At 44.6% G+C, this 54760-nt stretch overlaps 2 protein-coding genes across 4 annotated transcripts; one reads left to right on the plus strand and one right to left on the minus strand.

Moving 5' to 3' along the window:
- The first annotated feature begins 1131 nt into the window (after positions 1-1131).
- MTIF3 (mitochondrial translational initiation factor 3) lies at positions 1132-16951 on the plus strand. 3 transcript variants are annotated; one of them, XM_080659104.1, is made up of 5 exons: positions 1132-1310; positions 6078-6501; positions 11709-12172; positions 15238-15395; positions 16679-16951. In XM_080659104.1, the coding sequence occupies exons 3-5, from the start codon at positions 11710-11712 to the stop codon at positions 16862-16864; spliced, it is 807 nt and encodes a 268-aa protein (XP_080515230.1). In that variant the 5' UTR covers positions 1132-1310; positions 6078-6501; position 11709; the 3' UTR covers positions 16865-16951. The 3 variants fall into 3 exon arrangements, with proteins under 3 accessions (XP_080515230.1, XP_080515231.1, XP_080515229.1); XM_080659103.1 differs by lacking the exon at positions 6078-6501 and having other exon boundaries at positions 1141-1500; XM_080659105.1 differs by lacking the exons at positions 6078-6501; positions 16679-16951 and having other exon boundaries at positions 15238-15527.
- Positions 16887-29846, minus strand: GTF3A (general transcription factor IIIA; the record flags this gene model as incomplete). The annotated part of the gene is made up of 9 exons (XM_080660159.1): positions 16887-17318; positions 18041-18100; positions 19299-19528; positions 20572-20652; positions 21864-21937; positions 23167-23255; positions 23606-23702; positions 27352-27452; positions 29325-29846. The coding sequence occupies 9 exons, from the start codon at positions 29844-29846 to the stop codon at positions 17154-17156; spliced, it is 1419 nt and encodes a 472-aa protein (XP_080516285.1). The 3' UTR covers positions 16887-17153.
- Positions 29847-54760: the final 24914 nt, after the last annotated feature.

Genomic DNA, 54760 nt, shown 5'->3' on the forward strand with positions numbered 1-54760 from the left:
TATTCAATGAATGTAATTTCCTCTCATATGATAAATGAAAGTATTCTCTACTTATGTGGCTTCACTAAATCACAACTGTATTCTCATTCTGCCATCGGGGAATTTCCTGTTGAAGAGATGGGAGGGGCAGGAGGTTGACACCAGCAGTCCCAGGGGCGGGTCCCAAGACAGGCAGGCGAGAAACCAGAGGTTGAGAACCGCTCTACTGAGTTCTCCCCTTTGTAAAATTGTTGGAAGCGCTCCCGATTACATTCCCTGGAGCCTTACACGTCCCAGCCAGGACTCCAGCGACCACACGCTCAGATCCGGCTGGCCTACTGTGTGTTACCTACGAACCCAGGGAAGCCTTTTACTTCCGAGCCTGTTTGCTCACCTGCCAAATGGCAGCAGTGCTCCCTGACTCAAAATAATTAGAAAAAGGTTTATGAAATACTTTATTAAATTCAAAATGTTAGGGTCGCCGAAGGAGGAACGCACGAGGCCAAAAGGGGTAAAGAATTATGAACTTATTAGGTCATCTGGAAACCTACATGGGCTGAGCCCCAACATGGTGCCAGCACCCAAGAACAGAGTCAGAGATTTTAAAGGACTCTAGGCGGGCTTTTTCTAGATGGAGAATTCTCTGGGCGAGTCCTGAGGGGAAAGATGGGCTGAGCCCCAAAATGGCGCCAGCACCCAACGATGGGGAGTCAGAGGTTTTTAAAGGGCTTTTTCTGGGCGGAGAATTCTCTGTGCGGGTCTGGATTCCAGGAAACTCCAGAGAGGAGGGGAGACATAATGGTCTTAGCAAGTGGGATGTGGTTTAAGCAAGTGGAATGTCCTCCGTGAAGTGGCCTAAAGGTCAGTTCCCAGGGGAGGGGCTATTGATTCTTTGATCAGACCTAACACAAAAGACGTTTATGAAAGTTCTCTGAGGCTGGCGCAACAAGCTCTAATCGCCACACAAACTCAGCACACTAGTTTCCTCCTAACCTCTAGAGACACAGGAGACAGGTGGGTAGCAATTGCCCCCTCTCCCCCACAACCTCGCCCTCTGCATTATTTTTGTCGGAGGGATTCATCTGGGGAGCCAGAAAAGCGCTCCTCCCCAGGTCACCATTCCTTTAAAAGACCCGCCCCGAAGCCCCGCCCACTACGGAAAGCGAAGGTGCCTCTCCACGGAGCCCGCATCCTTTCTCCGGACCTTCGAACGCCGGCAGGGAAAGGCAGGGGCAAAGGCGCTGAGTGGCCAAGAGAACCTGAGGCGGAAGGACGTGGTCTTAGGGCCACCCCTGCGGCGGCGGCCCTGCGCTCGGCCGTGTCCCCGGAAGGTCAGTGTACCCAGGCTGCCGGCGGAGCGCGGAGAGGCCGTCGGGGTTGGGTAAAGCCGTCTTTGGGCCCCGGCTGCTGTCCGTGCTTCCCTGCGCCGGGCCTGCGTTCCCTTAGACATTCAGCCCGGCCATATCGGCGCACGTACGTGCGCATCTGCGCGCACGCCGTGCGTCCCTACGCCTTTTTGAGGTGAGCGTGGTCGTCTCTGACGCTCGTGACCCAGTCCGCGCCTCTGGGAAGCGCTACTTCCGCCTATGTAACTGCGCTCTGTGCCTGGGCGGAAGGGCTGGCCAAGCGAAAGCGGCTGGGGTGGGTCGAAGTGATTGTGGAATTTCTTTTTACTCCCACTTATTGTTCAGCAGGCTCCATGGCATAAGACTTGTGAAAGAAGTAAATAAGTTTTCTTACTGAAAAGTCGCGGTTGCAAGTGCATGTTGGGAAAGGCCTCCGTCCAAGAAAGTACCAAAAGTGGCGGAAAATCAACTACTATTTATTGTGCCAGCACAATACAGCGAATGATAAACCAGATTCTTTCCCCGCTTCATAGAACTTACCTTCTAGTGAAGGAAACAGTAATATGATAATAACAAAATTATAATTGTGATAGATGCTGTATGGGAAAGATAAACTATACTGGAAGCATTTAATGTTTGGCATTAATGTTGAGCTCAACAAACGAGGGTGTGGGGAGGCTGAGTAGGGGAGATTTGGGTAAGTCTGGGATGCAATAAGAAGAATGCTGAGAAAGATGGCATTAAGCAATGATGTGTTTCCTAACACAAGGGATGGGAAGGACATTTAAAGCAAGCATGTCAAACTCGCAGCCCAGGACCGCATGAGGCCCACAATGAATATTTTTGCGGCCCAGCCAATATAATGGTATGTAAGAAATGTTTTAATAAAAATTCGCAACTTAATTTTTACAATATCCTGTTACACATAATTATTTATAATGAACTACAACGTTCGCTAATGACTGATTACTATAATCATGTTGCATTCATTGCCTTAAGAGCAGGCGCACCATTTCTCTCCACTAATAGTAGCAGCGAATAGTTTAGCAGCCAATTGCCACGTCATTAGTCTTGGACTGACTTGTTTGGTGTGCACAACAGAAAATATTTCGCTTTCGGAGAACAAGAAAAATAGGTTCATTTGCGTTATGCTTATTTGTGCAGTTACTCAGTGTCTTGGTAAGTTAATGTTCAAGAAAAAATACTTTTTATTAAAATGTTCTATTATTTTATGTTAACAATTACTCATTTATTTCAGCCCTTTGTATTCAGCATGTCGCTATCAAAATAAACCTACATTTCTATGAAAATTGAAGCTTTTGTTTTTTTGCGGCCCACATAAACTTAAACCTTGTTTATTTGGCCTGTTTTAGCCTTTGAGTTTGACATGCTTGATTTAAAGAATCTGAAAGGCCACTGTGGTTAGACAAAAAGGATGTTTGGTGTGAAATGAGATTGGAGAGGTGGGAAGGGCCTTTTGGCCTCACGCGGGGCAGTTTTAAGGTGGGGAGGACACTAGGTGTGGTGACAGCAATACAGAGGGGAGCGTCCGTCGCAGAATTCAAGTGTGGTGTAAGAGTCTAGTTAGAAGACTGATGGGAATCCAAACAAGAGATGGACGGTAGCCCTGGATATGGAGAGAAGTGGATGGATTTGAGTGGTGTTAGGATGTAAAACTGATGAGACTTTGTGTTGGGTTAGCTATGAAAGTGGGAGAGCAGAGTGGAAAAGATGACATGTGTCTCTGGATGGACCAGGGTGCTTTTTTCTGGATATGGAGTTCTGGAAGATGAGATGACCATCTAGAAGATTTATGAGAATAAATCCAACTGGTGAAATTGCGTCTTTAGTTCTGGATTTAAAAGCTTTTTAGAAAACATTTCTTGGTTGGTCATTAGATTATTTCAATAAAATAACTAATGAAATATTTTTTATAGCTAAAAAGTTAAGAAATTGATTCTGGCCCGTGTGGCAAAGTGGTTGGAGCATTGGCCCGAAAGGTCTTTGGTTCAATTCCTGGACAAGGGCAGATACCCAGATTGCTGGTTCATCCCCTGCCCCCCTCCACACTCACCCCGCTCCCCTCGTGGAGAGTCCACAGAGCATATTCGGAAGGCAACCACTCAATCAATGTATCTCTCTCACACCGGTATCTCTCTCTCCCCCCACCCTCCTCCCTCCCTACCTTCTACTCTCTCTTGAAAGCAGTGGAAAAAATATTTTCAGGAGAGGATTAACAAAACAAAGAGTTGAGAAATTGGCCAAAGGTATACAGTGCTTTTTTTCCAGTGTTGTAAATCATCGTTTCAGCTCTTAAACAGTCAACCTGGGTATGAAGAGTACTTCGTGCTCCTCATGGAAGAGAAAACCAGAGCCAAGGGACAAATGACCTGAAGGATCGGTAACCATGGTGCAGTCCTCTGGGATGGAGGCTGCACAACCCAGGTTGGAACAGGGCAGATGGGACAGTTTGCAGGTTTCAGACAGGAATAAGAACTTAGTGAAACTCCTTTGGAAGGTATGAGAAATAATTTTAAACTCATAGAAATTGCAAAATTAATTTCACAAATACTTAAACCACTAGAGTCTATGTCACTTCGATCCAGTCATCCTCCCTGGAAAGAACAGATGTTAATATGAGCTTGTGAATATCAGCTGTATAAGAAAGAAAGGCAGTGAGTGAACAAATAAAAGAAGTTATTTTCACTCCTTAGCCTGCTTGGTTTCAAAATACACATCAGCAATTTAATTTCTTACATGACAGCACTCCCCACAACCCCTCATGATTATATTTACTAAACCATGTATTTAAATTGCATTTCAGGAAGTTTCCTTAAAAATACATTATCAGTACCTTCCAAAGAGGTACTGCAAAAGGTAATGCAAAATAACAGATCACAAAGGGTACCTGCGAAGAAAAGAGGTAATGCAAAATAATGTACAAGGGGAATGCCGCTGTCCTGTGGAGCAGTAATCATTTGGTCACTTTTTTGTTGGGGGTGGAGATACAAGAAAGTTTATAGCAGCTTTATTTATAAAAGCCAAAAACTGAGAGCAGCCTAAGTGTTCACCATCTGGAAACTGGACTTAACAATTACATTATATGCATATACTGGGACACTTGTCAGAAATAAAAAGGAACAAACTAATGATACATGCAGTAACATGGATGAATCTTAAAAATATCCTTTATTTACCCACATTACATATTGTTTGATTCCATTTATATGAAATCTTAGAAGAAGCTATGATGGGGGAAAAAATCAGAATAATTGTAGCATCTAGATGGGGATGGAGATTGATTTGGAAGAAGTATAAAGGAAGTTTCTGGGGTGATGGTAATAGTCTGCATGTTGATAGAAGTTTTGGTTCCAAAGTGTTTGTACTTGTCGAAAACTATTCAATCAAATGACATGCTTAAGATTCGTACATTTCATTTTTTGTAACTTTTGTCTCTGGAGAAAACAAAAAGAATCATAAACAAATACTGAACTCTAGTTAATGATATGCATGCTGAAGTATTTGAAGGTAGGTATACCAATGTCTGCAGCTTACTTTTGAAATGTATCAAAACAAATAAAATGGAGCCCTAGCTGGTTTGGTTTAGTGGATAGAGCATCGGCCTGTGGACTGAAGGATCCCAGATTCGATCCTGGACTGGGGACATGCCCAGGTTGCGGGCTCAATCCCCAGTAGGGTGCGTGCAGGAGGCAGCTGATCAATGATTCTCTGTCATCATTGATGTTTCTATCTCTTTCCCTCTCCCTTCCTCTCTGAAATCAGCCTTAATAATTATTTGAGTTTCTGTGGATATTTGCAGTTCAAATTTAATAACACATACTTCTTTACTTTGTATTTATAATTTTATCTATTAAAAGCTTATTTTGAAGGAGTGTGTACATCTTCAACTTTGCTGATCTAAAGCCAAAAATTAACTAGTAATGAAACTTAATTGCTGTATAAGTCAAAAAAATTTAAAACTTTTAAAAATTTAAGTAATGGTAAAGGACTTTTAAAAAACACAGTTATAGTACTTCTACACTTTACCTTTTTCTCTTCCTGGAAAGTGTTTTTAAACTTTAAAATATTCTACATCATTTTTCTAAAATAGTCTTTATTTTATAAATAAGTATAACTTATTTACTAGTATAAAAATACTTTCTCCTTATAAAAAATGTTGAGAAATAATTATTTAGGAAGACTAGGAGGAAATCACTATATTTTCAACCTCAAATAACAGGGTTTTTATAAATTTTATCTTTTTCTATACCTAGTTTATTTCCTTCCTTGTTCTTAAAAATCCTACATTTTGAAATATTTTCCATTTAATGCGTTGATGATTCATTTCACAATGCACATTAGCTTTTATCGTAACTCACAGTGAAATTTGGGACATGATGCTGCTACTTTTTTGATAATAAATGGAAGAATATCTTCTCTGCTCTCATCAGACTTTTTTGCTTTTAGGTTTGGGACCTTCCTCCACCAACAAATATCTGACTTTTTTATTAAACACTAGAGGCCCAATGCACAAAATCTGTGCATGGGTAGGGTCCCTAGGCCTGCAGGGATCGGGCTGAAACCAGCTCTCTGACATCCCTGAGGGGTCCCAGATTGCAAGAGGGCGCAGGCCAGGCTGAGGGACCCCAAAGTGCACGAATCCGTGCATCAGGCCTCTAGTAAATATATAATACTAGAGGCCCATTGCATGAAGAGATTCGTGCAATAGGCCTTCCTTACCTTGTCTTCCAGCACTCGTTTTCCTCCGGCACCCGGGACCAAGGCCTTCGCTCCAGCCAGAGTCTGCCTTCTTCGTCTGCTGCAGACTCAGGCTGGAGTCTGCCATCTTCATCTTCGCTGCCTCGCTGCAGACTCCAGCCAGTCTGCCATCTTCATCTTCGCTGCTTCGCTGCAGACTCCAGCCTGAGTCTGCCATCTTCGTCTTTGCTGCAGACTCCAACTGGAGTCTGCCATCTTCATCTTTGCTGCAGACTCCAGAGTCTGCAGTCTTGTCTTCACTGCGGCACTCCGCTCTTGTAGATCCCTTCGCCCCCAGCCCTCCCTCTCATAGCAGGCGTCCTGCCCGACCTGGCCACTTTGCGCCTGGAGCAGCTGGGCGGCCGCCATCTTTGGCCTTCTAATTTACATACTCTGATTGGCTGTGGACCTAGCAGAGGTATGGTCAATTTACATGTTTGTCTATTAGGTAAGATGTCAGGCAATGAATTTTTTTTCAATGGGTAATGGGTTTGAAAGTGATGGGATGTGCAATTTTATAAGGAGTGGACAGGGAAGGCCTCATTGGGGGTAACATTTGAGCAGAGACCTGAAGTAAATGAGCCATGCAGCTGTCTGAAGGAAGGGAGTGCCTTGGTGCCAGGACCTGGAAGAGGGGCAGGTCTAGTGTTACAAGGAACAGCAAGGAGGCCAGCAAGGTTGGAACAGAGTGAGCTGGAGGAAGTGGGGTCAGCACTGTGGGCAGAAGGAGGTGGAGGCCATGTTAATGGAGGGCATCATAGACTCCAACCTGGGCTTGGCTTTTTCCCTGAGATGGGAGCAAATGGAGGGTTGTGAGCACAGGAGGCATTTTAATATATGTATATACTAGAGGCCCAGTGCACGAAATTCGTGCATGGCAGGGAGGGGTCCCTCAGCCCGGCCTGCACCCTCTCCAATCTAGGATCCCTCGAAGGATGTCCTACTGCCTGTTTACAGGGATCGGGCCTAAACCGGCCGTCGGACATCCCTCTCGCAATCTGGGACTGCTGGCTCCTAACTGCTCACCTGCCTGCCTGCCTGCCTGATTGCCCCTAACCACTCTGCCTGCCGGCCTGCTCACCCCCAACTGCCCCCCCCCCCCCGCCACTGGCCTGCTCGCCCCCAAATGCCCCCCCACCAGCCTGACCACCCCCAACTGCCCCCCGTGCTAGCGTGCTCACCCCCAACTGCCTCCCCTGCCAGCTTGCTCACTCCCAACTGCCCCCCCCTGCTGGCCTGCTTGCCCCCACATCCCCTCCCCACTGGTCTGCTCACTCCAAACTGCCCCCCCCCCATTGTCCTGATCACCTCCAACTGACCACCACTGACGGCCTGCTCATCCCCAACTGGCCCCCTTGCTGGTCTGCTTACCCCCAGCAGCCCCACCCCCCACCAGCCTGATCACCCACAACTGCCGTCCCATCCTGGCCTGATCACCCACAACTGCCCTCCCCTCTTGGCCTCGCACCGCCTCTACCTCGGCTCCGCCACCATGGCTTTGTCCAAAAGGTCTGGAAGGTCTCCCAGTCTAATTAGCATATTACCCTTTTATTAGTATAGATCAGGGGTCCTCAAACTTTTTAAACAGGGGGCCAGTTCACTGTCCCTCAGACCGTTGGAGGGCCAGACTATAGTTTAAAATAACACTATGAACAAATTCCTATGCGCACTGCGAGCCCGGGACGAGTCGGCTGCTAAACAGGACAGGCAGCGGCACCCAGCAGGCCGGATAAAGGTCCTCGGCGGGCCGCACGTGGACCGCGGGCCGTAGTTTGAGAACCCCTAGTATAGATAGAGGTCTGGTGCACGGTTGGGGCCCAGCTGGTTTGCCCTGAAGGGTGTGGGGTGGCCTGGGCGAGGGGCCTGTGGTGGTTTTCAGGCCGGACATGCCCCCATGTGGTGAGAGTCCCTGCTGAGGGGGCGTGGCCAGCCTGGGTGAGGGGCTGATGGCTGTTTGCAGGCTGGCCATGCCCCCCAGCGGGGACCCTCACCCCATGGGGGTGTGGCCAGCCTGGGTAAGGGGCTTTTTTTTCTTTGCTTTTTTTTCAGCGCCTCCTTGAGCAGAGGCCAGGGCGGGCTGGAAGCAGGTATCTGGGATTTATTTATCTTCTATAATTGAAGCTTTGTAGCCTTGTGCGGAGGCCAGGGCGGGCGGGAAGCTTGGCTTCCTCCATCTCCGGGGGCAACCCAAGCCTCCTGCTCACTCCAGCTCCGTGGCCACCGCCATCTTTGTTGGGTTAATCTGCAAACTCACTCCTGATTGGCTGGTGGGCGTAGCGGAGTGATGGTTAATTTGCATGTTTCTCTTTTATTAGTGTAGATATATATATGTGTATATTATTTCAGAGGGGAAGGGAGAGAGAGATAGAAACATTAATGATGAGAGAGAATCATTGATCAGCTGCCTCCTGCACACCCCCCACTGGGGATCAAGCCCACAACCCGGGCATATGCCCTGACCAGGAATCAATCCTTGGCCTCCTGGTTCATAGCTCAATGCTCAGCCACTGAGCACGCCAGCTGGGCCACAGGAGGCATTTTTAAAGGATCACTCTATGTGCCTTGTGGGTGCTAAATTATAGGGGGGGAAGGACAGAGCAGGGAGACCAGTTAGGAGGCTATTACTGTAATCCAGGGGAGAAATTATGGTGGCATTTGGGGGCAGGGTGATAGTAGTGTAAAAAGAGAAGTGGTTGGACCCTGGATATATTTTAGCAGTTGAACAATAGGATTTGCTGATGAATTGCTGAGAGAAAAAGAAGAGCCAAGGATAACTTAGCCATTTTGGCCTGAGCAACCGAAAGGATGTGTTGTCACCATATGAGATCAGGAAGACTGAGGGAAGAGCAAGTGTAGGGTGGAAGGTGAATTCAGTCTTGGACATGCTCACTCTAGGGTGACTGTTGGATATCAAGTGGAGAAGTTGGGGAGGGGCAGTTAACTCCACACATTTGGAATTCAGGGAAGAGGTGGGAGCCAGAGCAATGAATTTCAATGTTATCAAGCTAGGTAAGGAGGGAGGTAAGGATATGCACATTATATGCACTTTCTGTTCAATTTGCTGAGTCTTGCCCAGTTGCCATGGCTCTGGTTGAATGTTGACCTATGAACCAGGAGATCACAGTTCAATTCCTGGTCAGGGCACATGCCCAGGTTGCAGACTCAGTCCCCAGTAGGGGTGAGCAGGAGACAGCTGGTCAATGATTCTCTCCATCATTGACATTTCTCTCTCTCCCTTTCTCTCTGACATCCATTTTAAAATATATTTTAAAAAATTTGCTGAGCCTTTTTTCCCCATATCACTTGTTATAAGGGGTATGAGAAGTATTGGTGGGTAAGAACAGTGGGTTGGCAGGTGGGATCAAAGCTAGGGACCAGAGAGAATTTCCAATCTTAACAGCTCAGGTGAGTCTTGTGCAGGTTACCCTGGGACCATTCTTTGCGAAGCACTATGTAAGACACCTCATCCTTTCCTTTTTCATCTTTGACAAGGCATACCTTTCCTAGTTCTTGATTCTCTGGTGTTTCTCAGCAAACCTTAGATGAAAAGATGAATGTGTCCTCTCATCCCTCCTTCAGCCTGCACTTCTAAGCTTTACCTAACATGAGTAGAAGGAGAGAGATACTTATTGTGGCAGAGTAGCAACTAAAAAGTCAAAATGCCATTTATAAGTGCAGCACTTATAACCATGAAACCACTATCACCGTGTGTGCCTGATGCTTAGTTAACTTTCAGAAGTAGTCTTACTTGCCTTGTAACTGGTCTTGATACTTTGTTAGATCAGCACTTTGATTAATATCAGGGTATTTCCTTTCTGATAGTCTCAACTAGTTCTTCCAGTGGGTCAGCTTTCCTCATAGAGTCCACTTTCCCAGAATAGTGCTCTTATATTTTGTGTACCATCCTATCTAATAAAAGAGTAATATGCAAATTAACCATCACTCTGCTACACCCACAAGCCATGCCCACCAGCCAATCAGGAGTGAGTATGCAAATTAACCCAAATCAAGATGGCTGCCAGCAGGAGGCTTGGGTTTCCCCAGCAATAGAGGAAGCCAAGCTTTCCGCACACCCTGGTGGGCCCAGGCCTCCACTCAAGGCTACAAAGTTTCAATTATAGAAGATAAATAAATCCCAACAATAATGGCAGCAGCCACAGAGCTGGAGAGAGCAGGAGGCTTGAGTTGCCCCGGCAATGGAGAAAGCCAAGCTTCAGCAGCCCTGGCCTGCCTTGGCCTCCGCTTAAGGCTACAAAGTTTCAATTATAAAAGATAAATAAATCCCAACAAAAATGGCTGCAGCCATGGAGCGAGCAGGAGGCTTGGCTCCGCTCCAGGCTACAAAGTTTCAATTATAGAAGATAAATAAATCCCAGATACTAGGGCCTCCACTTGGGTCACTGGGGGGCATGGCCGGCCTGCAAACAACCACAGGCCCCTCGCCCAGGCCGCCCCATGTCCCAAGGGAACCCCCACCCTGATCCGGGGCACCCTTCAGGGCAAACCAGCTAGCCCCCACCCATGCACCAGGCCTCTATCCTATCTAATAAAAGTAATATGCAGATTGACCATCACTCCAGTACACAAGATGGCTGCCCCATGTGGACACAAGATGGCCACCACAAGATGGCCAGCAGGGGAAGGCAGTTGGGAGGGACCAGGCCTGCAAGGGAGGGCAGTTGGGGGGATCAAGCCTGCAGGGGAGGGCAGTCAGGTGACCAGGCCAGCAGAGGAGGGAAGTTGGGGGCAACTGGGCCTGCAGGGAAGGGCAGTTGGGGGGGACCCAGGCCTGCAGGGGAGAGCAGTTGGGGGCAATCAGGCTGGCAGGGGAGCAGTTAGGCATCAATCAGGCTGGCAGGGGAGTGGTTAGGGGGTGATCAGGCTGGCAGGCAGAAGCGGTTAGGGGCAATCAGGAAGGCAGGCAGGCGAGCAGTTGGGAGCCCCAGTCCTGGATTGTGAGAGGGATCCCAGATTGGAGAGGGTGCAGGCTGGGCTGAGGGACACACACCCCTCCCCCCCGTGCATAAATTTCGTGCACTGGGCCTCTAGTCAAATATATTGACAAATTGTTAAATGTATTAAAAGTTTATGAATTGGCCTGGCTGTTGTGACTCTGTGGTGAGCATTGACCTATGAACGTGCGGGAGGCAGCTGATTAATGATTCTCTCTCAGCATTGATATTTCTATCTCATCCTCTCCCTTTCTGAAATCAATAAAAAATATTTTAAAAAAAACAAAAAAAAATATTTATGACTTGGTGTTTATGAATCGCCAAATATTTTATATTCTGCATCCTCCCAAATAAACTCTTCAGATTTTGCTTTTGAAGTTGGCACTACAAGATCCATGGGAAATAGAATCAAATGAAATACTATTTGGTGAAGAAAAGTGCACTGTGCAAATATGATTTATTCTAACAACATATTGGGGACAGTACTACCATGAGTGTGAACATGGTCACCTCATGGTCCATGTTATTTGTGTAAATTTTCTATACACAGATCCAGAACATTCACAGATGACATAGTTTCCACAGCCTCACACACACACCCTCCTTGTACCACTATATCAAACCACAAGAACAAATGATTTAATTTTAATCAACTGTTCTCCCTACTTTTTAGGATGGCTGCTATTTTTCTAAGGTCAATAATATTACAAACCATAAAGACTAAAAATAACTGTCTTAGAAGATGTTTGGGTAAATACATCGTGCAAAAGATGGCACTAGCACAATTGCCCCTTACTGCTTCTGTCCCAAGACTGTCTTATCTAATTCATGCAAAAGCTTTTAGTACTGTTGAAGACTCCCAGCATGAAAGAAAAAAGAGAAAAAATAATGAAACTGATTTTAGTAACATTGGAAGAAAAATTAGTGAGCGAATCATTCATGTTTTTGATGAGAAGGGCAATGATTTGGGGAACATGCACCGAGCAGATGTGATTCGACTTATGGACGAGCGTAACCTGCGACTTGTGAAAAGGAAGCCCAGCACAGACCCTCCCGAGTACCAGCTCATGACAGGCACACAGATTCACGAAGAGCGGCTGAGACTGAGAGAGCAGGAAAAGGCTAGTCCTAAAACTGGTAGGTTGTTTGCTCTTTGCCCCTTGAATTCCTTAAGACTATAAATCAGTAGTTTAAATTGGGCATTTGTACGATGCCTGTGACAATGGGTTGAAAAACAAAAATTCAGTTTCACCACTGTTTCCAGTGCTTTTTTCATCCCTCATTTCTGTTCCTTTTTTAATTTTCCTTGTATCCTGTGTCAATCACCTTTTTTTAAACCTATGTTAAATGAGGAAAAACAAGGTAAACACCACCAAAATAATAGGAAATCTTTTCCCTTTTCCCTTAGCTTTGTCTTCTAATGCCCAGGCAGGCAGAGTAACCAATGGGTGTAATGTAATGAGACTCAGAAGAGATGGATTCAAGTTCCTATTCCTGTCCTGAGCCACTCATTTACCCTCCTTTTAAAAAAAAAAAATCTCAAAGTGGAGGTGTTTGGCTAATTCCACAGAGGCACTTTTTAAACTCGGGATTCATAGAGCATCTATGCCTGAGTATTTTGTTACGATACTGGTAGTAACACTCTTTTACATATTTTGCCAGTCACCTAACAAGGCATTTGTCATTTAAACCTTATAAAAGTCATTAATTGGATAAGTGAAAATGTTGGTTTTTCATGATTTTTAATTATTACTGATCATTATGAAAGTTTGTTCAGTGGAAAAGGCACTGGAGTGGGGGTCAGAAGACTAGTCCCAGTGAGGTTGTGTGTCTTGAGAAAGTCACACGTAGTCTGTGGCTCAGTTTGTAACACCACACTTAACACATTGCAGACCAGTAGCTTTATTGCTAGCTGTACCCAGTGGCCAGATAAGTTTCTATTGAACGAGTACAAAAATCATTTTACATAAATGTTAAAGGCACGCTTTAAAATTAAATACCCATTGCATTTTGAAGTTATTACATGTTCTCTCAAACTAAAATCTTTTTAAAGAATTCTCGTGATTGGCCACAAACCTTAGAACAGAAAACATGAGAATTCTCGTGATTTAACAAGGATGCTGACTGGAAAACAAAAAATTTTCAGAAGAGGCCAACTAGGGGATAAGGTCATCAAACTATGTCTATGAAAAAAAAATGGACAGACTGGAGAAGACACCTCGCTGTGTTCAGAGATTGTCAAAGGCATGACTTTGTCCTGATAGGAAACTACGGCCACCTGATTGTAGCTTTAAGGAAGCAAGAAGGTGTTAATAAAAGAACTCTTTTTTAGAATTACCCTTATTTTGGAAATTAGAACCAGAAAAATAAACAACTCTTATACAAAATAAACATTAACATTGTCATACTTCAGATTTCTTAAACAAAACATTACAGAAAAGTTGAAGTCCTGTGCTTCCTTCTCCTGTTCCATCCTTCTTCCCCAAAGGCCCAGTCCACTCACTCTCATGGATTCAGGGTGTAGATCCAGTCCATGTTGCTAAACTCATTACAGACAGATACAGTCACAAACAGTATATAGAATAATTTTGTATGCATAAAATTATAAAGGGCACACTGTTGTTTTCAAGATGTTTATATATTAGCTATAGCTAAATATAGTTACCAAGTGACATTTCTTCATAAGCATGTACTATAGCTTTGTTAGTCCATTTCCTTGGCCATTGGGCTTGTTTCTAGTTTTCATTATTACAAATAATGAGTATATGCATGTATCAGTATCTCCTTGTGCATGCTCGATTCCTATGGGGCAAATCAGCATGCAGTATATGAACATTTCTCTCCATTCTCACCCACACTCGGTACGTTGGACTCTAATTTTTGTCATGCTAATGGGTGAGAAACCATATCCTGTTTTTTTGTTTGTTTGTTTTTTTAATTTCTTTATTGATTTCAGAGAGGAAGGGAGAGGGATAGAGAGATAGAAACATCAATGATGAGAGAGAATCATTGATCGGCTGCCTCCTGCACGCCCCCTATTGGGGATCGAGCCCACAACCCGGGCATGTGCCCTTGGCTGGAATCGAACCTGGGACCCTTCAGTCCGCAGGCCGACACTCTATCCACTGAGCCAAACCAGCTAGGGCACCATATCCTGTTTTAATTTGTAGTTCCTTTTACCATTTGAGTTTCCTCTTCTACAAATTGCCTATTCATATTCTTTTTTCTTTGATGGTTTATTTTTCTTCCTGATTTATAGGATTCTCTGTTCTGTATGAAGCAAAAGCCTTATCCTAGTTAGATTTTTCGCTTTTGTTTTTCTTTTGTCGAGGTCATAAACATCCATTCTTTTCTTCTATTTGTCTTAAAGTGGTTTTTTTTCCACATTAAAATAGTACATATGGGCAGATTTTTGTATGGGTTAAAACCTAACTTTTCTTCCCATATGGAAATTCTCAATTGTCCCAATGCCTTTAATGAGTAGTCTGTTCCTTCCCTAAAATAAAAAAACCTATATATATATATATAAAAGCTTTATATGCAAATTGTCCCCCTTGGGAGTTCGACTGCTCGCTATGACATGCACTGACCACCAGGGGGCGGTGCGGAACTAAGGAAGGCCCTGGCTGGCTGCCAGGGAAGGGAGGCCCTGGCCAGCAGCTGGAAGGCCCTGCTGGGCCCTGATTGCCGGCCAGGCCTAGGGATCCTACCCGTGCATGAATTTTGTGCACTGAGCCTATAGTTTTCTAATAATTGGGATATGCAAAGTAGAGAGTGAATGAATGAATGCAGGATGCAGTCTGGATGACTCCACTGTAGCTAGGAGGGCATCACAGAAGAATAAGATGAGAATAGTACTTCCCAGACAGATCCACACCCAAAAGAAAAACAGTAAGTTTACTATAAAGCTAAACTTGTTCCCTTTGAAGGACCATTCTTTTTGTGTTCTTTCATCAAATGATGGCAACAATAAATGGAGACATTTCATATTTAAATGTCCTTGACAGGGAAAACAAAATGGTACCTGTATGTCTGTCTCCTATTTTAAAGAAAGTGTTTAATGGTCTGAGAAACTAGTCAGGTGAGAGGACTGTTAAGGCCCCTGTGGCAACCTAAGATTTTCTGAAGTGTATGTGGTGAGGTTAGTCTAATAAACAGGGTAGTAAATAATCCCAGCACCAAGTCTCACTGTTTCAAACTAGGACCTACTCTGACAAAGGAACTAGTTTTTTCTTCAAATATCGGACAACATGATTTGAACACAAAGAGTAAACAGATTCAGCGGTGGATTGAGAAAAAGTATAAAGTTCAAGTTACTATAAAGAAAGCAAAGAATGCAGAAGAGCCAGAAAATAAAATGGTAAGTAAAAACAGTAGTAACTGTTTTTTGTTTGCTGATCTTAATGTAAAAGCAAAGTAACAGTAATTCTATTAGTGATAATAGCTTTAAAATTTGTTTTTCAAAATGCAAGCATACTGTATATACCATTACGTTTTCCATTGTAGCATATTTTGCCATGTGAAAACATTCTACATCATAATTTAAAGGCTATATTACCCTATTATACAAATTATAGAATATCTAACATTTAAATAGGAAAACTAGAAACTTGATATTCATTTTTTTAAGTTCATTTCCTCTTTATAAATGCCTATAAGAAGCATCATATTTAAAGGCAAATTGTCTTCAAGAAAGTGTGTATCTGTTTACAATCCCAGAGTAAGTTTATGGCATATTTATTTTGCTTTATTTTTTAGTTAATCCTCACCCAAGGATATTTTTCCATTGATTTTTTTTTTAGGGAGTGGAAGAGAAACATCGATGTGAGAGAAACACATTGATTGGTTGCCTCCTGCACAAGCCTGGAATTGAACCCAGGACCCTTTGATCCACAGGCCGATGCTCTAGCCACTGACCCAAACTGCCTAGGGCTCTATTTCGCTTTTTTTTTTTTTTTTTTAATATTTTATTGAGTTTTTACAGAGAGGAAGGGAGAGAAGGATAGTTAGAAACATCGATCAGCTGCCTCCTGCATAGCCCCCACTGGGGATGTGCCCGCAACCAAGGTACATGCCCTTGACCGGAATCGAACCTGGGACCCTTCAGTCCACAGGCCGACGCTCCATCCACTGAGCCAAACCGGTTTTGGCTCTATTTCGCTTTTAGAGTTAGTTAACTTATCAGCTAAAAGGCAGCATCAGCCCAGTGGTGGTCAACCCTAGTTCCACGTTAGAATCACTTAAGCCAAGTCCCCGACCAACTGACCCAGAATCTCTAGAACCAGTGTATTTTTCTAATACCCCAAGTGACTGTGAGTGTTGGAAACTGCACTGGGCTAACAATCTGGGGATAGGTTGATACTCTGCCAATACCCAAACCCAATGCTTTATACTTGTTTTTGCAAGAAGAGATAGCTTGGGGCCAAACGTAGCCCCAGAGCAATGACAAGAGTAGGGATTTCTTTAAAGAGTGCCTTAGTTTAGTTACATGGAGTTTGTATAACTTCCTGGTACTGTACAGGTTTCAATCAGCTTAACTGGACATGATTTAGCTAATCCCTTAAATAGCAATTCAAGAATTGGGTATTAGAGAAAGAATCAAAACTTGTTTTAAGCTGATCTTTGACTGTTTTCCCTTCTTAGGAGGAGCTATTTAATCAAATCCTCCAGACTATGCCTGGAATAGCTACCTTCTCATCCAGGCCACAACCTGTTAGAGGAGGAAAAGCTGTAATGTGTGTTCTTCGTCATTTGCACGAAAAGGAAGAAATTGCATATAGACAAACTCAAGAGACCCAGGAAGGAAACCCTTTAAACAAAGAAAAATGAAAACGACAAAAAATCAGATATTCTGCATCAGTGATTAAAGAAAAATGTGCTTCTGAGAGAAAATACAGGAATACCTCATTTTACTGTGCTTCACTTTACGGTGTTTTACAGACATTGCATCCCCGCCCCCCCCCTCCCCCCCCCCCCAATCAAAGGCAAGACCCTCCTCCACAAGCAAAAGCATTTCAACTTGCTTTATTGCACTACATGTTTTAATGCAGTGGTCTGGAACCACCAATCAGGTCTGCCTGTAACTGAGCTGGCTGGTCTGTGGAAAACAAGTGGATGTTTAGCTGAGGGTAAGTACTGCAACTGTCGAGAGCACTTTGTCCTCAGTGCAGTTCAGCAACTCTCCAGTTTTAGGCGAAGATAAGCCGTGTTCTTGTTTCCCTTTAGGAGGAATGTATCCACTGAGACGGGAGGACAAACTCCGTTTTCCACGAGCTTGTTTTACCTTTGGAAAAAGAAAAATAATTAGAATTCAAAATAAAAATTACCTGAACTAATTTTACAATATAGGTACACAACACTCCTTTATAAGAAAATAAATCCATCCAATTGCTTTCAATAGTGGTGCAGACTCACAGTAATAAGAGTCAAAAATCCTATCTAATAAAAGAGTAATATGCAAATTAACCATCACTCCATGATAAAAATGGCGGCCCCCATAGCCACAAGCTGGATCCGCCCCCAGACACGGCAGACAGAGCCCGGACAGCAGGGCTTGGGGGCTTCCTTAGCGCAGCGGCAGCGGGGAAGCCCCAGGACCAGCAGACAGAGCCCAGACAGCAGGGCTTGGGGGCTTTGTTCGCAGGGTGATGGCGGGGAAGCCCCCAGGCCTGGCAGACAAAGCATAATGCAGGGCATTGGGGCTTTCTTCGCATTGTGCATGGCGGTGGCAGGCAGAGAGCGGACAGCAGGGCATGGGGGCTTCATCTCCGTGGCTGCAGCGAAACCCCCAGGCCCCGCAGAGAGCAGAGAACCACGGGAGTGGGCCTAAGCCATCAGTAGGACATCCCCTGAGAGCTCCTGGACTGTAGAGGGTGCAGGTTGGGCTGAGGGACCCCTGTGCACGAATTTCGTGCACCAAGCCTCTAGTATTCTAAATAGATTGCATCTGGCTTCAATCAGCAATTCATGTTTTAAAAACAGCTTGCCTATGGCGTCTCAACTTACTTTGAGCTTCATTTTCTTTTTGTCAGGGTCATGCACAACGGCATGCCTAGTGAGACTCTGCTGCAAAGAAAAAAAGAAAAAGTTCTATTTTTAAAACATTGCCATTTGGTATCTATTAACATGAAAACTCCTTGAATTATTTAAATAAACAGCCTTCTTTCTGTTACATTCTGTTGAGGGGTGTGGCCTCCATCTACAAGGATTCCACAGGAGGATTTTCTTAAATTCTAGACTGAGATCACTGCCTCTTCTAACAACCCAGGTGAGGAATTTATAATATCAATCTCCTGTGGCTTCTTAGCTCTTTCATAAGTAAGAGGTTGGGAAAAACTAGTTCTGAATGAACTATTCTGAACTAAAGGAGATTCGTTTAACTGAAGCTATGTCCACAGCATCCCCAAACCAATGGAATATTTGGCCAAAGTCTTGCTGTCCTTGATGATAATGCCGACCACCAGCAGCTCCAAGTTGTGTTCTAATGGTTCAGACCTATGCTGAACCAGCCTCATTTCTTGCTTCAGTCTTCACTGTAATTCACAGTTGAAGTGCTTGTAAATGCACCAACCAGAGTGAGTCTGCAAAACTGCACAGGCCCCCCATTTAGTGTCATGTTCCCAACCTACTAGAATCATACCAAGATGTACACTAGATAGATTCCCAAGTTTTATAGTCCCTCACATCCTTTTGCCCACTTCTCTTCTCAATTCCTACATGACTGTGGTCTAAAAAGGTGGCTCCTAGGTGATAGCAGCCTAAAAGGATACCTAAAATAACAGCATACTCTTCTGAATAAGCATTTGGTACCATAAGCCACTGGTTCTCAAATATAGCCCACATGAGAATCACCTAGAACAGCGGTTGCCAATCCTTCGGACCTCACAGACCACCACATCGGTTGGCGACTGCTGACCTAGAGGGTTTGTTAAAAAGCATTCCTGGGCCCCTGACTCCCAAGTTTCTGATTCAGCAGGTCTAGAGTAGGGCATGTGGATAGGCATTTTTTGCAAATTTCCAGGTGATGTTAGTACTCCTAGGCCAGGGCCACACTTTGAGAACCACTTGGCATAGGCAGATCTGGCTGTATAGCAGGCTTTAGTTCAGAGCCACTCCAGTTAAGCAAGAATGGAAGGTCTTGGAGCCCTCTTCACCCGCCTTCCCACCGCAGGCCCTGGGGCACCATCCTGGAACCCAGGGCTCCTAGGAACCCGGCGAGAAGCCTCACCCTGGAAGGACTGCACCTGTGAGGGTGAGTACTTACTTTCATGGCAAAAGTTTTGCCACAGCCAGTGTGTTCACACACAAACGGACGCCTTTCCTCATGAAAAGAGAGAATATGGCTCTGGAGATTGAACACAGTTGTATAGGTTCTACCACAGCCTTCTCTTGGACATCGACACACATCCCTTTCTGGGTTATGCGTTTTCATATGTTGCTTCAGATAATCTTTGCGTTTAAATGTTTTCTGACATACTTCACATATTATTTTCTCTGGCAAAGTAGACAAAAAATTTTAATCAGTTTTCCCAGGAATTATCACATAGAAAACATTAATATCCAATTATATAACATATTCAATACCTAAAACCTTATGATTTTACATAAGTCAGAAATTTCAGAGGAAACTAACTCCAGTTTTTATTGCTTGAATATTTATCTCAAGCCTAACAAGTTCTTATATTACATAAAGTCACTCTTTTTATTTTTTTATTTTTATTGATTTTTTACAGAGAGGAAGGGAGAGGGATAGAGAGTTAGAAACATCGATGAGAGAGAAACATCGATCAGCTGCCTCCTGCACACTCCCTACTGGGAATGTGCCCGCAACCAAGGTACATGCCCTTGACCAGAATCGAACCTGGGACCCTTCAGTCCGCAGGCCGATGCTCTATCCACTGAGCCAAACCAGTTAGGGCCATAAAGTCACTCTTGCCAAGGAGCAGGGGTCTCAGCAAGGTAGCTGTGGGCAAAGGGAGAAAATTAAATAGACCAGTTTCCTTCTTTGTCCTCAGTACACAGGGCATTCTTCCCCAAACTGTCCCACAGAACACCAGTACCTCCCCAGATTGTTTAGTTGCCATAGCCTTTAAAATGCTAAGTATGCAGAGTAGCTCAAATAGACCCAGAATAGCTCTTCCAAACCTGGGACCATAGGTCTCTATTCTCATTTGTCAAACAGCTGAAGAGCATAGCTCCTCACAAAACATCTATTATTCTTAAGTGCATATTTAATATTTCTCTCTTTAAAAGCACTAAATCAGTTCTACAGGGGTAAATGGTTATACCAAGCCATTCATGTGTACCTTACCCATTTTTTTTCCTTTATTGATTTTTAGAGAGAGAGGAAGAGGGATAAAGACATAGAAACATCAACAAGAGAGAAATATCTATCAGCTGCCTCCTGCATGCCCTGTACTGGGGATTGAGCTTGCTTCGCAACCCGGGCATGTGCCCTGACCGGGAATCGAACCAGTGACTTCCTGGTTCATAGGTTGATGCTCAACTGCTGAGCCACACCAGACAGGGTGCCTTACCTTTATGGGTTTCTCTCACATGTTTCAGAAGCTCTGTCCATGTTTTTGCCACAAAGGAACATTCTTTTTGACATTTATAGCCTATTAAAAAAAATAGGTGTGTTGCCTTTTATGAATATTCAATGTAAACATCAATCATAATTAAAAAAGAAACCTACATGTATATGTAATATTTCTTCTACCTCCCAATAGTATTCTATTCTGTTAGTCTCAAGAGGTGCCAGTAAAACTGAGGTGGTATTTTACGGTGAAACCAAATAATTGCATATCAGGGTACTTCATATAGGATATGAGCTTAGCAGACTTCGTAAGGCTGCCTCTTTCCCTTTCCTGCTATTCCCAGTAAGCTGACCATACTGCACGTGGATACCCAGCTGCTTTAGTTCCCCCACCTCCATGGCTCATGGCCCCTCCACCCTCCCTGCCTTATGCTAGCCTCTCTTTTTCCTCAGCAAAAAAGGTGGTCCTCTGTCCTTGGCAAAACACCAACACTAGATCTCAGCAGTTATATGCCCACCCCTGGCTTCCTCTAGTCTTACCATCTTGTAAGTTTCATATGGCAAAAAAGAAGAAGGGTACAGCTAAGGAAGAAAATAAACTAGAATAACCAGAGACCAAGACTCTAAACAAAAACTGACATTTCGTAAAGCACTAGAATTGGATTAATCAGTCAATGTAACAGCCTGCCTGAGTTTTACCCAACTAAATACCAGAGAGAAACAAAAGAATGAGGCTGCCTATCTTAGCTACTGGTCTCTTGTTTAAAAAAAAAAAAAAATCCCATGAAGTCTAGGGCTTGGGAAGTTGGAATATAGATATCAAAAATCCTATATGAAAACATAATAGAGTCAAGTAGTCCATTTAATCAAGTCTTAAAGTTTCAATCTGATTGCTCCTAAAACTCCAAACTATTTTCTAAACGCTTTGAGCGCGCCTAGGAGAAGAGTGACACAGGAAGGAAGTAGAAGGGGTTAAAAACTACTATGAAGAAGCAACGCCTTGGCTGAGCACCTGCATATCACAAGACACAGCACAACCAGGCATTTGTTCTGAACAATACAATATGGACTTTGAACAATGACAGCGGAGTGGAAGAATGGACACAGCACACAGCACCAATTTGGTCAAGACTATAAAACCTGAACAAGCAGAATGGTGCCCCGCCTAGTTCTAAGTTGCTCAGTATGATCATGGAATAGAGTAGAAAGCAGCAAGTACTCAAAGACTTACACACATACACCATGTGGTTGGTGTGTTAGTAAAGTGAACACTACAAAGGACCACGTACGCACCCTCATGGACCTTCCCGTGTCGCTTCAGCCTGCTGGGTGAAGCAAAGTGTTTCCCACAGCCTTCATGGGTGCACCTGGGTTAACAAGACATGAAGCAACAGCCAGTGTGTTTTCATAGAGAACTTCACTTAGAGTAAACAGTACTTTGTCTTATTTCTCCAACCAAAGTCTCCTCTCCCCACAACCAAACCAGTCATATAAATATGAGACCTTATCATAGTTAAAATTCAAATTACCTGACCAAACTTGGAGCAAAACAAACAGAAAAATGTCACATTACATTTTTTAGCTTATGTGATCAAATTAAACACTTTTTAAAAATGTTTTTTTATTGATTTTAGTGAGGAAGGGAGAGAGAGAGCTAGAAACATCAATGATGAGAATCACTGATTGGCTGCCTCCTGCACACCCCTTACTGGGGATCGAGCCTGCAACCTGGGCATGGGCCCTTGACCGGAATCAAACCCGGGACCCTTCAGTCCGCAGGCCGATGCTTCATCCACTAAGCCAAACTGGCTAGGGCTCAAACACTTTTATCTTTATACTTCTGAAAATTTACTCCGTGTTTTCATGGTTACAAAAAAGATGGCTTAGGTCAACATTTAAACCATTCTAAATCGTTTCTATCTAGTTTTTCCAACACTGCTGCATGGGAATGGTGTGAAAAGAAAACACAGCAGTAGCTTCATAGCCTCTGGTAAGCAATGAGAAGGACATGCCATTTCGGCGTTACTGCCACCAGCAGCACCAGAAGAAGCAGACCTAAAGGGCAGCCCTGTGTGAGCAGAGGAAGGCTCCGCCAGCACAGCAGTACCCAGAGTCCATGCTCTTCAAGAGTGACCATCGGTGCAGGCAGTCAGGATTCCTCAATGCCCTTGGCACATCTATTCTAATGTTTCCTGTCACCCTTTCCTGTTCCTCATGAAACCCTCTCTAGTGCAGGCTAAGCCACACTGCTTTTGTTTTTTAGGTAAAGAATAGCTAGGGTCTTCATAATGACATGTCATATTATTGGTCAGGCTCTATTTGAATATTTAAGTCATTTATTAATCTTCCCTTCAAGCTTAACCACTATTGTACTAATCTTACAAAGTATTCTAAAGCATATTAAATATTTCTTTTAGAGAAACAAGCAAAATTGAACTTTTGGAATAGTCCAAAATATAAAGAGGCGTACACTATACATGATAACAGAAAAGTACTGATTAATAAACTGTTTCAGAACATTTGTACCCAACCTTTGCATTTCAGTTTATTCCCACCTGAAATTTGCAATGTGGATTTCACCCGGGAGAGTACCTACTTGAACAGTGGTTCATTGGTATGCTGGCACTGATGGGTTTTCAGCTGCTGATGTTTCCTAAAGGTCTTCTCACAGCCTTCAAAAGTGCACTGTTCAGTAAAGGTTTGTTAGTCTTGAAAAACATCAAAGAACAGTTCATGACGATACTCAAGATAAAAATATTGTGGAGATTATAAACTTGATACTTTCACCCATTTAGTTACGGTAAAATTCTTTGTCAAGAAACTTTGAAGACAGATATTTTTCATTTGGGGTAATCTACCAATAACATACTTTAATTAGCACAATGTTTGCTTTCAAAATAGAACAATTATTATGATAGCATGTATGGGGCTAAATCCAGATATTTGACAGACAAAATCTGGTTGATGAAACTTTTAGAAACAGACAATAAGCATAAAAATATTCAGAGAATTTAAGCATAGACTATCATTCTTACCACATATTGTTTTTGTTGATTTTCGTGTTTGTGTTCAAAATGTTTCTTCAAGTTTGATTTTGTGTTGAATTTTTGGTCACAGCCACTAGCTGCACAACTGTGAGAAATTATAAACGCAAATATTAACAAACCAAGGGAAGAAAATTTTAAGATTTCATAAAAGCTAATTATTCCAAAGTATCATATAAAATAGTCTTTAACAAATTCCAAAGTGTAAACCACATCATGTAGACCCCTCTGTTTTGATGTGATCATCATGTAACAAGATGAACTTCATGCGAGGCTTCTGAAATTAAGCACACGGCATCAGACTCCTTTGTGCAATGGGCAGAGGGGAGGTGAAAAACACTAATTCCAAAGGCCCAGACCCTGTTTAGGCTTAAATTATGTTTAAGTCAAATTGTTCTGTCTAGAATGTGATAACCTAAATTTGCTTAAAATGTCACTGTAAACTGCCTTTCCAAAAAGACTTCCCCCCAAAAAACAACAAAAAAACGGATTTCAGCTTATAAACCGATATGCCCTGTGGCATATCACCAGGCTGCTCAAGTTCTCTTAACGAGCATTTCTATATCTTGGCCTTGAATTACTTAAATTCTTTGTGAAGTTGTATTTTTAAAATATGTGATCTGTTTGTGACAAGTTTTCATCAGCCTGATGGATGAGGCAGGGCTTCCTTTATAAGCCCTAATCATAGCTATCATTCACTGATAAACAATGAATAACACTCATATGAAGCACCATGCTGTCCACGGGGCCAGGTGGAGGACAGAGACTAACTGTGCAGTGACCACGGGAGATACGCCCAGAAGCCCACTGGAAACACACAGGAGGGGCATTGTGGCAGAACCACTTGAAGTTCCAACAAGTGTTCTTGACCTTAGGATAGAATGCTGAGTTTCAGCTGGGTACATGGCCAAAATAAAGAGAGCTTTTTCCAGCATCCCTTGCAATTAGGGGTGGCACCAGGCTAAGTTCTGGTTCATGTTGCTTAAACCCCACAAAGTGTCTAAAAAGGGGGCACACCTCTTCTGCACCTTCCTCTATCCTGGTGGCTGCAATGCTTATGTGACCGCTGGAGCTCCAACAGGTATCGTGGACCATGACGCTGAAGCCCCAAGATGAGGATGGCAGAGTTAGAAGGGGCTCAGATGCAGATGATTACAGATCATCCACTGACTGTTTACTGTGCATTTCAGTTATGCAGGAGAAAAAGAGACTATTTTGTCTCGGCCTCTATAGAGGTGGGTTTTCTGTCATTCTTGACTTTAAGCCTGACCCAGGCATCTAACCTAACACAGGTGTGGGGCAGGATAGGGCCTGGAAAAGTTGACAAGAGCCAAATAGCAGGCACAGGGTCACTGAAGACACGGACAAAGTTAGCAGGGCAAACAGGAGGAGGCTGCTGGTCAGTTAAGCATAGCTGGATCATAATTGCATGCCTGAAATTCAAGCAAATGAGTCAAGATAAGCCCAAAATGGCCAAATCACAAAGGTCATTTATATGACATACTAAGAACCTGGACTTCATTATGTAAGCAGTGCTTAAAACTACTGCACTATTTTAAGAAGGAAAGCAACCTGGAGGCTAATGTGGGAGAGGGCCAGTCATGCCAGGAGGAGTAGGGCCTGAAATAAGACAGTGGCAGCTGGAGCAGGAGAGCAGGACTTGAGGGATCAGGAACAGGGCTTGATGACCTATGTGCTGGAGAGGAGAGCAGAATGAGGCGTCCAAAGGAGTTGCCTTATCTTTGCTGTGAATCACTGGATAGACAGTGATGCCACCTAACAAGAACAAGGGAGGAGAAGGCCAAAGAGAAAGCCAAGCTCAGAATGGGCTTAGTGAATTTAAGAAGCCACAAAGACAGCTAAATAACACTGTCCAGCCAGCAGCTGGCTACGGGGATCTGGAACTAACGAGAGGGAGGTCTGGGCTAGAGAGAAAGCTGGAAGATATCACATTGTTCCAGCAGGAATAATCCTCACTTTTCTCATTCATCCTGTGTGCCTGTACCCAGACCCACTTTTTTCTTTCATTATATGTAACAGTGTACAGTAACTTTGTTCAGAAAAGCATAAAAAGGGACTCAGATACATAATGTTTCCTTCCACCCCTGCTCCTACCCACCCAGTATTCCCCATGGAGTCCCAAGGCAAGTTGACAACATTTTTATAGTTTTATGTAACTTTTAGTGTTTCTTATACATATACAAGCAAATATAACTATAGGTTCTTCCTGTCTACACCACTCCCTTTTTATACACAAAAAAGGTAGCCCTTTATTTGCTTGGCTTTTTACTTAACATGCCTTAGAGATTTCCCTAGTTTCATAGAGATCATCTGCATTAATTTTTCTAGCTGTATAGTATTCCACTATGGTGATACACTTTAACCCCCCTGATGGGCACACTGTTTGATTCCAATGCTTTGCTACTATTAATAATGTTGCACATGACCGTGTACATGCCTTTAACATAGGAACAAGTGTATTTGTAGAATAAATTCCCCAAAGTGAAATTTCTAGAACAAAGACTATATGCCAGCCCTATTTTCCAAATCACCTTTGTTACTCTTCGCTGGTGTAGTTGAACTATATTTTGAAATAATAAGCTTCACTTAGTGTCATTGATTTTGAAGACACTGTCTGCTTGAACAGGGACTGAAACAGACATCTGCTGTCCTCAGCACTTTGCCTCTTTCCCTCTGCTGGTGCGCTGTCAGAGGGAGAGATGACTTTCTATAAGGTATACAACAGTGAAGACTGTCCTGTGTCAACAGCTCACTTTCTTCAGACTGTGTAGACCTTAGTGAGACATGGGACCCTTCACATTCATCAGCTTAGAACTAATAGAAATCAACTCAGATCATTAGAAAACTCTACCACTCCAGGAACTGTCTCATAGAACAAAATTATGATCTTAAATCCTAACATCTGCAAAACCTGCCATATAGCTATTTCCTGATATAGTCTCCAACATATAGTTCTGAACAGCTATTAGATTTATTTTTTTGTTTCCTAGAAAAATTTAATGTTTTCCTGGAACATTCTGTTTAATGGCTCTAAATGTGGTTGCCTGACCAGCAGCATCAATATCACCCAGGAACTTGCAAGAAATGCAAATTCTCAGGCCCCACCCTAGACCTACTGAATGAGATGCTCTGGGGTGGGGTTTAGCAAGCTGTTTTAAGAGCCTCCAAGTGATTCTGATACACCCTAAATTTGAAGTCCACTGCTTAAAGTATGGATTTAAAAGAAAAACTGTATCTTCACCCTTTCAGATAAATAAACAGCAACTCCAAGAAGAATAAAATTAAAACCGTATGACAGAGGTGCAGGAGCTTAATCCAAAGAAATACAAGATAAACTCTTAAAAGCTCGACCTCTTATCCCAGCAGTGTATCAATTCAGAAAGACCCTGACAATGCAGAGTCAATAACCTGCCAAGCAATCACTTCCATCTGGTCTAAACTGTGTGTTTCATGTTTGATTTCCCATTCAGTGCACACTTTAAAGGAGAGGATGCAAATGCAAGAGAACTTCAGATTAACTTGTTCCTAAAGTTATTAACACAAATTACCCACAAAACCCTTACTCCACTCCACACATTTAAAACCTGGTCTCCTCTTATGTCAGGAGATGCAAATGAAGCTTCACATTCTCTTGATCTTGAGGTAACAATCAGTTTTCTTACCAGGTCAATGTACCACACAACCATTTCAAAGCTTCAACCCAGTTCTCTACTTACACAAAAGGCTTTTCTCCAGTGTGAAGCAGGGCATGGCGGCTCAGGTGGTAGTCCCTGACAAAGGCTTTGCCACACCCTTCATGGTCACAAACAAATGGTCTCTAGCAGGAAGGAAAGAAAAAAATGTGTCAATTCTGCCCACATTAGTAACTCTAGTATTATCTAAAGGCCTCAAATGTCTAGTTGGCAAGGCCATGGACTCTGTCTCCACAGATGGTTTTCACTAAGTATTGAGCAGCTGCTACACCAAGGCCAGACAAGATTGTCCTGCATGCAGTTACACATCAATGTCACAACTTCTCAACAAAGTCACTGCAGCAAATCTTGCTCTATGAATAGCATATGCAATAAGCGGGCAGCCTTCACAGTTGGTTAATCTGCTCCTAACCTGACACCTGGCTTTAAGTGCAACCCCCTCTTAAGATTACTTGCCTATTAGCATGGCCTGTGTACACAGATCTCCACCACAGCATGTGTATACCCATCCAAAGGCTAGGGGAGAAGAATGTGCAGGTGCTGCCTAATTCTGGACAAGTCCAATGCCTGTGCTAAGAAACAGATCCACAGAACTTTGCAAAACTCCTGTCATGGATTAGGCTCAATCAATATTTGTCAAATCAACGTGTGATATTTGGGACAACAAAGAAGACTTCAAGTTTTCCTGTATGAAGGAAGCTGGTAGTGCCAATAGCCAAAATATGACACACATGTCTAAAATTAAAGGTAAAGTCTAATTTGGACATACTGTTTGTACAGCTCAGATTTGGAGGGATAGGATGGGTAAGAGGAAGATCAGGAGGCAAAGGATCATGAATGTTATGAGTGAACCCAGTCACTGGATAGGCCTGCCAAGAGAACAGTAGAGGCAGAAGATAAGCCAGTGAAAAGGGTCAGAGGAAGAGGAAGAGAACTGGAGGAGAAGGTCCCAAGAAGACCATGGTCAGCCTTTAAATGCTGGAGATGGTAAGGAGAATGGGTGTCATTAGAGGAGTGGCCCCTAAGTTCGGTAGGTGCTAGGAGCAAAGGCAAGGACTGCAGGCCTCTAACTTAAGAAATTAAGGGCCTTGAGCTGAGGTAGTGAGAAGCCAGGCTCTGCCAAAAACTGGGAAATTGGGCAGATTCCTTGGCCTCCATGAGTCCCACTTCCATCAACTGTCTTCCTCCAAAATATTTCCATTGCCCTCCAAGTAAAACACTCCAAACCCATCTGTACCCTGGCCTACAAATGATCCCACCCAGCCTGGTTTCTCAAGGCTTCTCTTGTAGGGTCCCCCGAATAACACCGGCCTGCCTCCCCGCCAGCACTACAGGCTCTCCCTGCAGTTTTCTTGGTCCAGACTGTTTTCCCCTTAAATGGCTGCATGGATGGATCCTTTCCTTCTCAGTCAGGACAAGAAGCCTTTCCTAAGCACCCTCCAGCAGCCCTCGATTTACTGCATCTCACTCCTAACTATTCCTTTATCTGTCCTGCTTAAAGCATAAGGCCCGTGACCACGGAAGCCTTGCCTGTTTTGTTTACTGCTCTCTCCAAGGCTAGGATGGTACTGTGTTTTGAAAGAATGACTGAATGCTGCTTGCTAAACCTCCAGGGAATTATCCTCCACACAAGTTCTGGGAGAGAGGTGCTGAAGGCAGGTGTCTATGGAATGAGTCGTGCAGTATTTACAGATTACCAGGAGGTAGTGATTGGCCAAGACTCAACATGAAAAGGGAAAAGTTTGCTCTGTAAACCCCGGAGCCCATGGCAAGGATGCCTCGGTGCTAGAACTTCTTGTCTACCTCCTCTGCTGCTTCCCTAACATAAGGCATGGTTGATTCGCTTCTGTGGTGCATGTGCCAAAGCTGAACACTTCTTGCAAAGCCAGGCCAGCGACCCTGCGCGCCCACGCAAGCGGATCCCACCTGGCGGGCCATGTCACTAGTTCCTGCGCCTGGACGCCCGGTCCCTCGGTCCCCGCCTTCGGACCCTTTACCTCCCCCGTGTGCTTGCACAGGTGCGCGTCTAACTTCCAGGCCTTGTTGTAACTGGCGCTGCAATTCGGGAAGGAGCAGATGAACCTGCTAGGAAGCACGGGGAGCGGCGGGGCGGGGCTCTCGCCGGCCCTGACGAACGCGTCGGCGACGGTCAGGGAAAATACCGCCGCAGCGACTGACGCCGGCGGCTCCAGGGCGCCCAGGGCCTGGCGCTCAGCCACGTGCCGAGCAACGTGCGGGAACCGGAGGGCGCGGCCCACGCCCGGCCAGGCGCCCGCGGCTCCCGACGAACCTACGCCGGATTCGGCGCACTTCCGGAATTGCGGCACATTCCCAGCCCCGAGGGGCGGGACTGGAGCGCATGCGCATAGGCAGCAGGCTCCGCCCCCGAGGGCGCCCCGTTCGCGCGTGCCCAGGAAAGCCCCTCGTGGGCAGCGTCCATCCTGCTCCAAGGCTTCCTCCTCCACAGCAAAAGGCACTTGGGCCTCAACAGATTGTGAGGCACGGATTAAATGTGACATGTTTCCATTCCGCCACCACCCTATTCAAAGTACTAACCTTGCAAAATTTAAACTATCCTGTTCTTACCACGTTATCAGTTTGTCTTCTTTATGGATTCATTTCCTTTCCTGAAATCAACATGCTTCCTCCGTAAGCCCCAGAACAGTGCTTCCTAACTTGGCTGCAGATTAGAATCACATGGAGATCTTTTAAAACTCCTAACCCCGGACCAATTAAATTACAATTTCTGGTAGTGGGAAACCAGAACCAGCACTTTAGAAACTCCCTGGGTGACTCCACTGCAGAAAGGTTTGGGAACCACTTCCTAAGGCCTTGCTGCTCAAAGTGGGATCTGTGGACCCTCAGCATCATTAGAAATCACCTCAGATCTATTTGAATCAGAGAGATCTCGGGGTGATTCGACAACATTAAAATTTGAAAAGCACTAGAGGCTTGAATGATGTGTACCTTGATTTATGAAGACCACGTGTTTAAAGGCTGTCCTTGGGTGAGAATAACGTGATGGATGGCCTGATGTTCCTCCAGGTCTGTATTTTCCACAGCCTGCATCATTCCAAATCATTATGCAAGCCCTTGTCTGAGTCTAATGAATAGGTTCCAACAGAGACCAAGTCAGTGTCCAGCAATCAGCCCTGACCTGGACTCTTACATCATACTCACTCCTGAGCCTCAGTCTTCACATCTTTAAAGTGGAGATGATGCTAATAACACCTGTCACATGAGGACTGAGAGGGTGTCTGGGACATGCGCCCACTTGTTGCTCTCCTCATTGGCCACTCTAGTCCCTCTCCAGGGTACAAGTCCACACACATTCCTCCTACAGCTCTGGAAGTCTTAAATAGTTTCCCTTGTGTTGAATCTTTTCTCACCTTTATGTGGGAACCCTTTTCACGTCCCGCGTGGTTCAGGGTTCGGGTTCTGGAGAAGGCTGCACACAAATGAAAAAAGACTAGAAAAGTATTAATTTGGGGATATTGGGGGCCAGGCGGGAGCCCACCTCTAGTGGAAGAACTGACCCCTGCTCTGGCCTTGCTATCCCTTTTATTGAGACTATGGGATAGGCCCATAGCCCTCAGGCAGGAAACTCCAATAACAGAAATTTACATAGGAGAAACAGAGGTGGAGGCTGCTTCAGCTAACAATGTTTCTACTAAACAGTGAGCGAACTAGCTCTGACCTGTCAGAGCAATGAAGGTTGTTGACCAGCCTTCCGGGTTCCCTGTCCATAGCTTTCTAATTAGTGAGACAATGATCAGTTTCCGGCACCTTTATATTGGACTGTTAATACCCATCTGTTACAGTCATTTTTTGAATGAATGAGATTATATTTCATCTCCACCCCCTGTGCTGGCACTTTTACCACCAACTTTTAGTTTTTCTAACAACTATGCTTGTAAAGCTGCTTATAGGATCCAGGCCAGGCCTTTTTTTCCTCTTTTTCTTTCCTGTGAACTGATCCATTGCTCTACCTCTTTCCTCTTTGCAGTTTACTCCTCAATGTGTTTTCCCAGTGTCCCATATTTCTAAACGATGAGTAGATTTTTATTTTTATTTGCACATCATGCAGTGACCTCAAACACCACATAATTTTTAAGTCAATCTCACCATCTCCACCTGGCTACACCTCTCTCTCTCTCTCTCTCTCTCTCTCTCTCTCTCTCTCTCTCTCTCTCTCTCTTCATCCCACTCTAACCCCTACTTCTTATCTCTCCCTCTCCTCGCCTTCCCCTTTCTCTTCAGGCTTCAGGCCCTCACAGTCTGATCATCCCTGCCTTTCTCTCCAGATCAGCTTCCTCTATAAGACACAGAGTTTGCTGAGGGTTTGGGTCAACCCAAGCAGCCTGGACCTTACATTATCTGGCTCCTTAACACCCACTGGCTAATGACTCCTGAAAGAGTCTTTAGCCCACCTGGGGCTCAGGCTCTTTCCCAAACAACCCAAACAGCTTTGGCCTGGAAGTGAAGTGATAAGACTGTGGTTCTTGTGGGTTAACCTAGACATAACTCTGGTATACCTGTTCTAGCTAGAGGATTGTGTCCACTTGCCTCAGCTTTGCACCTGCCCTTTTCCATGTAACTTTGTTCCTCCCATAAAGCAAACTGGAGGTATTTTCTCTCTCCTTAACTCCAAGCTCAACTGTGTGACTTACTTTGGCCAGTCAAACAGTTTATTCTTGCATTATTACTTGTCATTGTATTATTTTCCATATGAACAACTGTAAACCTACTTTTGCCCACCCTATATATATTATATATTACTAGGGGCCCCGTGCACAAAATTCATGCACTGGGGGTGGGGGGGCCCTCAGCCCAACCTGCACCCTCTCACATATTGGGTGCCCTCAGGGGATGTCCTACTGACGGCTTAGGGGAGCGGGCCTAAGCCGCAGTCTGTCCTCCCTTTGTGGGAGGCGACCGGGCTGATCAGGGGAAGGCACCAGCCCCATCACCCCGCTGCTGCAGCCACTGCCAGTCACCACAGCCACCAAGGTGTTTTCATTAACAAGGACTCCAGTCCCTTCACCATGAAAAAATGACAACTTTCTTTAGGCATTTTCAAGATGTCTTTCATAGGATATGATATTTCTTTCTTTATTTTTTTTTATCCTCACCTGAGGATATGTTTCCAATGATTTTTAGAGAATGTGGAAGAGAAAGGGAAAGACAGAGAGAAACATCAAAGTGAGAGGAACACTTTGATTGGTTGCCTCCTGCATGAGCCTTGACCTGGGCCCCGGCCAGGAAGGAACCTGCAACCTAGGTACATGACCTTGATCAGAACTGAACCCAGACCCTGCGGTTGGAAGGCCGAGGCATTATCCACTGAGCCAAACCGGCTAGGGCAAGATATGACATTTCTTAGCCCTCCAGCAGCGGACCTTCGTTTTTTTCTCCAGAAGTGTGGTGGAAAAACCCTAGCTCACCTTTTTGGATTCTTATACCCAAGTTACTAAGAATATTACCAGTGGCATACAGGAAGCTTAGCCAATGAGCGTCAGAAAAGGTGTTTCCTCTGTAGTTCACACCAATCGCCAGCTGGGCCCTGCCCAGGCCTAAAGCATCTGGCCAAAGCTTTAGGCCTGAACAGGGGATGCCCAGCTCCCTCTGATCGCCAGCTCCACCCCTGCCCAGGCCTGCCCAGGCCGAAAGCCTCTGGCCCAGGCTTTCAGCCTGGGCAGGGGACCCCCAGCTCCCTCCGATCGCAGGCTCCACCCCTGCCCCCTCGGCTGTGATCGCAGGCTTGGCCCTACCCAGGAGCCCCCTGGCTCAGGACCTTCCCAGGCTGCTCAGGGCCCACGCAGGGCTTACCTCAGAGTAACCTGGGTGCCAGGATGTTCCCAGGACCCAGGCGCTGGGCGCCTATGTATGCAAATTAACCACCATCTTTGTTGGGTTAATTTGCATACTCACTCTGATTGGCTATGGATGTAGCGGAGGTACGGTCAATTTACATGTTTATCTATTATTAGGTAAGATAGTATCTTCATTTTCTATTCTCACACCCAGTAAAATAAACAGTCCTTCCTTAAAGCCATCTAATACCTAGAGACCCTCAAACTCAGCATATTTGAAACTGCTCTCCTCTTCCCCTCCCCATTCACCAAGGTCTTCTTTTTCCAATGAGTGTGTTCAGTGTCCCCCCAGCTTACAGAACACATGGCTTTTTTCTTCTCTCACCCCCTGCATTAATAAAATGTCCCATCACTGTTGGTTTTACCTCCCCATCTTCAGTTACACCCAAGCAAGACCCTGAACCTTCAAGTTTCCATGTTGGCTGTGAACCCATCAGAAAAGGGGTGTCTGGGGATCACATCAGTCTACTCCCCAACCATGTAGAGAATTCTGCTCAGAGGCCATCCTTCCCCAAACTGTTCCAGAGCTCCCCAGTTCTCCCCCAGAGCTTCTAACAATAATCAATATAGTATTAAAGAAAAAAAGTTATCCTATCTAATAAAAGAGTAATATGCAAGTTGACCCTCATTCCAAACACAAGATGGCCTCCCATGTGGTCAAAGATGGCTGCCCCCATGTGGACACAAGATGTCGGCCACAAGATGGATGGCAGGGAAGGGCAGTTGTGGGCATCAGGCCAGCAGGGGAGGGCAGTTGGGGACGATCGGGCCTGCAAGGGAGGGCAGTTAGGGGTGACCGGGCCGGCAGAGGAGGGCAGTTGGGGGCGACCAGGCTGGAAAGGGCAGGCTGTTAGGGGCAATTGGGCTGGCAGGGGAGCAATTAGGCATCAATCAGGCTTGCAGGGGAGTGGTTAGGGGGTGATCAGGCTGGCAGGCAGAAGCAGTTAGGGGCTATCAGGCTGGCAGGCAGGTGAGCAGTTGGGAGCCAGCAGTCCTGGATTGTGAGAGGATGTCCGACTGCCCGTTTAGGCCCGATCCTACTGGGATCGGGCCTAAACGGGCAGTCAGACATCCCTCGAGGGGTCCCAGATTGGAGAGGGTGCAGGCTGGGCTGAGGGACACCCCCCCCCCGCACGAATTTTGTGCACCAGGCCTCTAGTATAGTAAAATTAGAAGGGAGAGCCCTGGAGTCAGGAAGGCACACTATGAGACCATTGTTGTCAGTAGAGTGGGAGGTCTGGGCTCGAGAGGATGACCATGAGACCAGAAAAGGAGGCAGGTAGGAGACAGTCACCTGCACAAGTAAAAAGGTAATTCAGTGATGATGGCAGTGGTTAGAAGCATAGGCTCTATAGTTTTGCAGATCTACTTTGAATCCTGGCTCTACCATTTACTTTTGACAAGGAAACAATTATTTAGTCCCTCTAAACATAGTCTGTGTAATGGGGATGATACCTATGCCACAGGGTTGTTGTGAGAATTATATGAGACAATTAATTCATGTGAGATGCATAGCACATAATAAATAATTAAAAATAGTGGCCTTTATTCCCCCCCACTTGCTTCTGGCTTATGCCTTTCATTCCTAAACTAGAATTGTGACTGACAGACTTCAAGGATAGCCCCCAATAATCACTGTTTCCTGATATTCATGTCCTTGTGCAATTACCCCTTTCCTTGGGTATGGACTGGACCTTGTGAACTGCTTCTAACTAATAGAATATGGCAAAAGTGATGGGATATGCTAGAACATGGAATATTGGGACTTCCATCTTCCTAGTAGACTCTCCTCCATTATCTTCTTGGCTTGTATACTTTGATGAAATGAGCTACCATGTTGGTGAAGTCCACCAGACAAAGAATTGAGGGTGGCCTCAGTCCAACAGCCACCTAGGAACTGAGGTCCTCAGTCCAGCAGGACTGAATAGGAACTGAATCCTGCCAACAGCCATGTGGCTTAGAAGCAGATTTTTCTTCAGTGGAGCTTTCAGATCAGATCCCAGCCCTAGCCGGCCATCTCCTTCATTGCAGCCTGGGAGAGACCCTGAAGCAGGGAACCCAGTTAAGCTATGCCCATATTCCTGACCCACAAAAATTATTATAAGATATTAAATGCATGTTGGTTTAAGCCACTAAGTTTGGTAATTTGTGATGTAGTATAACCAATACATAAAGTCAAAGTCTTTTATTACATAAAATAACTCCTGACCTGGTGGTCCTGAACTCACACTAAAGAGAGAGCTTCTGAACAAACAGGGTTCTGACAGGAGTGGGCCTCTGACTCAGCATCCAGCCATTATACAAGCTTCTTTCTAATAAAAGAACAGATTCATGTTGAGACCTGAATGAGCGTAGTTATGGTGATAACTGGACACATAATAGCTCAAATGTGGATTGCCCTGGCAGATCTCAATGTATAGTTCCTTTAATTCCAATTTTACTCTAACCTCCTAATGTTTACTTCTCCCAGATGGGTCCAGCACAGTCAAGGTGGTTATTTATATAAGGCCATTGTCCTTGTGCTTGGCAAGGAACCTAGACATCATCCATGAAACACGCCTGTAACTTAAGCAGAACCACATGCTCTTCTTTTACAGGCGTGCAGTAGGAAGACCTTTCGATTGGGTCCCAGTTGCCACTAACTACCTGAGTATGACTTTGGCCAACTCTTCCAACCTGCTTTGCCTCATCTATAAAACAGAGGAGACCCTTCCTACCCCCCTCACAGAGTTGCTACATAAGAACTCAGCACTTAACTTCTCTGTGCCTCAGTTTCTTCATTAGTCAACTGAGGACAATAGTACCTACCTCGCACGTTGTGAGGATTACACAAGAAAATACATGTAGCCCTGGATGGTGTGGCTCAGTTGGTTGGGCCTCATCCCCGTGCACTGAAAGTTTGCAGGTTCGATTCCCACCTAATCAGGGCACATGCCTGCATTGTGGGCTTGATCCCCAGTAGGGGGCATGCAGAAGGCAGCCAATTGATGTTTGGTTCTCACATCAATGTTTCTCATTCTACTTTTCCCTTCCTCTCTGTCTAAAAATCAATAAAAAAATCTTAAAAAAAGAAAACATGTAAAGCATGTAGCAAAATGGTTGACTCAGAGGAATTGCTCAGTGGATGTCAGCTTTCATCATCATTGTTACTATGATCTGTGTGGACACCTTTGTCAGCCATGAAGTGCTGTACATCTATCTGTAAATTGTTACTGACACTAAGTTCTCAAAATATTGGCTCAAACAAAGAGTAAATGAATGAGCTCTATTACATTGGTCAAGGTCAGCCCCAAATGAGCTAGAAGACAACAGTTAAGAAAAGTTCCCTCCACTTTGCCTCAAGATTGAGCAAGAGAGATTCCACCCCTCTGGCCACATCTATATATATAAAAGCCTAAGCGACCGGCTGACTGGATGACCGGCCGGTAGCTATGATGTGCGATGACCACCAGGGGGCTGACGTGCAACACAGGAGCTGCTGAGCTGTGGTGATTTGGCAGCTGCGGTTCTCAGGTACGCACCTGGAACCAGAGAGGAGGGAGCCTGATTCCAGTGTGTGTCACCTGAGAACTGCCCCCTTGCAATCTGGGACCCTTAGGGGGATGTCAGGAACCCCTCAGGCATGTCAGAGAGCTGGTTTCAGCCCAATCCCCGCAGGCCAGGCCTAGGGACCCCACCTGCCGGAGGGACCCCGCTCACTCCGCAGACAACCTTCGAGCCGCAGTGCCACCCCAGGTGTGGCCAGCCAGCCAAGGAAGGACTGTGGGAGGTTGGCTCCAGGGCATGTCCAGCCCGTCTCGCCCAGTCCCACCCCACTGGCCACCTTCTAATTAATTTCCTTTCAATGTGCACAAATCTGTGCACTGGGGCACTATCCTATCTAATAAAAGAGTAATATGCAAATTGACCATCACTCCAATACACAAGATGGCTGCCCCCATGTGGACACAAGATGGCCAGCAGGGGAGGGCAGTTGGGAGGGACCAGGCCTGCAAGGGAGGGCAGTTGTGGGCAATCAGGCCAGCAGGAGAGGGCAGTTGGGAGGGACCAGGGCTGCAAGGGAGGGCAGTTGGGGGCAATCAAGCCTGCAGGGGAGGGCAGTTAGGGGTGACCAGGCTGGCAGAGGAGGGAAGTTGGGGGCAACCGGGCCTGCAGGGAAGGGCAGTTGGGGGTACCCAGGCCTGCAGGGGAGAGCAGTTAGGGGTGACCAGGCCTTCAGGGGAGGGCAGTTAGGGGTGACCAGGCCTGCAGGGGAGGGCAGTTAGGGGTGACCAGGCCTGCAGGGGAGGGCAGTTAGGGGCAAACAGGCTGGCAGGGGAGTGGTTAGGGGGTGATCAGGCTGGCAGGCAGAAGCGGTTAGGGGCATTCAGGAAGGCAGGCAGGCGAGCGGTTGGGATCCAGCAGTCCTGGATTGTGAGAGGATGTCTGACTGCCCGTTTAGGCCCGATCCTATCAGGCCTAAATGGGCAGTTGGACATCCCTCAAGGGGTCCCAGATTGGAGAGGGTGCAGGCTGGGCTGAGGGACACACACCCCCATGCACAAATTTCGTGCACCGGGCCTCTAGTCTATACTAATAAAAGGGTAATGTGCAATTAGACCGGGTCGACCGGCCATCTTCCGGACATCTGACTTCCTTCCAAACAAAGCCATGGTGGTGGGGGCCAAGGCAGAGGCAGTTAGGGGTGATCAGGCCGGCAGGGGAGAGCAGTTAAGGGCAAGATCAGGCCGGCAGGGGAGGGCCGTTGGGGGTGAGATCAGTCCGGCAGGGGAGGGCCGTTGGGGGTAACCAGGCCTGCAGGGGAGGGCCATTGGAGGCGACCAGGCCGGCAGGGCAGGGCAGTTGGGGGCTACCAGGCTGTCAGGGAAGGGACAGTGGGGGTGAACAGGCCAGCAGGGAAGGGCAGTTGGGGGCGTTAGGCAGGCAGGCAGGTGAGTGGTTAGGAGCCAGTGGTCCTGGATTGTGAGAGGGATGTCCGACTGCCGGTTTATATAAGGTCATTGTCCTGTGGTGAGATCGGGCCTAAACTGGCAGTCGGACATCACCTGAGGGGTCCCGGATTGGAGAGGGTACAGGCCGGGCTGAGGGACACACCCTGTGCATGAATTTCATGCACCGAAATTCTAGTTTCTCAACAAAATCCCCACCAACATCCCTCAGGGAGCCTCCAGGAGTTACTGATTATCTAATTCCCAATTAGGAGAGGTCCCTCAGGCTGTCACCTGTATCTCTGTCCTTGCTCCCAGGTGTATTGTGAGAAGATTTCTCACCCTCTCAGCATCTGCATCTGTTCTTTGAATGTCCCCACATGGGCCTTTGGAATCATCCAGTGCTTAGACCCACAACCATTTTGGTTTGTGATTGTCCACTCATCGTGGCTTCTTCATTTACTTTAGGGGTAGAATCCATCCATGCCTCTTCAGCTCCACTGCCATCATCTCTGTCCAGTGTGCCATCATCTCACCTGATCTCCAGGTGCATCCCACAGCCAGACTCACCTTCCCAAATATTTTCTCCGCACTATGGTTTAAGGGATCCTTCCCAAAATCATGGATTTCAGGGGTGTCCCATAGCCTTTGGGATAAAGCTCCACCTACAGGTGCCTGGCAAGGCCTCAGAGAAGCCAGCATTACATCCCAGCCTCCTTTCTCACTTGCATCCATCCAAGCCCTCTGAGCTCCCTTCACTGCTCCCACCTGCCATCTCTCACTTCCCTCAGACTTCCCACATCCTCCTCACCTGGTTTGTATCATTCTATCCTTCTTGCACCCTGCTGTCCCTCACAAGCAGCAAATGTCAATTATCAGGTGGCTGCTTAGGGGTCAATTCCTCCAAAGAGCTTGACATTGACAGACATGCTCCAGCTGGCCAAGTGGCCTACTCCATACCCCACCGGACTCTGCAACTCCTTCCTCACAGCACTCTGAACATTTACCACGGCTGTCTAACTGACCTTCCCCAGCAGCTCTTTACAAGCTCTGGAGGTACACTCCACGTCTCCTAGTCACCACTGGTTCCCCAGCACCTAGGACAGAGCCGGGCACATGGCAGGTGCCAATAAATATTTCTTGACTGAATCAATACCTTTCCTACCACTGCTATGAAGCAGCAGAAATAACTGTGGAAGTTTGTAAGGAATTTCCCTTAGTCAAACATTTGCTGGTCCACATGAAACATTAATTTTGGGCTTAAACAAAAGACTTAATTATCGCTTTCTGGCATTCCAATGATGTTTTAGATTTTCTCTCATGCTTCACAAGTTTCCTGTATTCTGTAAATATAAGACTTTGAAAACCCCCCTCCCCCCCGCCCCCGCCACACACACCCTTTTCTTTTCAATTATTTTAGGTTAATTTTTGGCCAATTTCTATACAAAGTACTTGTTTAATCCTCATTTAATCCTCCTGCTAAATTTTTAAGGAAGACATTATTATTCCTTCACATAGGTAAGGAAGCCTCGTGTCCTTGACACGTTTTGTGTCAGCTAAGTCATATATTAGAAATTATGTGGAGATTTGCCACCGTTGCATATGGGGGAGAATTTAAGGCAGGGCAGGCACCCTCATTTGGAGGCTGACACAGCATGCAACCTACACTGATTTGGCCTGTGGTTTTCCATGACACTCTCAGTGAATGGAGCAGATCCAGAATTTTCCAAGGTGGTGCCGGCACTGCTCTTAGTACTGGGAAGCTGACCAATGAACAAAACAGACCCAGGCCCTGCCAGGTTGCAGGCACCAGATGCTGCTGTTACCTGGCATGGAGGGACCAAGGGCACTGGGTGCCTGTGGGGAGCAGAGGAGAAGGTTTCACTCCCCAGAAAGGGAGGCTGAAGTCACAGCTTCGCCGCCTGCTCAGGGCTCTGGTCCTTCACAAACAGGCATTTACCCTGGAGCCCATGTTGCTTCTGAGAAGAAACCATGCAGAGCCATCTTGTGGTGGAAAAAAGGCACCGGTTTCAGCCTGAAAACTCTACGGGCTTTTATATGACCCCATAGGTGTAACTACCTCTGCATACTACTGTACCTTGATTCCTCCCATACCCCAAGCAGCGTTTTAAAGCGGTAAGCAAATGTTGACAGCCATCTCCACTTGTCCCACGAACACATTTACCACAGGTAATTAACTTAACTGCCTGATAAAAATGTAATTGGCGTGTTGTAATGCCAGACATTGTCTGAAAAGAGTTTGACAGACGTGAGTTATGTTGCCTCCTTGGTTATCTTTATAGGCACGTAATCAAACTCAAATTTGGTCATTCATTTGTGATTTGATTAAAGTAAACAGCTAAATTGGGGAATCACAGAGCTTGAAAGATTGAGTATTTGCCTCAATTATGTGGTTTGGATTTTTGTTTGTTAGAAAATAAGAGATTGGTCAGATGGCTCTTCGTTGCTGCCAGATGCTGTGCAGCTGAATTCTCCCGGAGGCATAGACCCCATTCGTCAGAGAGGACACAGGCCTGGAGTACCCATCTGTATGCTTGAAGGATACCTGTGCCTCTTGGAAGCTTCAGTCATGTGAGCCTTTTCTTGTATTGCAAACAGCAGCCACACACACTGCAGTCTATGGGAGCACATTGAATGGGCCCCTACCCCCACCTGAGGCACAGGCGACAGACCTAACTGTTGACTGCCAAGCAGCCTCTGCCCAAACGCCTGCTAATCCAAGCACCATCATCCCCTGGTCTGCAGGACAGTGATGAAGCAGCCTGGACAGTGCCGAAGGGCTCCATCATGTGGCTGGTGATGCACCTGTGCATTTCTGCCCACTGACTCAAGCTCTCAAGTAAGCAAGTCACCTCTCACCTGAGCTCAGGGGCCACTCCTGTCCTGGACACCTATTTCAAGAGACTTAACATGATGACGGATGAGGACTTTTCTCACTACCCAGAGCGTGGTCACGAGGCTCCAGAGGCTTCCTCTGATTTGGGCCACTTCTAAGTCACCTGCCCAAGCTGGGAGGAGGCGGCCTCCGGGCTGTGTTTAGACCATGAACAACGAGACATGGTTCGACATTTCCAGACACCGGGGAACACCTCTAAGCCAGACCTGGGGAGAATCTGCTACAAATGGCCTTGGTCATGCTTTTGATGTCAGCTAAGACAGAATTCAGTTTTTCCCGTGTCCTTAAGACAACCCAGAATGTTTCCTGCTCCTCCACACTGGCCCAGCCCTCACCCCATGCCAACCTGACCTTTGCCCAGCAGACGCAGAGGCGCCTGCCCAACCTCAGCCCCTTGGCCCATGGTTCAGCTCCTGCTTCTGCCGGTCTTACCCTGTCATCTCATTGTTCCACCTGTGCCATGTAACACCCACCCACATCCCCACATCTCCCCAGGGAGATAGTAAGTGCCACGAAGGCAATGGGCAACAAGTGTAAAACAGGATTCATTTGTTTGTTTAACAAATACTGAGGGCCTGCTCTGGGCCAGTCACTGCTCTAAGCCCTGGGAAGACAGCAATAACCAGACAGGCCAAGACCCTGTTCTCGTGGAGTTTCTATTCCAATGGAAGGCAGACAATGAACAAAGAACTACATCACATTCTAGATGTAGAATTTGAAGCATGGTCCCAGGTCACCCAGGAATCTGGGGGCCAAAGATGGGAGTAAAATCAGAGTCTCCAGTGATGAGCGTCAGCCAGACTTCCCAGCTTCCAAGTCTACTGTGCACCAGGGCACACTGATGTCCTGCACTGGGTAGCACGTCTGCAGACGAGGTTCCGGCTCAGAATCCGTGCAGCTCCCAACATCTTAGGAATCCAGGCTCCAATGCAGCAATTCTCACAAAATGTGCAGCATTTGTCCCACTGAGGGACCTGCTTAAGGATGGGGCTTGGTCATGACAAGGCTATTTCCAGCTGCCTGTTTACACCTTGTAATGCTCACCTCCACACGGCCGCCCACAGGCAGGAGGTTGCCTACGCTGCTGAGTTCAGATTACTCTCAGCAAACACAGTTCATTCTAGAGAGCAAACAGGATTACCCAGTTACCTTATGGGTGAGAGGGAAGGAACTTTACCCATCATTAATGTTTTACTACCTTTCAAAAAGTATAACCTTTAACCCCCAAGTCAGCTCTAAACTGAAGCTGAGGAGGTCCGGCTGCGGGGGCCATTCCGGGTGCCGGTCTGTCACCGGGCCAATGCTGTTTCGATCAGGATAAACAAATAAACAGAAAGATAAGCTCTTAAAATGCACGCAAAGCAGATCGAGAACTTCCCAAGCAGAGATAACTGGTTGCTAGGCCTCTATAGAGACCAACATAAGGGAAGCCCTTCCAAGGCCTGGAGAAAGTGTGGCCTAGTGCTAACTGCAGAAATTCTGTGATTGACTTGGTCCTGGCACCCACTGACTGATGGAACCTGAAAAACCTGTGCCTCCACAAAGATGCCATACTGTCCTACCTACCAGAGAGGGCTTCATTTAGCACAATGACTCCAAAGTCTGAGCCAAGCTGGGTGGAAAGAGCATTTACATGTGAGATGTTAGGGAGGCCACAGAATTCCCTGGAATTTGGTGGCGCCTGGGCTTACCTGGATGCACAGGCCACTTGTGCTGAACCCTTGCATCCTTTTTGACATGGAAAAATGACAGGTATTCCAGACACTTTTGTTTTTATAGATGACTAATGCCTAATGATTTGTGACCTAAGAAGTGACTCCTTAGGAGTTGGTACAATTTATTATTTATGAACTAATATTAGCACAGGTCTAAAATATACTGAGGGCTCCATTTCAGTTCCCGGAAGTCTGGCTGCCAAGCAAGGCTTATCTCCGTGGCGCAGCCAGCATAGCTGGGGTTCCTGCAGGTGGGGGAGCACTGTGTTATTCGTGCTGTCTTGAGGTGGTCATGCCTTTTACAATTGCTGCAATTCTTGCTTTTAAATTATAACTTACTGTTGGTTCCACTCCTTTACTGTCCACTTAGTTTGTTGTGTGTTGTTAGATCGGTGCAGCATCTGTCTGCACTTTCCCAGTAACTACAGGTTAACGCATAAATGCATTGAGGTTCAAAGTTAAACCACCACACCCCTATAGCTAAACTAGAAATGTGCATAATTCTGCTGAATGTATTTGAGGAGCTCTTTTTCTATGCCATATGAAAACTGATTGAGGTAGGTAGGCCGGGAGGTTTTTAGCTTGTCAAAGTGGGTTGCTCTCAAAAAAGTTTTGCAGGCCACTGTCCTAGAAGTCTGGAATTACACTGTACCAGTGTGTGCAGAAGTATGCTAGTAGATATTATATGCTAGTAGATATTAGCAACCAGCTCCCGGGGATAAAAGTGTGTGTGTGTGTGTGTGTGTGTGTGTGTGTGTGCGTGTGAATGTAATGTGTTTAATATGTAAGTTTATTATAAATTTTCCTGAGGTAGAAGATGTGTGACACACAGTTTATAAATAAAAAAAAATTCAATACTCATGATTATAAATTCCATATAGCCAATTGATTCTCACAGAATGTTCTAGTTGATTTTTGTTGAATTAGTGTCCTATATTGCAACTGATAAACAAGGGTAGTTCCTACATAAATGTTAGTTGACATCTTTGTTTAAGAGTTAGACAAAAGTAAAACAACAAAAACTATGTCTAAACTTCAGTTATTTATTAATGATATATGTGAATTCTTTGCTAAATCAGATAACATTTTTAGTTTCTTGGCTATTCACAATTTAATAGCTATCCACATACACAAGTTTAATATGGCTTATTAACATTTTCTCCACCACTTTCGTAGGTCTAGACAATCAACAGAACAATAAACCAAGTCCTCATTTGTAGCATTTTGTCAATTTCTATGGTGCAAAAAACACTTGCATTGCATGGGGTCAATTTCAATCTACTGACATGCCATCACGGAGTGTGGGGCTGAGAAGAGATGCCCAGGGATGACCCTTATGTAATATTCCCACCACACTGCTGCCATACCCAGGAACCCCACGAACATAGAGAATAGTAAAATGCAGCAAGAAACAAACAGGAATTGATCAGCTTTGAGTATTACCAGCTTTGTTTCTTACATAATTTCATTACTAATAATGGCTATGTTTAATAACTGACTTGGAACATTCCTGAAGATCCTGTGAGACTGCGCCAGCCGGCCAGGCGCACCATTGAGTGTGTGGCAGTGAAGATAGCTGTAATTTAACAAAGGCCAATTATGCTTTCAGACGCAGTGGTTGTGTTTCCCATTCCAATTTCCCTCAGTTTATAATTTGGCCAACATCTAATCCTGGCCTCAGTGTTAGCCCAGTCCTTTGCCACAGTCTTGGGCCCTGTGTCCACCCCCTGGGACTGAGCAGTGGCTACACAGCCTGTCTGCAGGGAGGTGGGCCGGGCAGGTCCCCGCTTGTGGCCCCGCAGGAAGCACAGCCCCCACCATAAAGAGGAAGTGCTAGGAGCAGTTTGAGAATCAGGAAGAGAGTGCCAGCCGCTGACTAAAGGCCTAGTGCCGTCATAAAAATTTGCCTGGGGTTACATCTTGAGAAACAAGGTGTTGGCTTTTAAAGTGCTCAATTTTCTCTTCTTTAAAAACTAAACCCAAAACTTTAATTACAGGCAGATCTTAAACTCAAATTCTGGTATCAAATGGCATGTCCAAGGATAGGTATGTATGATTTAAACATCTTGTAATGCTTTATCAAATCACTAAAAATGGTATTTTTTACTCTGTATAACTGTGTTAGTCCTTTGGTCGGTGGAATTTTTAAGTTTTGTTTTTCATAGTCTCTAACTCTTAATGACAACAAATCTTAATGTCTTTCTAAAAGAGTCTATTTATTTAAAAATATAACAAGGCAGAGCCCTAGCCGGTTTTGCTCAGTGGATAGAGCATCGGCCTGCGGACGTCAAGGGCACATACCTAGGTTGCAGGCTCCTCCCTGGCCGAGGCCCTAGTTGGGGCACGTGCAGGAGGCAACCAATCAATGTGTTTCTCGCACATAGATGTTTCTCTGTCTTTCCCTCTCTCTAAAAATCAATGGAAATATATCCTTGAGTGAGGACTGAAAAAATAAAATAAGTAACGAGACAGAAACATTTTCTCCATCTCCCACTCCCATTTTGTTGTGGAAATGACTGGGATCCTGCAGGTGAGTGGTGTTGTCTCCTTGCTCTCCATCCAGGACTGTGCTAGACCTGCCCGGCCTCCCGCCCTGCCACGGGCCATTCCAGTAAAGAAGCAACATCCAGTTTGCAACTCTTCTCACCCATGATCTTCTTGGGGTAAACTGTTTTTAAAACAAGCAAACAAATTACAATTTACAAGCCATTCTGGAGTTTTAAACACTAACTCTTTGAAAGATACTACGGAAAAAATGTATTTAAATCAACACCTTCTATTCATGGTAGATATGTAGAAACAGGTTGAACAAGAAAAAAAAAAGATCAATTCTTCTTGATCTAAAAAGCCTTTCTTTAGTCGGGGAGATGGCAATCTTGAGATACACCGACCCCATCTGGTTCCCAAGAAGACTCTGGAGAAAAACAATGCAGGTGCCACTGGCTGAATCAGAACTCCCACCTCCAGCTTGAACAACTTCAATACTAACAGCACTTATGTGCGTTCACATGGACTCTTCCTTGTGCCAGATGGTGTATTGACATAACTGCTTTCATGAAAAGGTCTTTTGATCACAAACGTGTTTCAGTTTTTGAAGGAGGAGCATTTCTGTTGTGTTTAACTGATGAGGTTTAAATGTCCCTTTTTTATAGTAAATCTAGCTCTCACCCATCTCATAGTGTTAAAGCCCAGGATGCAGGGAGCGGTGGACTGAGGGTGCCTGGTGTAGCAGTTTGCCCGCATCTCCTAGGGCAGTGGTCGGCAAACTCATTAGTCAACAGAGCCAAATATCAACAGTACAACGATTGAAATTTCTTTTGAGAGCCATATTTTTTAAACTTAAACTTCTTCTAACGCCACTTCTTCAAAATAGACTCACCCAGGCCGTGGTATTTTGTGGAAGAGCCACACTCAAGGGGCCAAAGAGCTGCATGTGTCTCGCGAGCCGCAGTTTGCCAACCACTGTCCTAGGGGCTCACTGAATCACCCTGTACGTCTAGGGTCTGCTCCCTCTGTACCTCCATCCATGTCTGTTGTATTGGTATACTAACAGTCACTTCTCTCCTGTTCCTGAGGAGGTTGTGAGTGCAGAAGATGAAATAGTGACCCTGCTTTATCTTGAACATGTTACAGCTCCAGTCTTGCCTCCGATTTCCCCAGGCCCAGCCCAGGTGGGGGTGAGGTTCTCCAATTGGCCAAGAATATAAAATTGGGTATTTGGCCTGGCTGGTGTGGCTCAGTGGTTGAGCATGGACCTATGAACCAGGAAGTCATGGTTTGATTCCCGGTCAGGGCACATGCCTGGGTTGCGGGCTCAGTCCCCAGTAGGGGGCGTGCAGAAGGCAGCTGATCAGTGATTCTCTCTCATCATCGATGTTTCTATCTCTCTCCCTCTCCCTTCCTCTCTGAAATCAATTTAAAAAAATACATAGTATTTTTAATTTTTTTTAAAAAAGGCTATTTAAACCAAGACTCTTTTCCTGAGCTTATGAAACTGTAACTTTTGCCCAATCTAGAAATTTGGGAGGTGTTCAATGAGGACCTAGAATTGACAGCATTTCCTAGAACATTACTAATAGGTGTTGCTAAATAGGATTATGATTCTGATCATATAGCTCCTCACTATTTTCAAAGACAAATAATCACCCAGAGAACAAGGACCAACACAATTTAATAAATATTTAATAAATATATTTTATGCTGATGATAACACACACTGTCTTACATATTTGGATCAGTATGTTAAAATACCCTTGCATCTGTATCAGCCACGAGACGACTGATCTAAGGTCCAAAGGAAAATAATACTTCATATCAATGTGTTTGCAATGTACAATATGGGGCACTCACATTCTCTACATAATGTGGGCATATATCATACTTTGCGCTTTTAAAGCACAATGTCATATATTTGAACTTTATTAAAAATTATAAGAAAATGTGTCATTCCTACTATCTAGAAAAATAAATTAGAATATGTAGGTTTTTTAAAATGTTGAATAAATATAGGGGAAATTACTTTCCAAAAGTTACATAATTCTGTAGTTGAGCTGAAATAATAAGCCTGGTCTCTAGGCTCCCAGTTCACTGAACTGCCCCTCTGCCACCTACAGAACCTCAGAGGTGCCTCAAAAGCTCTCTTCTGAGATCCTTCACAGGCAGGCAGGGGCCTGAAAGAAACATGGTCGTTCCCAATCCGCCTGCTGTCCTGGAGTTCTAAGGCCAGGAGGGTAATGAGACCTTACGTAAGACAGATATTTGGTTTCCCAAACTCCTTGATAAGGAAAACCACAGAAGATGTGTTTTAGCAGAGGGATGACACTGATAATTGTAGGTGAGATAAAGAAAAATTTGATTGCTCTAATGATTGAAAATTACTTGCAAACAATTGTGCAAACAATTGCCCATAAAGAATGGAGAGGAGGGCCCAGCTGGTGTGGTTCAGTGACTGAGTGTCCACCTAAGAGCCAGGAGGTCACAGTTGGATTCCCGGTCAGGGCACATGCCAGGGTTGGGGGCTCGATCCCCAGTAGGGGGAGTGCAGGAGGCAGCCGATCAATGATTCTCTCTCATCATTGATGTTTCTATCTCTCTTTCCCTCTCCCTTCCTCTCTCTGAAATGAATAAAAATATATTTAAATTTTTTTAAAAAAAGAAATGCTCTGTAAAGCAGGGAAGAGCAAGAGGAGACCAGATTAAAACATAAACATTGTTTATTGGTCTCCAGATATTTAATGAGTATAAATCTGATAACTTTTTCAACAAATATATTTATTCTCTCTAATTTTAGGTGTATAATTCAGTGGCAATAAATAAATTCACATTGTGTGCAACCATTATCACCATCTATCTCCAGAACTCTTTTCATCTTGCAAAAGTGAAACTCTGTACCCGTTAACAACTCCCCATTCCCACCTCCCACCAGCCCTGGAAACCACCATTTTACTGTTTGTCTTTATGGAATTGACCACTATAGGTACTTTAAGTCAGTGGAAACATACAATATTTGTACTCATTTGGCTGGCTTATTTTACTTAGCATAATGTCCTTAAGGTTCATCCATGTTGTACCATTTGCCAAAATTATTTTAAGGCTGAATAATAAAAATATTGTTGTATATATACCACATTTTGTTTATCCATTCATCTGTCAATGGACATAGGTTGCTTCCACCTTTTGGCTCTTATGAATAATGTTGCTATGAACAAGGGTGCATAAATATGCATACAAGTCCTTGTTTTCAATTCTTGTGGGTATATATACCCAAACGTAGATTTCTGGATCATATAGCAATTCTATTTTTCTTACTTGTGGTTTAAAACAACCTCACATCCTATCTAATAAAGAGGGAATATGCTAATTGACTGTCAAGCACTCATAAAGATGGCGGCACCCACAGCCAATAAGGAGGGAATATGCTAATTGACTGCCACACCCTCAAAGATGGCAGCACCCACAGCCACAAGATGGTGGTGCCCAGTCCCCTCAGCCCAGCCGGGGCAGCAGACGCACGGTACAGCCGGGCCCACCCCCAGGCAGGCCTGGCTGTTCTACATGCCTGCCTCCAGAGTCCCTCAGTCCCCTCAGCGCCCCCCACCCACCCACCCACTCCCCCACCGCCAAGGGCCGGCCCAAGGCACAGGCAAGCCTCGGATGTCAGCTGCCCAGCCATCCAGGATGGGCCCAAGGCACAGGCAAGCTTCAGATGGTGGCTGCCCAGCTGCCCAGGGCCACCCGAGGCTCAGGTAACCAGGGGCGGCCAAGGCTAGTGCTGCCGGCAGTGGCAGCAGCAGAGGTGTGATGGGGGCATTGCCTTCCCCTGATTGCCGGGTCGCCTCCCGCCCCTGAGGGCTCCCAGACTGTGAGAGGGGGCAGGCCAGGCTGAGGGACCTCCCCCCCCAACTCCAGTGCATGAATTTTCATGCACCAGGCCTCTAGTAACATAAAATTGATCATCTTAACTTCTAAGTATACAGGCCAGTAGTGTTCATTACTCTAAATTCTTTGAGGAACCACCATACGGTTTTCCATGTCTGTAATACAATCTTATATTCATCAGCAAATGAGATAATACAAGTGAAGGTCTTATAAGAGTACATTTAAATTCAATAAATATTAACTAAATAACAACAGCAATGATAAAAATAGTAATAATTATGCAATTCGGTGACAATTCATGGGGCACTTTTTTGTGGGACACTGTGCCAGGCACTATAGATGGCATTAAACCTATAGAACACTTTCTTTGCCTTCACCCACCACCCTTATAATCTCCCTGGTGGGTCTCCCACTAATTTAAGCAGGAAGAAGTGGGAGTGCAAGCTGGAGCTAGGACACAGGTGGGCAGGAGCCCAACAGGGGCATGTCTTCCCAACTCTGGGTCAGTGACATCACTGGTGGCATGAAGTCAGCCAGGGAGGAGTGTAAACCACAGAAATCACAAACATGACAAATCAAGGCTCATTTCCCGCCCAAGAGCTGGTTGTTAAGCATTTACCAGCACACCACTGAGCACACCTCACTATGGTGAGAACTCAGAAAAGAGTGTGTTTGGATGGGACGGGGCAGGGCATCAAGGGCGTTCACAGATAGGAGATAATTGACCTGGAAGGAAAGTAAATGGAAGAATATCTGTGTTTAGGAAGCATCCGCTCATGGACCCTGCTTTCTCTTGCCACTTATCTATCCACCGCGGATTTGCTCCAGGCCCTGAAGGGGAAATGAGAGTGGGGGGCAGGTCTGTGGAGCACCCGGGACTCTTCTACACATCCCTCTGACATCAAGTCAGAAGTCCCTGTGTGCTGGGATCAAATCAAGTGGGGAAAACTCACAGACTGTCTTTAAAGTGAGAGTTGCAAAATGCTGTTAAAAATGCAGTGTTTCAAACAGAAAATCCTGACATGTTCCTGTTCAGCTTAACCTAAATCATCAAGATCACTAAAATCAAACTTGTCCTTCAAAAATGACCGGATTTATTGATTTGCATTAAAATAAAAAAAGCAGGGGGCCACTTTCTCCATGAATTTCAATTTCTTCTTGCTGTAATTACATAAATTGCCTTTAAAACAATTATTGAGCCATTAAATGTTTATGAAAGACATTTGTTGTTCAAATAAGACATTGTTGCTTTTCATCTGCAGTTGCAGTTTTAAATAAAAAAACGAAGAAATCAGTTATAATCATAAAATGGGAAGGGGATGTAGGCTTATCATACATCCTCTGATAGAGGATTTCTAGCCAGCTGGGGTGTCCTGTGAGATTACTAAAGTGTTTTCAGTAACTACCCATATTTGACTTTGGCACCTTTTTAAAAGTCAAAAGAGACATTTGCAAGGAGCCATAAAAAGTCATTACATATGCAGAACAATTGAGGCCCCTTAGCATCTGGGGAAGGAAACACATCTGTCTTGTCTATTTCTTCCTTAAGTGTCTCCCTGAATCAACTTTTATGGGGGTGGGGGAGGTTGGAGGGTGTCATAAATATCCCATTCTATTGGGATCCAAGAGTTAACAATACCCTTGTGACTATAAACACATTCAGGAAAGAGGTGCACTCAAGTAAGCAGAGATCTTTGTGACAGTGGCCTCGGTGTGGGCCACAGGCCAGCTAATCACATTACCATGAGAGCCAGGAGGTGGCCTGCAGACAGTGAAATAAAGAGAAGGGGAAAAGCAAGACTAATCTCATTAAAAGGAAAGCTAAGATAGACGCTGCTTTTACTTAGCTGCTTAAAACGCCCAGCTTTCCCAGGACTGGGTCACCTGTGCATCCTTAGGGCTCAGGCTGGTTCAGGAGTATTGTTCTAGCCTGCCAAATGCAGGGGCCTGGTGAGCTGTTCAGACCTTGTCTTCAGAGTATTCTTTTAAAGAAAAAACAGACATCACCTCCCCACCCCCAAAAAAAGCATTTTGGAGATTGTGTTCCTCATTATCTTATTTTCTGTTTACAATTCCCTAAATTGTCTAACAGCACTAAGTCCTTCCAAGTCTTAAACAAAAAGTCAAGCTTCGCATGCCCTCTGTAACTTTGAGGAAAGAAGAACTTAAACAAAATCTTAGGAAACACACTAGGTCAGTGGTTCTCAAAGTGTGGTCCATGGATCCCTGGGGGACCTGAGATACTTTCAGGGGCTCCTCCAGGTTCTCCCCTTTCCAACGGCATATCTGTGTGAGGTGGGCTTTCTTATAAGCTTCAGTTCAACCAACAGATCACAACAGACTGAAGCAGACATAAGAATTCAGCTGTTAAAGAGATTTACAAACTACAAAGCAAGACATTAAAGAGATTTACATATATGCACTCAATGCAGGAGCATCCAAATATATAAAAAACTTCTGGAGGATTTTAAGGGAGAGATGGACAGCAATACAATCCCAGTAGAGGGCTTGACACACCACTGATATCACTGGGTAGAGCTAGACAAAAAAATCAACAAGGAAACACTGATCCTAATTGACACACTAGATCAGATGGAATTAATTGATATTTACAGAACATTTCACCGCAAAGCTACCAAATATACATTTTTCTCAAGTACATGTGGGACATTTTCAAAGATAGACCACATGTTAGGACACAAACTAAGTCTCTACAAGTTCAAGAAGATTGAAATCATATCAGGCATCTTCTCAGATCACAATGGCATGAAATTAGAAATCAACTACAATAAGAACAGTCAGAAACATTCAAACACATGGAAGCTAAATAGCATGTTATTAAACAATGAATGGGTTACTAAAGAGATCAAGAAAGAAATAAAAAAACTTCCTGGAAACAAATGAAAATGAAAACACAACAACCTAAAATCTATGAGACACAGTGAAAGCCATCTTAAGAGAGAAGTTCATAGCACTTCAGGCCTACCTCAAAAAAAACAAGAAAAACTTCTAAACTATCTAACCTTACAACTTAAAGAATTAGAAAGAAAACAACAATAAAGCCCAGAGTCAGTAGAAGGAAGAAAATAATAAAAATCAGAGTGAAATAAGTGACATAGAGACTAAAAAAAAATACAAAAGTTCAATAAAACCAAGAGCTGGTTGAAAAGATAAACAAGATTGATGAACCTTTAGCCAGACTCATCAAGAAACAAAGAGAGAGGACCCAAATAAATAAAATCACAAACGAAAGAGGCAAAGTAACAACTGCCCCCACTGAAATACAGAGGTTCATAAAAATATACTATGAACAACTATATTCCAACAAGCTGGACAATCTGAAATGAATGAAATGGACATATTCCTAGAAAAATACAATCTTCCAAAACTCAATCAGGAAGAATCAGAAAACCTGAATAGACCGATAACTTCTGATGAAATTGAAGCAGTAATAATAATAATAATAATAAAACTCCCAGCAAACAAAAGCCCTGGTCCAGATGACTTCACAGGGGTGTTTTACCAAGCATTCAAACAAGAACTAATACCTATGCTCCTTAAACTATTCAAAAAAGTCCAAGAGGAAGGAACACTTCCAACCTCTTTTTATGAGGTGAGCATTAGCCTAATTCCAAAACCAGATAGACACTACAAAGAAAGAGAATCACAGGCCAATATCCCTGATGAACATAGATGCTAAAATCCTCAACAAAATACTAGCAAATGGAATCCAGCAGTATATTAAAAAGATCATACACCTGGGCCAAGTGGGATTTATTCCAGGGATGCAAGGCTGATGCAATGTTCGCAAATCAATAAATCTGATACATCACATAAACAAATTGGAAGACAAAAATCACATGATCATATCAATTAATGTAGAAAAAGCATTTGACAAAATCCAATGCTCTTTCTTTTTTATAAAAACTCACAGCATAATAAAGGCCATATATGACAAACCTAGAGCCTCAATGGGCAAACGCTAAATCCATTTCCCCTAAGAACAGGAATAAAACAGGAATGTCCACTTTATCCAACATAGTACTAGAAGTCCTAGCCCAGCAATAAGACAAGAAGAAAACATAAAAGGCATCCAAATTGAAAAGGAGGAAGTAAAATTCCCATTATTTGCAGATGACATGATATTGTACATAGAAAACTTTAAAGACTCCACCAAAAAACTACTAGATTTAATAAATGAATTTGGCAACATAGCAGGATACAAAATCAACACCCAGAAATCTATGGCATTTATATACACCAATAATGAACTCTTAGAAAGAGAAACTGAACAATCCCACTTACCATTGCAACAAAAAATTAAGATACTTAGGAATAAACTTTACCAAGGGGGTAAAATATCTGTATTCAGAAAACTACAGGATGTTGAAAAAAGAGATAGAGGAAGATATAAACAAGTAGAAGAATATAGTGTGTTCATGGATTGGTAGAATCAACATCATTAAAATGTCCATAATTACCCAAAGCAATCTATAGATTCAATGCAATCCTATTAAAATACCAACAGCAGATTTCATATATCTAAAACAAACACTCCAAAAATTTATATGGAACCACAAAAGACCTCAAATAGCTGCAGCAATCTTGAGAAAGAACAAAGTTGTAGAGATCACAATACCAGATATCAAGTTATACTACGAAGCCAAGTAATCAAAACAGCCTGGGACTGGCACAAAAACAGATACATAGATCAATGGAACAAAACAGTGACCCCAGAAATAGACCTAAGCACTATGCTCAATTAATATTTGACAAAGGAGGCAAGAGCATACAATGGAGTCAAGAGAGTCCCTTCGATAAATGGTGTTGGGAAAATTGGACAGATACATGCAAAAAAAGTGAAAATAGACCACCAACTTAGGTAAGAATAAACTCAAAATGGATAAAAGACCTAAAAAATGTACGTCATGAAACCATAAAAAGCTTAGAAGAAACCATAGGCAGTAAAATCTCAGACATCTCTCATAGCAATATGTTTACCAATACATCGCCTAGGGCAAAGGAAACTAACGAGAAAATAAACAAATGCAACTACATCAAAATAAAAGGCTTCTGCACAGCAAAAGAAACCATCAACAAAGTGAAAAGAGAGCCCACTGCATGGGAGAACATATTTGCCAATGATACATCTGATAAGAGGTTAATTTCCAAGATATTTAGGGAACTCATATAACTTAACAAAAGGAAGACAATCTAATTAAAAAATGAGCAAAGGACCTAAATAGACACTTCTACAAAGTGGACATACAGAAGGCCAAGAGACATATGAAAAAAAATGCTCAAGGTCACTGACCATCAGAGAGATGCAAATTAAAATGATAATGAGGTATCACCTCACACCTATCAGAATGGCTACCATTAACAAATCAACAAATGGTAAGTGTTGGCGAGGATGTGGAGAAAAAGGAACCCTAGTACACTGCTGGTAGGAATGCAGACTGGTGCAGCCACTGTGGAAAACAGTATTGAGTTCCTCAAAAAATTAAAAATAGAACTCCCATTTGACCTAGTGATCCCACCTCTAGTAATATATTCTAAGAAACCCAAAACACCAATCATAAATATGCACCCCTATGTTCATAGCAGTGGCACAATTTACAA

The sequence above is a fragment of the Plecotus auritus genome, assembly GCF_963455305.1.
Source record: "Plecotus auritus genome assembly, chromosome: 3".
NCBI classification, from domain to species: domain Eukaryota; kingdom Metazoa; phylum Chordata; class Mammalia; order Chiroptera; family Vespertilionidae; genus Plecotus; species Plecotus auritus.

What these genes read in the sequence shown, in the direction of transcription:
- MTIF3 (XM_080659104.1), top strand. Translation starts at nt 11,710, where the DNA reads ATGGCTGCTATTTTTCTAAGGTCAATAATATTACAAACCATAAAGACT. An exon ending in AAAGGCTAGTCCTAAAACTG is followed by an intron (nt 12,173 to 15,237) that starts GTAGGTTGTTTG and finishes GTTTCAAACTAG; the next exon opens with GACCTACTCTGACAAAGGAA. An exon ending in AAGAGCCAGAAAATAAAATG is followed by an intron (nt 15,396 to 16,678) that starts GTAAGTAAAAAC and finishes TTCCCTTCTTAG; the next exon opens with GAGGAGCTATTTAATCAAAT.